The 72,089-nt window shown below is 39.8% G+C and overlaps 2 protein-coding genes across 2 annotated transcripts; one reads left to right on the forward strand and one right to left on the reverse strand.

Moving 5' to 3' along the window:
• Positions 1-306: 306 nt before the first annotated feature.
• LOC104112818 (protein KINESIN LIGHT CHAIN-RELATED 1) lies at positions 307-7,327 on the forward strand. The gene is made up of 2 exons (XM_009622844.4): positions 307-2,122; positions 6,745-7,327. Exons 1-2 carry the CDS (start codon positions 438-440, stop codon positions 6,986-6,988), a joined length of 1,929 nt encoding a protein of 642 aa, XP_009621139.1. The 5' UTR covers positions 307-437; the 3' UTR covers positions 6,989-7,327.
• A 1,250-nt stretch (positions 7,328-8,577) lies between these two features.
• On the reverse strand, positions 8,578-10,389 carry LOC104112820 (RING-H2 finger protein ATL16-like). Its single transcript, XM_009622845.4, has one exon. The coding sequence runs from the start codon at positions 9,843-9,845 to the stop codon at positions 8,817-8,819; it is 1,029 nt and encodes a 342-aa protein (XP_009621140.1). The 5' UTR covers positions 9,846-10,389; the 3' UTR covers positions 8,578-8,816.
• Between the last annotated feature and the right edge of the window lie 61,700 nt (positions 10,390-72,089).

Raw genomic sequence — 72,089 nt, forward strand, 5'->3', positions numbered from 1 at the left:
AATATTTTTGCATAATTGTTTTTAATGGGATGAAAATTAAACATCAGGGCTTAAAAAGACCACCCCGTGAAAATTCTTGAAAAGGGTTAGATTCAAACCATATTTTTTATTTTCTCGAGTTTATCCTAATACTAATTCTTTTTTCTGTCAACTCTCATCCAAAGAAGAAAAATAGTCTTAAAAATAACTGTGGAATATAATATTTATATGATTTAACTAATAATATATGTATAATTTAATTTATATATATCCGATAAAAGTAAACAATAAATCTACACGGTTGTTAGTGTAAGGATCCCGAAAGAGGAAAAAACATCTCCTTTATAAATCATGAAGCGATGACGAATGAAACAAACAACCTTCAACCGAGGGTTTTACAGGGTTTAACAGAAGCAAATACTCCAGCACCATACTAGGTTCTTTCCCTGAACACCACCATGAGAAGAGTTTCATCTTTAGCTGCTCCACATCTCCAGGAGTATGCCAGAACTTCTTTCGCTCTCATTTCCAAAGACTTCATCTCCTACCTCTCTTCCCTCCCCAGCACCAGCATCAATACAAATGAACCCTTATCCCCTCAACCATCAAATACCCATCTCAAATCTTGCAAAAATACTCAAGCTTTACTCTTCTCCAATGTCAAAACTCAAACTTTCAACACACTTGTGGACCAAAACCCACCTCAATTATCCTCAAGACAGAGAAAGATTAGAGAAAGATCACAACTTGAAGAGGCTTTTGAGTCAGCAAAGACCATTCAAGAAATGCTTCAGGTCTTTCAAGAAATGGAGACAAGCTTTGATGAGAGGGAACTTAGTTTGCCATGTTTGAGAATAGGTCTCAAACTTGACCAAGAAGGTGAGGATCCTGAAAAGGCTCTATCTTTTGCTAATAGAGCTTTGAAAATCTTGGATAGTAATGATAAATTGTCTTTGCCTCTTGCCATGACTTTGCAATTGTTGGGTTCTGCTTGTTATAGTTTGAAAAGATTTAATGACAGTTTAGGATATCTTAATAGGGCTAATAGGGTATTGGGTCAATTAGAAAAGGATGGTTCTTGTAGTGCTGAGGATATTAGGCCTATTCTTCATGCTGTTCAGCTTGAATTGTGTAATACGAAAACGGCTATGGGGAGGAGAGAGGAGGCCCTTACTAATCTTAGGAAGTCCTTGGAGCTGAAAGAGATGACTCTGGAAAGTGATAGTAAGGAACTTGGAAATGCAAATAGGGATGTAGCCGAGGCATATGTCGCGATTTTGCATTTTAAGGAGGCTCTACCATTTTGTTTGAAGGCTTTGGAGATACACCAGGCACAACTTGGGCTTAATTCTGTAGAGGTTGCACATGATAGGAGGCTTCTAGGAGTTATTTATACCGGATTAGAAGAACACGAGAAGGCATTGGAACAAAATCAATTATCACAAAGAGTTCTGAAAAACTGGGGTCTTGATACTGATTTGCTTCGTGCTGAGATCGATGCAGCCAATATGCAGATAGCCTTGGGGAGATATGATGAGGCCATTAATACTTTGAAGGCTGTTGTTCAGCAGACTGGAAAAGAGAGTGAGGATAGAGCTATGGTCTTTATCTCAATGGCAAAAGCATTATGCAACCAGGAAAAGTACACGGATACGGAGAAGTGCCTTGAAATTGCATGTGGAATCCTTGGAAAGAAAGAAAAAGTTTCCCCTGTTGAAGTTGCTGAGGCATACATGGAAATTTCTATGCTGTATGAGACAATGGATAAGTTTGAAGCTGCTATATCACTATTAAAGAGAACATTGTCAATGCTTGAAAAGCTGCCTCAGGAACAACATTCAGTTGGAAGTGTTTCAGCGCGAGTTGGTTGGTTACTTCTCTTAACTGGTGGGGTGCAGAATGCTATTCCTTTCTTGGAGGATGCAGCTGAGAGGCTGAAAGAAAGCTTTGGATCAAAACATTATGCAGTTGGTTATGTTTACAATAATTTGGGTGCAGCATATTTGGAATTGGATAGACCACAATCTGCTGCACAGGTTTTTGCGTATGCCAAGGATATCATGGATGTTTCTCTTGGTCCTCATCACACCGATTCAATTGAAGCATGCCAAAACCTTTCAAAAGCATATGCTGTCATGGGGAGGTAAGAAATTCAATATCTTCTTTAAGTTATATCGGCATTTGTTAGTATGCGTTTTTCTCTTTGAATGCCATTACCTTTACCAAATACCAAGTACACCATCTGAGCAATTGAAATCTATGTTATATGAATCCTTCATTTGTTCTCATGTACCAATTAAATGGGCCTGTGAGGTAGGTACAGGTACGCCATGCCAAATATAATAAAAATTAGCAAAAACTGCACGTACTCGTATGCAATACTTGCACATCCCTGTATCGTGTACGTTTAAATGAGTCCATGCAACATTTATTGAAACAAGAAGTTAAAATCTTTAAGTTTGATTTGTGAGATTACCTTTCTGCCTTTTCTTATTTCATGTTGCCTCTTGAATTTGTCGATATGCATCTTATATGGTGCTGTCTTTTTTATGTATTCCTCTTATACATCTTATTAATAGGTCAAAGGAATAGGGGCTCCTCTTAGTAGTCTTCAGTATACCTTGTTTATCTGACACGTTGTTTCGTAAGCCAAGTTTCTGCATGCTCTATTTGTCCTCTGTGCTCTCATACAAGTTGTAAAAAACTAGTCTTTCCAGCGCTATAATGTACTGTGTCCTAGCGGTATACACTGCCTCATGACTGTTCTGCCACATTGGAAGTATGTCGATACCAACTTTTAGAGTCTCTCTTTTCTTCATAGAGATTATTGGTCTGCTGCTACTATGTGACGGTGATAGAGTATCTCCTCAGTTTGATCATGTTGAGACAGCTTACTACCAATAGATTTGATCAATCATCTGTAGTCATTCATGGTTGGTATGAATTCCTATTTCTTTTAAAGATGGAGATATGTAAAGGAGGATAGTAGATGGAAACAACACCAAAACCTGTACTTATCCATCTCGGAAGGTGACTTGACACAATTGAAATATCTTGTGAAGCTTTAATTGCAACTATTAGTTGTTTGAGTTTGATTCACACATATGAACCATAGTAGATCTAACAATTGATAAAGTTTATCTAGCTAAGTAGACAGCTTGACATTCGTAGCTTTGCAACCAAGTGTATAGCGTAGCGGTCGAAGAAGTCGAAATGAACATCAATGGAGACAAGGGTTCAAATCCAGCAGAGATAAAAAAAAAAACAAAAAAATTAGGTGATTCTTCCCATTTGCCTAAATCTTGGTGGATAGAGGTAACAAATAGATGTATGTAGTACCCGATGGGATAGTCGAGGTATGCAAGTTGGGCTGGACACCACTGGTATCTCAATACAAGCTTATAATTAGTAGATTAGGTCAAGGATATAGAACTAACCAATAATATTTGAGGCCGAGGAAATGTTTTTTCTCTTGTGAGATTTAGAGAACATCTTTTTTCCCCTTCTGACGAGTAAAGGTTATTCACAAAACAGCGCCAAGAGAGTGCTGGAAATACAAGATGTATGAATTAGTCTCCTATTCAAGATACAAGGAGTCTAGACAATCAAAAGTGTTGTCAATAGAGTTAAAAGGAGTGTCAAAATCATGTACATCTTTCATCTTACACCAAAAAGAAGACGACTTTACACAAGTAAATATTTTTGAGAAGGGAAAAATATTTCATTAAAGATAATGCACAGGGGTATTTTTGAGAAGTAAATATTATGCAATGAATTTCATTAATGCTTTCAAAAATCTGGAACTTCTTTCCTTCGTTATTGTCCATATAATGCACAAGGGTATGCTATTCCATATTGTCTTCAGTTGTAGTGCAGTTCTCACTTTGCTGGTATCATTCTTCTTACTCCCAACAGCCTTCTAAACTTTCTCCATATATGGGCATAGAGACAGTGAAGAAATAGGTGTGCCAAGTCTTCTTCTGCATTATTACACAGGTAGCATCTGCAACAAATATGTATCCCTCCATAGATTTTTCTGGGTGGGGCAGGTTTTGTGCATTACTATCCATGTGGAGCACATTACTTTTAGAGATTTCTTGTTCTTCCATAACCTTTTAGGGCCAGTTGCTTCCTCTGCCATAACCAGCAAGTTATAGCAAGACTTACCGAAAATGAGCTACTCTTACCTGCTTTCCATGCAGGTGAATCTAATGTTGAGCCTAGGCTTGGGGCATTCTCCAGCTTAAGAATATGTTCGGCCACTCTTATAAAAATAGAATAAGAATATGTTGGGCCACCCTTTCTTCCAAATCCTGATAATTTCATTCAGAATTATAGTTCTCACCTGTCAGTTAATCTTCAGCCTTCAATAGTAATTTCTTGCTTTCCTTAATGGACCTTATTCTAGCCATGCTTCTTGCCACATTTTGATCTTCTTTTCATCAGCAACTTCCAGTTTTACTAGTGTGTGAAATTCATGTCGTGAGTTCCTTATGCTTTTCCAAACAGCAAACTGATATGTTAGGTAGGGTTACTGTCCTGGTACACCAAGCTCTGTGCATCCAGAGGGCTTCTTCTCTACCGAATCTTCATAACCATTTGAACAGCAGGCATTTGTTCTGTAGCCTCTAGCTTTTTTTTTTTTTAAAACTTCTATGTCCACTTTTATTGTGGTTTCGGTTATGGTAGACAGTTCCACGGAGTGGATCGCAATTTTCTTCCCATAGAAAACTGCTCCTTATTCTGTTCGATGTTTCTCAACATATGCAGGCACATGGAACATGAACATTATATATGTAAGAATACTATCCAAGACACCATTAGGACTAACACGGTTGCTAGTATTGGAAGTCTCTTTTCAAACTTTTCAATCACACCTTGCATATCAGGTTCCACCTGTTTTTTTCTCCCAAAGGAATGCCCAAGTATACTTTTGGTATTTCCTCAACTCTACAACCCAAAGTGTCTGCTAATTGCTGGTTGTTCCTTAATTCGTTTATTTGAAACAAAGATCTCTATCTCATATTTTTATGTAAGCCCAAATACTACCTCGAATAAAATCAAAATGAGCCATAAATATTATAGTTGTTTCTATTCTGTCCCATAGAAAATAAAAGCATCATCATCATAAACTAGAGGGTTTTAGGGAACTCCTAATTTGCCTAAAAAACCCAATCACACTAGTGTTGGAATGAAATAAATTCAAATAAACGGATTGGACATAGAGGATTATATAGCCAATCCCGACTAGTTTGAGATTAGGAAGTAGTTTATTTATTGAATTGATCTTAGGACAATTGATCACATCAAGCTAAGTGATTTATATTGTATACTCTACAAAGGATACCCATGTATTGGCTCAGTAAACAAACTATGTGGTATAATTTGTTTTGGTTGAAGAAAGATGTTCTGCGTGTAAAACCCTTTTTGATTTACCCCAAACCCTACATTTGGAGTTTCCTTTTTATGTTAACAGAAGTATATGCGTCTGAAAAAGAAAATGAACTTGAAAAATGGAAAGCTCAAACAGAACCTTTTCTATCCAAGAAATTTGATCAGCATAGGATGTTTGTTCAAAATTGTTCCCTGGGTATTATTTAATGGTGTCCAGCATCTAAATGGTGCATAGGTTGCACAAATCACACCACCTCTGTTTTGAGCATTTCCTAGAAGTGTCAGGATAGACATAGTTCCACCTGTAGTGCATTGGCATTAATGCTCTTAATAGTTTAATTGGGGTCAACTGCCCCACTCAATTCCATTTGGGGTCGCTGGTACTGCTTATGCTAAATTTAATTGCGACTTACTAGCTATAACCGAATAGCATCTTTCTTCATTCCTTTGCTTTTTCAGTAGCAGCAGCACAATACATTAGATTATTAGCTTGTACAAGGATTGAAGCTGTTCAATTACCACTATGCCAGAAATTAAATCATCTGGTTATTACTGTTTTCGGATTTTCTTGAGTTAGATAAGGGCTTTAAGGAGCCTTTCTGTGCGTCCAGAAAAATACGTCATAACCTTGGATGACATGTTGATAGGCAGATACTGATATTGACTTTCTTTGTAATATGGTTTTATGATCAATTCCGACCGGCTACATTCATATATTTGTTAGTTGTCATACTTCTCCATGCTTTCTGTTACTGCATCTGTTTTAGACTCTAGGTGGAAACTTATATGCTACAAGCGTGTTCTCACTTCTCCGTACACTTCTAAATTTGAGGACAAAAATAGTCTTTATAATGTTTCCACTGACCTTTAGTCATCTTTGTAAAATAAAATCCTCAGAAGCAAATAGATTAAATCTCGAGAAGGCTCTGCGGAAGTGCAATTTAAGAATCTTGAAGAAGTGGATGCAGTGATTTGCTCACGCAACTTCAGGGCTGTCAGGGCCAATTATGCTTCCCGGGGTTCAGTAGTTGTAGCATATGCCTTCAAATTCAACGACATAATTACCTGGACCTGTACATGTTCTCCTAAAACCTTAGGTTTGGAAATCAAATTTGCCGAGAACTGAGCTAAATTGACCGTTGCAAGTGAGTTTCTTCAATTATAACTTTAAGCTCCTGAAGAGGCTTGAAATTGAAAGAAGTTGGTTATCTTTAGAAAAGTACGATCGCGCGAGGTACTTGTTCACTTTTTTTTTTTTGTGTGTGTGTGTGTGGGGTGAGCATATATATTGTTGACTGGTTTGTTCTAGCTTTTGTGATGTTCTTGATTGAGTGTGAAAAGATGTCTAACCTTTTAGATGGGATTTTTCAGCTATCACCTTGCAATAAACTTCCAGGAGAAAGCAATAGAGGCTTGGGAAGGCCATGGTCCAAGTGCAGTAGATGAACTTAAGGAAGCTCATCGACTTCTCGAACAACTGAAGAAGAAAGCTTCTGGTATATCCGATGGGACCGTGATGAAGGCCTTGCCTTTGGCTAATTCTAGTGAAGTTGGCTTTAGTAGTAACTCGCAAGTTGGTATTCCAGTCATTGAGAGGCAAAGAAGTGCAACATAAGTTTCTACATAAGTTTATTAACGCGCTCTTTCCATTGAAGGAATAATACCATTTGTTAGTTTGATGTTTCCTTTTCGCTGGAATACATTCTTATAAGCTTCACTGAAGATATTAAAGCTACAAGATCCATCAGTCTGCAAAACTTTCATCTACCATGATAAGTCGTTTTTAATATTCAAGCCTCTCTCATTATTTACCAGATGCTGGAAATCACATAGCTAAGAATGCTGCTGATTCATTTTCATTCCCAAGTGTATCTGGTTGATATGTTTTGAATCTTCATGTTCAAAGAATGTCAAATTACTGGATGAGTTTAAGTCGTCTCTGTTTTTTTGGGCTTCCAGCAAGGTTCTTTTTGTCGTTGCTAATATTGGACTGAGACGAGTTTAAATGGAACGACCTGAACAACGAGTAAGCATATAATCAATTTTAACTTGTTTGAGATTGAAACATAATTATATGCTATGTTCACTCGTCTAATTTACATTTCGACTTGTTTAACTTGTTTGGGATTGAAGGAGTTGTTGCTTGTTACTGGTGCCAACTGCTTACTAAATAGCATATGCTTCTAGGTGTAGTTTACAGAAATATAGGAATAAGTGATGTTGGTGCTGACGAAACTCACGTGGCATAGAAATAGGGAATTTGACGTGGGAATTGACCATGCTACATTTTCGTTTATTGTCTCTTCATTTTGTGACATAAAAATTTGGAACACGCAGAATCTTTAATAAAAAATTTGTACGAGAGAAAGAGAGTTTGAATTACTTTATTTTCGTAGATTGTGAATCTTGAGGTTTGACTTTTTTCTGTTAATACTTTATTAGTGCATTCAAATTGATAAAAAGACTTTCTAATTAAGCAATGGTCTACTTATATCATTTTGATTTTTGGGCTCCACTATCACTTTCTGAAAATATTCAAGAAATGAATAGCCTGCGCATGAGAATTGTCCTCGGTTTGATCTTTGCATAGAGTTGTTTAGCTAAACAATTAACAATTCTACATTAGGTAAGGAGAGATGTCGAAAGCTCTCCAGTTCCATTTTGGATTCATTGACAAAAAAGCTCTCCAGTTTGGTGACTACATAATATGTGTTTATGTTCTTGATAGTATGAATAATTTTTTATACTAATAAGTGAAGCTGACCGGCAACATGTAATATCAAGTATGATATGGTAATCTGAAGAATCGAGAAATAATATGCTATAACTGATTAAATTGCACAGTATTTTTTTAATTTATTTAAAGCTGTTTATCATTTAAACTCTTAAATTATAGATTCCAACTCTTTCCTCTGCTCCAAGACAGCTTAAGGCCAGTTTTGATGTTCACATTTTGTGCCTAGAAAAATGTGCTCTTCAAGTTTGACCGATCATATCTGTGGTGATTATATTATTAACTTCAGAAAAACATCCATTAATATGGCCAAAAAACTTTTGTGATGCTGTAATGGGTCCCTTGCCATGGATTGGACCCTTATCTCATTTCTTTTAGTCTCTCTCTCTGGTTTTCTCGGACTCTCAAGATAAAAAGGATAAGAGATCAAGTAGTCGAGATTAAATAGAACACAATCATTTTCACTCATGACCAATAGCTACAAGAAACAAAATTATTTTGCTACCTAGCCATAATGTCTTAGCTATGATTTTTTCTGCACAGCTATCTCCTATTCTTGTACTAAGAACAATCAAAATATCTTCACTTACAACCATGAACCAAATTTGAAGCAAAAGGTAAAAGAAACTAAAAAAACCATGTTAGTATTTGTATCAGGGAGTCAACTTTGCAACAAAGACTGAACAAACTAACAGATTCCAGATTATACTTAAAATTCAAAGGGTAAAACTGAAGTTTTGGATCTTCTATGTCCAAAAGAAAAGATTGATTTGCGAATTGATCTACTGCTACTTTCTCCATTATTTCTCACCTCTCTGAGGTGTCTATTATGCCTTATCATCTCTTGCACTGACAAATAAACATGTCGGTCCGCCGCAGAGTCCATAGAGAAAGATCTCCTAATTGGCTCAACTGAAAACTGAGCATCTTTCTCTCTTACATTAATGCATTCATCGCCCATAATTGAAAACTTTCTTGTTTGCTGTTTTGTTAACTTTCCAATCCTCTGCTCAAATTTTCTTGAAGAGTGACTTCTTGATTGAGACTGCAACAATTCCCTACTAATAGAGTTACTTCTATTTTGTGCCTCAAGTTCACCACTTAATTCAATCACTACAAAATCTTCTTCACTCCCTAAAATGCTACTTCTTCTAAGAAGTGGAATATGAGGATCTTGAGGTGATGAATTTGGTGCAACAATCATATCAAGTGGATGTTTATTTGTTGCGCCAGAAATACTAGTTCTACAAAGAGGACAACTAGCATTATTTTGAAGCCAAATATCAATACAATCCAAGTGAAAAGCATGGCTGCATTTAGGAAGAAGTCTTAACATTTCATCTTCTTTAAACTCATTCAAACAAACCACACATCTCCTAAAACTTCTTTCACCAACTCTATTTCTGCTGTACTGAAAAGTTGGAATATCTCTTATCACCAATTCGTCGAGTCCTCTGCTTTCTCTTGAAGGGGAATAGCCCATTAAAGGGTCTTCATATTGGCGTGGCCGCGTACTAAAAAAGCGTCTTAAAGGGTCGAATTGTTGCCAGTTGATGCAGCATTTAGAGACAAAGATATAGTAGCTGACTAGCAGAAAACCAATGGCCATAATTCCTAACATTGCAACGCCAATTATTGGGAAGCCACTGCTTGAAACTGCACCCATTGGAGGTTGAGTTATACTAATGTTATTCTGCTGGTTTTTGAATGAAAAAAGATGTCTTGGTGCTGCATCCATTAACACTATAAAGAAGATGTATACAATATATATGCTTGTTATCTATGAGAAAAAGATGTTTGAAAAGAGATGAATGGTGTAATAATATGATGAGATCTAAGTTGAGTCACATATGTTTTGTATGAGTGAAGAAAAAGAAGCCAAGGAAGTGGAGAAAAATTTTCTTATGGAGGAACAGGTCAGAAATGAAATAGGATGAATTTTATCAACAGCTCAAAACTTGGAAAGTCAAATATGAATAAATAAATAAGATCATTGAATGAAGTGGGAGAGTTTTGAGGAACACATGCACTTAGTTATTATGTGTAATAAGTGCTGTTCAAGAGAGAGAGAGAGGTGTTTGAAAATGCAGAGACATGGAGATGGGAGTTGGAGTGAACAGAGCAAGTTGACTCATTTTAAACTGCATTAGTAATAGAGTATGAAGCAGACAAGTAAAGTTTAATGGGTTTGTCATCAAGACTTCACTAGATTTGATATATTACATCACATTTCCTCTTGGCTGGTCCTCCTTTTTGTTTTCTCTTTAATTTGCATTGTGTTATGGAAACTAGGGGTGTATTTTGGGCAAACCCGAAATCCAAATTTTTTGGATTTTTGGTTTGGATTTTCCGATTACGGATTGAATTTTGGATTTAATTTTTTAAAATTTTGAATTTCGAATTAGATATTGGATTTGGTACTTCGAATTTGTTGATATCCGAAAATTCAAAATTTTATACTTTATATTTAGTCCATTATCCATATGCCAGTAGTAATAAGTTCGATACCCTACCCATCAGATGTTATCTCATATATTCACTATTAATTACTAAGTTACTATCATAATATTTTCTATTTGGATATGGTTTTACTATTGCTACTTCTTATCATGCGTATTAATGTCTTTGTTGCATTTTCTTGATAATAATTTCATTACTTGAATACTTTATTTGAATGATTGCGGTGATAATGAGGAACCTTTCAGGTAATTTAATATGAGTACTTCATTTGGATATTCATTTTTGTAAAAAGAAGAAACATCTCAACTTATAAGCTCAAACCCGAAAATCCAAAATTGTCCAAACCGATTAATCCGAAACCGAACTTAAAAAATCCGATACAATCAGAACTTATTTGGATTGGATTTGAATTGTCATTTCTTTAATCTGAAAACCAAAAATCCAAACCGAAATTTTAAATTCAATCTAAACTGCCCGATCGCCCACCCCTAATGGAAACCTAATTCTTCTAATTGACTCAAAAGAATTGTCAAATAATATAATATTTAAAGTTTAACTTTAACTTTAACTTTAACTTCTATACCTAGATAATATAAAGTTATTTTTTTACTATTAAGTCATCTAAAAGATACTTGTAAGTATCCGTTTTTATATTTTTTAAAAAAAGAATTAATTGATAAGACATGTTATATGTTATAAAAAGTTAAAAATATTGCACTAATCGATAGTGTAAAAATTTCTTATACTATCAATTATATAAATATGTTTATATGTATTTTAAAGAATTTTTGAAGTACTATGTACTTTGAAATTTTAACTTGCTATATCCTACCTTTATAGATCTTATTTATTTGTTATTGTCAAGAAAACTCTTAAGTATATAGATGAGTAATTAAAAGTTGAAATTTACATATCCGTGGGATGGAAGTGAGAACATGGTTTTCTTGTGTAGATAGGTAATGGGATGAGTCATGAATGAAGGAAATATGGGCGCCTTTTAATCATTCACAATATATAAAGGGAGTAGTACTTGAAGTATGTTGCACGATTCCTATATTCTACTAGGTGTGATGCAAAAATTTGGAACTGGAAAAGACATGGACCCAAACATCAAACGGACTCCAATCTTGCCGACCAATTGGCCCATGCGATTCCTAGCGTGGTGACCTCATCAACACTGCTTCCATTTTCCGAACTTCTAGTAACCAAGGTATCAACTACTTCTAGTTTTTTCCGTGCATCTTCCATTTTTTGGTTTGGGTATACGGTCAAAATCGAGTTTGTTCTTCGTGCGACTAATCAGGACCGGAGCATAATGGACCGAGGTTCATCATTATAATATCGAGCTGTGATGTGAAGTTGGAAGGTCGAGCTCGAGACTCAGATACCGATCAAATACCGAGGTCAAGTCAAGCTCGAGCTCGAGACCCAGAGACCGATCAAATACCGAGATCGAGCCAAGGAACAACAAAGCCGTTATAGCCTCATTTGGGGAGAGAATCTCGGCTGAAATCACGACTTGAATCAAGGAAAAGCCAATTAATTAACCTATCATGGGATCCCTACTATGTATTTTTAATTATATCCAAAGTAGGATTCCTCCACTATATTAGGAATGGCTAACATTTGTAAAAGGGGAGGCAGATACATTCTCACATTCAGAGATTATTGAGATTTATAACATATAGTCAAATATTATTCTTTTTTGGGCTTACGATATTGATTTATCTTGTTATTTATCAATCATTCTATATTCAATTTAGGTTTGTATTCATTTATTTTTACAGTCATTATACAATATATTTCTACTTATTTTTCCAATTTGTATCAAGTTATACTACGTATTCTTAGAACTACGTATAAATTCAACTCTATCCGTTTTTCGGGTTAACAGTTTGGCGACCACCGTGGGGCTAAGGATAACAATGGTTATTTGGTACGAATCTCTGCAAAACACACCATTTTACACTTGCTCTTGGAATTGTCTTTGATTTCAGGTTAAAAACGATGAACTCTCAATTAATGGCCCTACCTATCGACAACGAAGTTGGCCTTCAAGATGAGAACAACAACCTGACGACCGGGGATGAAAGGCCACGTCGATCCCGTTGGAACTCGAGCCTTAGATCCAATTGATGTCAATTCACATGTGGCCATTGAGGCGAACTAATGTTCTGACCCCGAAAACAACATTCATGGTGGAACTCGATCTGCAGTTCGAAATACCCAAAATGTTGGAGAAGACTGGATCAGCCTGCGTATGATTTTTGAAATGTTGCAAGCTCAACAGGTAGCAATAGCTCAGTTACAGAGCCAAACCCAGACACCAAGCAAGACCGAGCCCGGTCCACCCTGAGAAGTCACCTACAAAACGGGTCCAACTATAGTAAGATCAAATGTACAAGAATCGAGAACTAATCCCAAAATTATTAGGATGCTCGAGTAACTGACAAAACGAATTGAGTTAGGAGAAAAGAGGATTGAAGCAAATGACAAAAAAGTAGAAACTTATAACTCCAGGATTGATCAGATCCCGGGGGCACCACCGGTATTGAAGGGCTTAAATTCCAAAAAATTCGTACAAAAGCCTTTTCCCCCGAGCGCAGCTCCCAAACCGATCCCCAAGAAGTTCTTTATGCCCGAAATTCCTAAATATAATGGGATGACCGACCCCAATGAATATGTTACCTCTTACACATGTGCCATTAAAGGGAACGATCTAGAAGACAACGAGATCAAATCCGTATTATTGAAAAAGTTCGAGGAAACCCTATCAAAGGGTGCAATGATATGGTTTCATAATTTACCGCCTAACTCTATCGATTCTTTTGCTATGCTTGCAGATTCTTTCGTAAAAGTACATGCCGGAGCCATAAAGGTCGAGACCAGGAAGTCGGACCTTTTCAAGGTAAGGCAAAAAGATAAGGAGATGCTAAGAGAGTTCGTATCTCGTTTCCAAATGGAATGAATGGATATACCATCGGTCACGGACGATTGGACTGTTCAAGCTTTCACTCAAAGACTGAACGAAGCTCGATGACTTCACGACAGTTGAAGCAGAACTTAATTGAGTACCCGATTGTTACCTGGGACGATGTACACAATCGATATCAATCGAAGATTAGAGTCGAAGACGACCAGTTGAGTTTTGGGTCCGTCATTAAAAGGGACATCGACCGAGAACCAAGGACAAGGACCGATATCGGCCGTATAACGAAGATCGTAGGGGTAACAAACCTGCGCGCAACTTCGTACAAGGTGAAAGGAGAAGTGATCGAGGCCAAGGGTCTCGGGGGCTGATGAACAAGAATGGGTTTGACAGAAGGAAGCACCATAGTTATCAGAATATAATTTCAACATCGATGCAACCGCCATCGTGTCGGCTATCGGACGCATCAAAGATACTAAGTGGCCTCGACCTTTGTAGTCCGATCCAGCCCAGAGAAATGCCAATCAAATGTGCAAGTACCATGGCACCCATAGCCATATAACTGAAGGCTGCAGGCAGTTGAGAGAGGAGGTAGCCTGGTTATTCAATGTAGGGCATCTTCGAGAGTTTTTAAGTGACCGGGCCAAAAACCATTTCAAAAATAGAGATTTTAATAGACAAAACAAACAAGAAGAGCCACAACACATCATCCACATGATCATCGAAGGGATCGATATCCCCCATGGGCCGATGCTTAAATGCACTAAGATGTCGATTGTAAGAGAGAAGTGATCTCGGACTCAGGATTACACACCTAAAGGAACCTTGTCCTTTAGTGACGAAGACACAGAAGGAATCATGCAACCCCATAATGATGCAATGGTAATATCTGTACTTATGAATAAAACTCAAATTAAGTGTGTGCTAATTGACCCAGGTAGCTCGACCAACATCATTCGATCAAGGGTCGTAGAGCAACTCGGTCTACAGGATCAGGTCGTGCCCGCAACCATGGTACTAAACAGATTCAATATGGCGTGTGAAACTACTAAGGGCGAGATAATTTTGCTAGTAAACGTGGCTGGGACCATCCAAGAAACGAAGTTTCACATGATCGAGGGTGATTTGAGATATAACGCCTTATTCGGGAGGCCATGGATCCACAACATAAGAGCAGTACCCTCGACCCTTCACCAGGTTCTGAAATTCCCAACATCGGAGGGAATCAAAACGGTCTACGGGGAGTAACCGACCGCATAAGAAATATTTGCCATCGATGAAGTGATTCTGATATCTTCACTATCATCCACAAAGGGATCAGATTTGAAGAAGAAACGGGATATCAAATAACAATTACAAACGTCAGCCGCGACCCAACTAGAGAATCAGAAGACTGACAAAGATGATGACTATGGGACCCCTCGATCCTTTGCGGTCCCCGATGACTCCGACGCTACCAAATCAACAGTCGAAGAATTGGAGCAAATCATGCTAATCGAACATCTGCTCGAGCGAAAGGTATACCTGGGCACGGTGTTAGATTTCTAGTGCAGGAAAAAGCTTATTCAATTTCTTATAGCTAACATGAACTATTTCGCTTGGTCCCATCTTGACATGACAGGGATCCCACTAGAAATAACCACTCATAGACTAAGCTTGGATATGAAATTCTATCCGGTAAAGCAAAAAGGAAGGCCCCAGTCCGAGGTCAAACATGCCTTCATCAAGGACGAGTTAACCAAACTTGTTAAAATAGGATCCATTGAAGTAAAATACCCCGAATGGCTAGCAAATATGGTGGTAGTCCCTAGGAAGGGAAACAAACTTAGAATGTGTATAGATTATAAAGACCTGAATAAAGCATGCCCTAAGGATTCTTTTCCTTTTCCTAATATCGATCGTATGATCGATGCCACGGCCGGCCACGAGACTCTCAGTTTCCTCAATCCCAACTCCAGGTACAACCAGATACAAATGAACCCGGAGGATTAGGAAAAGACTTCGTTTATCACTAAGTATGGTACCTACTATTATAACGTAATGCCATTCCGTCTAAAAAAATGCTGGTGCAACTTATCAATGCCTAGTAAACCGAATATTCGAAAACAAATAGGAAAATCAATAAAAGTTTATATTGACGACATGTTAGTTAAGTCCTTGCGAGCAGATGACCATTTAAAGCATTTACAGGAAATTTTTGACATACTAATGGAGTACAATATGAAGCTCAACCCCCAAAAATGTGCATTCGGGGTTGGATCGGGAAAGTTTCTTGGTTTCTTGGTTCCAATCGAGGAATCGAGATCAACCCCAATAAAATCAAAGCTATCGAGGACATCACAATAGTATATAATGTAAAGGTCGTGCAGAGGCTAATGGGAAGGATAGCCGCCCTAGGACGATTCATTTCGAGATCCTCAGATAGGAGCCACCGATAGTTCTCACTACTTAAGAAGAAAAGCAACTTTGCATGGACTCTAGAATGCCAGTAGTCTTTGGATGAACTAAAGCGGTATTTATCGAGCTCGCCGCTGCTTCATATCCTGAAAGTAGACGAACAACTTTACCTGTACTTAGCTGTCTCAGAGATAGTGGTATGTGGAGTTCTGGTTCGAGAAGAACGAGGTACGCAATTCCCTACTTATTATGTCAGTCGGACCTTAGGCGAGGCCGAAACTAGATATCCATACTTAGAAAAATTAGCGCTTGCTTTAATAAGCGCCTCTAGGAAACTAAAACCATATTTTCAGTGTCATCCGATACATGTTGTAACAACTTATCCTCTTTGAAATATTTTGCACAAACCTGAGCTTTCAGGTCGATTGACCAAATGGTCCATAGAAATCGGCGAGTACAATATTGAGTATCGACCCCGAACCGCTATCAAATCTCAAATCTTAGCGGACTTCGTGGCTGACTTTACGCCGGCCTTCGTACCCAAGATTGAAAAAGAACTACTGATAAAATTGTGAGTTTGTACCCTCTTTACGGACGGTGTCTCGAACGCAAAAGGGGTCCGGACTAGGCATTGTACTAAAATCACCCACAGGTAATTTAGTTAGACAGTATATCAGAACTACAAAATTGACTAACAATGAAGCCGAGTATGAGGCCATGATTGCAGGTCTTGAACTAGCTAGGAGCTTGGGAGCGAAAGTCGTAGAGGATAAGTGTGATTCCCTCCTCGTGGTAAACCAAGTTAACGGGACTTTTGAAGTCCGAGAAGATCGAATGCAGAGAAACTTGGACAAACTACAGGTGACTCTACATCGATGTAAGGAATGGACTTTACAACATGTACCCCGAGAAGAGAACAACGAGGCCGACACTCTTGCAAATTTAGGTTCATCGGTTGAAGATGACGAACTCAACTCGGGGACTGTCGTACAACTCATGAGATCGGTAATCAAAAAAGGTCATACCGAGATAAACTCCAAAAGTTTGACCTGGGATTGTAGAAACAAATATATAGAATACTTCAATAACGTGAAACTTCCATCAGATCCAAATGAATCGAGAGCTCTGCGCATAATGGTAGCACGATTCATCTTGTCCGAAGACGGAACGCTGTTTAGAAGGACGCTCGATGGACCATTGGCAATATGTTTGGGATCAGGAGATACCGATTACATCCTACGGTAAATTCACGAGGGAACTTGTGGAAACCATTCCGGTGCCGATTCGCTGGTCCACAAAGTAATCAGAGCAGGGTATTATTAGACCGATATGGGAAAGGATGCAAGGGAGTTCGTTCGAAAATGCGACAAATGCCAAAGACATGCGCCCATGATTCATCAACCCGGGGAGCTACTTCACTCGGTCCTATCTCCATGGCCTTTCATAAAATGGGGAATGGACATCATTGGCCCCCTCCTAACGGCCCTAGGTAGGCTCAGTTTATTTTTTTAATGACATATTATTTCTCTAAATGGGTTGAAGCATATGCTTTCGAGAAATTCAGAGAAAAAGAAGTGATAGACTTCATTTGGGACCACATCATATGTCAATTCGGGATGCCATCCGAGATTGTATGTGATAATGGAAAATAATTCATCGGCAGCAAAGTAACTAAATTTCTTGAGGATCACAAGATCAAAAGGATCCTATCAACACCGTATCATCCCAGCGGGAACGGACAAGCAGAGTCGACCAACAAAACCATCATCCAAAATCTCAAGAAGAGATTGACCGACGCCAAAGGAAAATGGAGAGAAATACTATACGAGGTCCTATGGGCATACCGCACAACATCAAAATCCAGTACCATAGCGACACCATTCTCGTTGGTTTACGGTGCCGAAGCCCTGATCCCGACCGAGGTCGGAGAACCTAACATCACATTTCTATATGCAACAGAGGAGTCGAATAACGAGACCATGAATACGAGCCTAGAATTGTTGGACGAAAGACGAGAAGCTGCTCTTGTCCGATTGGCCACCCAGAAATAGCGAATTGAGAGGTACTACAATCGAAGAACCAATCTTCGACATTTTAAAATCGGGGACCTGGTGATAAGAAAAGTCACCCTCAACACCCGAAATCCGAATGAAGGGAAACTGGGTCCGAACTGGGAAGGACCGTATCAGGTTCTAGGAATTGTCGGAAAAGGATCCTACAAGATCGGTATGATAAACGGCAAACGACTACTGAGCAATTGGAACGTATCACACCTAAAATAATACTACTGCTAAGGTACGACCCTCCCATGTTCATTTGTATTTCGAAACTAACCCTTGCAGGTGTTCGAGCAGAAACAAGGATGGATTCTCCAACACGAAACCTTTAGGTCTAAAAGCACGCGTTGCACTCTTTTTCTCTTAGACCGGTTTTGTCCCAAATAGGTTTTCCGGCGAGATTTTTAATGAGGCAACCATTGATCGTGCTAACTTAGAACAATTCAACAGTACCCGAGGCCTCTTTACAATCAATCTCGAATATTGGGGGGGGGGGGCATCGCCCTCGAATATCAAGTTCGGGCAAGCTCGTTAATTCATGGCAACAGGGTCTCGATAGGAAAAATTTGTAAGGGCCAAATGGTCAAACGAACTATGCCCGCATAGTTTGCTTGAGACTTGGCACAAAACATGTACGCATGTATAATGACTTATAAAGAGAAATTCCTTCTTTACCGATATCTCATACCTCAGAAAGGTTCTTCTACTTCATATTCTCATTTTGTGTTATGCAAACAGACTTAAAGTCTGACCATGGCCGGAGTTCGAATGATTACCCCCACAAATCGGGGACTGCCGTCCAAAAAATTGTCGAGATCAAATTATATAAACTCCGAAGATCATAAGCCCAAGAGGCAAATCCCGAACTAAAGAAGGATTTTTATACTTTAACCCCACTCGGGGACTGATACTTCGGGCAAGCTCGAAGTAAAACAGGAAAATAACCCCAAGACGCAAATCCCAGACTAAAGAGGCTACGACCAAATTAACACGAATCAGAGATATCCGAATTCCGTAACAAAACAGGGTTAAAAAGGCTACCCCCCGGAAAAATAATAAATGGCTTCGATAATATAAAGCCTCGAAAACTCTAATGAGTACAAAATTGTTCGAACTCTTGAACAACTCCCTATTTCATGCTAAGGCATTACAAGTTTCGCAAATACGAATGATAAGAAACTCTTTCAAGCCGGAAAAGGGGACAAGGCCATAAACAATCTGTTTTACAAAAACCTAAGGGTTACTTTACTTTGAGTTCGAGCAAACACTCACTCGACCATAAAGCCTAAGGGCTGTTTTTTACTTCGAGTTCGAGAAAACACTCACTCGACCATAAAGCCTAAGGGCTATTTTTTACTTCGAGTCCGAGCAAACACTCACTCGACCATAAAGCCTAAGGGCTGTTTTTTACTTCGAGTTCGAGCAAATACTCAGTAGACCATAAAGCCTAAGGGCTATTTTTTACTTCGAGTTCGAGCAAACACTCACTCGACCATAAAGCCTAAGGGCTGTTTTTTACTTCGAGTTCGAGCAAACACTCACTCGACCATAAAGCTTAAGGGTTGTTTTTACTTCGAGTTCGAGCAAACACTCACTCGACTATAAAACCTAAGGGCTGTTTTCTGCTTTGAGTTCGAGAGACCGTCCTCACTTAACTAAAAAACTAATGGTTACTTTACTTTGAGTTCGAACAAGCACTCACTCGATCAAAAGGCCTAAGGGCTACACTAGTTCAGTTTTGATCAAATTATCTGAACCCCGACCTTAGAATACAACTTCACAATTCTATAAAGTAGAAAGGAAGAAAGTTTCTTATACATGTCAAAAATCATTTACAAGGGCAACATGGCCCGATTAAATTTCTTTACAAAAGACCAAAACGGTCTTATAAGAAACAAAAAAAATACTAAAAGACTTAGTCCTCTCCAGGAGCAGCATCTTCGCCCTCGAGGCCCTCTTCATTTTCAGATCCGCTCGTACTCACGGTATCATCATCATCGGGAAAAGCCAACACTCTGGTTTCGGCTTCAAGCTCCTTAGCTTTCTCGATCTCGGCTGTAAGATCGAAGCCACGAGCATGGATCTCTTCAAGAGTTTCCCTTCAAAATTGGCATTTAGCATGCTCGGCAACCCAGTTTGCTTGAGCCTGAGCAGCCTCAACAACCTCATTTTCTCGAACCTGAGCAACTTCGGCATCAGATCGATAAACGGCCACCATTGCATCAGCATCAGCCTGAGTTTTCTCGACCTCCGATTTGGCCGCTGTAAGTTCTATGGACAGTTTCTCTCGATCAGAATTTGCTGAGCTCAACCGAGACTGGAACCCCTCGATTTTCTTGGCTTGCACCAAGGCTTTCTCTTTCAAGCTTCGAAGTTGGGCCTCAGTCGAAGCCAGTTGAGTTCGGTAGTCTACTTTTCTGAGGCGAGACGGTCCATGTTCTTATTCCATTCCTCGACCCCCGACTTCACTACATCCACTTCAACACGAAGCTGCCTGATCATATCAAACTTTTGCTCGACCTACGAAACTGAACTGTTAGCCATCACTCCCGAGTCAATATCGTTACATTCAAAGATTCATTTTACCTGCTCGGCCAGCTCATTTTGTTCTTTTCGAGATGCTTCCTGATCAGCCCGAAGTCCTTTTACTTCTCCTTCTCTCTACTCACTGAGAAGATTGAAGGCATCTCTCTCCTCAGTAAGCCTTCAAACTTTGACTTCGTACCGGCTCAACTCCCCTCGGTATTGGAAAAATGCCTCGTGATGAAGCACAAAAGACTACAAAAATAAAAGGATGGGATTATACAAGGAAACAAAAATACAAGTATGAAAATTGGGAAAGAAAGTATGAACTTACCCGATTTAGGGCCTGTTGGGCTTCGTTGAAAAGGCAAGGCGCTCCCACCTCGCTCGAGCTCTTCTTCGAAACCTCCAAGTCACTCGGACTGGTGACATTTTTTACCCCGATAAAATAACTACAGAAAGGATCCTCCTCTCCATGGGCTCCCTCCCCGTGACAAGTCTCCACAGCTTGAGCGTCACGTATCATCGATTGGGAAAATGAAGTAAAAGAGGGGGAATCCCCAATCTCTATTGCCCTGAGTAGGTGTTTTTGGGCACCGCCTCCGTCTTGGGAAGCCTCAAGCTCGGTTCAAACACCGGTATCCACAGCTTCCTCGACAGTCTCTTTGCCCCGAGGTAAAACATCCTCGGTCCCCCTCGGCTCGGGAACTTGGCTCAAAGTTTCCTCCTCGACCTCATCAAGCCTGGACGGAGCAGTATCAACTACCACCGATACCGAAGTATTTTGAGTATTGGTGGTAGCCCATGCACGGGCCACCAACCCGTAATCACTTTCTTCTTTTTCGTCATCCCTTAGACTCAGGACCGACTCCATAGTCAAAGGGATTATGTTCACCTTGGCTTTACGAGCCGCTCTCTTCCTGGGGTTTTGACCCTCAGAGTCCGAGGCCCTTTTTCTCTTAATCACCTTCTTCGGTTTTGAGATAGGCGGTAAAGCTTCTTCATCACATGATGGGGGTCTCATAACCGCATCTTTTCCGAGACCTACAAATAAAGAAAAGTAAGTACAACTTATGCTTGAAAAAAATGCTTGAATGGTAAGCAAATCGGTGAGCCAAGAAGAAGGGTTACCATGAGGACGAGCCTCCCACCGGCCCTTTGACAAATCACGCCATGCGTGCTTGGCATATGTTGACATCAAAATCAGGCTCCTGACCCAGTTCTCGAGATGGGGAACTGCACTCGGCATCCAAGCAACGGTTGCGTCAAGAAAAACACCGATAAGAAAAGATGAAGAAGTAAAAACAACAAAAACTAAAAACGGGATTACACTTTCGGTTCATATTCTATTTCTCGGGGAATGTCATACTCTCAGCCAGGATTAGGTCCGAGGTCTTCACTCGAACGAACCGACTCATCCAACCCCGATCTTTGTCTTCATATATGCTCGAGGTGAATGCCTTGGTGGCCCGACATTGTAGCTTTATCAGCCCACCTCGGTAAAGATGTGGGCTATATAATCTTACAAGGTGATCGAGGGTGAAAAGAAGCCTGTCGATTTTGCTCACAAAGAAACAGAGCAGTATCACAATCCTCCAGAAAGAAGGGTGAATTTGACCGAGGGTCACCTGGTACGTCTTGCAAAAATTGACGATGACTGAATCAAGGGGACCCAGCGTGAAAGGATAAGTGTAAACACTCAGGTACCCTTCCACGTGGGTAGTGATTGCTTCCTCCGATGCTGGTATCACAACCTTTTTATTTTCCCAATTGTAGTCCTTTTTCAACAGGCCAAGAAGACCTTTTGGTATCGAGCATATATATCTCGATACCTACTCGCATCGACCAGTAACCGATGAGGGTTTCTCAACCTTAAAATTGGAATCAATAATGCACCCCCCAGGAACAAGTTCTTCAAGGCGTGGCTCCACCACTGTTTTTTCACCGGCCGAGATGAGGAAGCAACCTCTTTATGCAGAATAATTTTAGATATTTTTGCCATCGAAATTTTTATGAACAAAGAAGAAGGGAGAGTGAAGTATTTGGTGTTTTGAGAAGAACAAACGAAGAAATTCCAAAACCTGAAAATAGAGAGCTTTAGGGATGACGAAGAACTGTGGAGATTGGAATGGAAAGAGATTTGAAAGTAAAAGTTTGAAATAATGAAGAAGGGGGCTATTTATAGATTTCACAGTGACGGTTCAAAATTGGCAGTGGCCGACCATCGACTGACGCACATTTAATGCCTTGGTAACTGGACCGATGGGACATTTGTCACAATCGGGATTGTCGCAGACATCAGTATGTATCTAGTCAGAGGTTGAAAAATCATATCGTTTCTCGCCACCTTCTTTCCGAGAAACGAAGGAACTATCTGTATACGGTTAGAACCGAGTTTTCCCTTCGTGCGACTAATCAGGATCGGAGCATGATGGACCGAGGTTCATCATTATAATATCGAGTTATGATGTGAAGTTGGAAGGTCGAGCTCGAGACCCAGAGACCGATCAAATACCGAGGTCAAGTCAAGGTCGAGCTCGATACCCAGAGACCGATCAAATACCGAGATCGAGCCAAGGAAGAACAAAGTTGTTATATCCGCATTTGGGGAGAGAATCTCGGCTGAAATCACGGCTTGAATCAAGGAAAAGCCAATTAATTAACCTATTATGGGATCCCCACTATGTATTTTTAATTATATCCAAAGTAGGATTCCTCCACTATATTAGGAGTGGCTAACATTTTTAAATTGGAGGCAGATACATACATACATTCTCACATTTAGAGATTATTGAGATTTATAACATATAGTCAAATATTATCTTTTTTTGAGCTTACGATATTGATTCATCTTGTTTATTTATCAATTATTCTCTATTCAATTTGGGTTTGTATTCATTCCTTTTTACAGTCATTATTCAATATATTTCTACTTATTTTTTTGTATCAAGTTATACTACGTATCCTTAGAACTACGTATAAATTCAACTATATCCGTTTTTCGGGTAAACAATTTGAGTTTGGCGGAGGAAAACGGGGAGGGGAGAGGGAAGAGGTTTATTTGAATCTTGTACTTTCGATACTCATTATTAATTTATGTGTTAAAATTTAGTAAAATTATAAAAAATAGCACGTTTGAATCGATAATTTTTAATTTATAATAAATTCAATGGCAAATACCTTAAATGTAAACACATAGGGATCTTTTGGTTGCATGGACTAGATGGCTTATCCCTGTATTAAATTTGGGACTATTGTTTTTTTGGTGTGTTGGGTTGTTCTAGTGGTGAGCACCCTCCACTTCCAACCAAGAGGTTGTGAGTTCGAGTCACTCCAAGAGCAAGGTGGAGAGTTCTTGGAGGGAAGGAGCAGAGAGTCTATCAGAAACAGCCTCTCTACCCCAGGGTAGGGGTAAGGTCTGCGTATAAACTACCCTCCCCAGACCCCACTAGTGGGATTATACTGGGTTGTTGTTGTTGTTTGAAAGTATTAGCTAATATTAGGATAACTTTTAGGGCTTTTTTTATTTTTATTTTTGACCTATCAGCTGATTTATGTGAATCTATTTTCTTTTTAGTCCGTGCAAAAAAGAATGACTCATTTCCAGATTTAGAAAATAATTTATCTTTATGCAATAATTTATAGCCACACAAAATATATATACCTCATTTTACACCACAAATACAAAAGTCTTCTCTCTTTTCTTAAACTCCGTGTCCGGTCAAATATGTTCACATAAATTGAAACAAGGGGGTATAATATGTACAAAACATATATTTTCCAGCTATTAACTTTTAGGGCAGCCCAAAAATATAATTATCCCTTACTTTTTTAATAACATAAACCGTGAAAATAGCCTCATGCAGAAATACATGGTAAAACTGCGTACAATATGTTAAACAATCTTTTAAAAGAATTATCAAGAAATATTTCTTGACTTATTGATATTCTATTAATATTTTTAGTAATCGAACTTGCATCTTTGTATTGAAGTCTATACTCAATTGTACATGTTAAATATTTAGTGAACTCATACAATTGTCAAATGTTTCCTTCTCCTGCTAAAATACATCTTTTGGCCAAAAAGAATTAATCAATTTCAGTTAAAATTTTAGTCTAGTGCCAGACAACATGACCGCCTCCAATTACAAAGTGATTTGTAACTTAGAAAGCACCAATGAGATTAGGTTAAGATTAAATTGCAGTACCGCTGTTCTTAGTTGCAAGCACTATGTCTTTTGCTTCATTAATATTTGAAGCATTGTAGTGGCTACCTCTTGCATATGTGATCAGTTATTTTTTGCTTTCAGGTGTTAAAATACTTTATCGTTGACAGGCAGATTTGTGAAGTTAGACAGCAATGACAAGTTAAGACTAAAGCTAAGGTGCAGTTAAGACAGTGCTACTTTGGGAAGCGATAGAGGAGAAGACGGTGCTACTTTGTGTCTCAAGCCAGATGGTGTTGTAGAAGAATTACGCGTCGTGAGTATTTTGAAATTTACAATTATATGTAACTTGAAACTTACTGTGGAATGTAATTTTTTTTAACTCTTAGCTACATCGTAACAATTCTTATGTGTAACTGTTTTGGAATCTAAAATATTTGAAATTTTAGCTGTAGGATGAAAATTCTTGTGACCAATTATTTTGTGGCAAATTCTTTGTTTACCCTTAAAATTGGATAACAATTAAACTTATAATGAGGTTCTAAGGATATGTGATTTCACTTAATACTAATAGATAAATATGAAGATTAATGACAGAAATGAACTATAAAGTAAAGCGAACCAGTGTTGAAACGGAATTCAACCCTCGAGCTAGGAGACCCTCGAATTGATTGACACCAAAACAGTTAAGAATAAAGCAAGCTGATGGACAAGAGAGTATAAGTTAAAGAGAGAGAGTTATATTGGCTTTTTTATGCGAGAACAATGTGTCTTACAAATGGTTAATACTCCCCTTTATATAGTAGAAGAGTTCTACTTATGGTATAATTTTAATTACGGAAGAAAATACCATGATTAGCTAATTAACCGTTTCTGATTTGATCTGTTCCGAGATTTACGCCATGATCCTCGACCAGTCACCAAGGTTTACGTCGTGATCCTCGACCAGTCACAGTTATCTCGCCTTTCTGTTATTGTGCTATCTTCGATCTTGCTCGATGTCCGTCTCGTTTGGCTTCGATCGCTACTAGCCTCGATCTCGACAGGTACCTAGGTTCTAAACTTGGTACCTAGTCCTCATGATTTAGTCTGTTCCGTTACGAGGCCGTCCTTCGATGCAATCTCCCGGTCTCGGCCAAATAGTAAAATCGGGTGGGCCCGATTTTAACCGCATATAGATAGTCCCCTCGTTGTTTTTGGAGTGTAATGACAAGAAACGAATTGAGCCTTCGATTTTTCTACCTCGACCTGTCATGATGTCATCCTCGTGACGTAAGCGACGAAAATGGCCGAAACGTCCCGTATGTACAGTTACTAAGGCATTAAATGCGTGTCAGTTGATGGTCGGCCACCGCCAATTTTGAACCGTCGTTGTGAAATCTATAAATAACTCCTCTCTTTGCAATTTCAAACGTTTACTTTCAAATTTCCAATATCCAAAGCTTTTTACATCTTCTAAGTTCTTCATCTGTAAATCTACGATTTTTACTGCTAACCTCTTCTTAGAACACCAAATCTTATCATCTCCATCTATTTTTAACTTCAAATCCAAATGGCAAAAACGTCAAAAACTGTTCCTCAAAAAGAAAACGCTTCTTCATCGCGGCCGGCCGGCGACAAAACACCGGTGGAGCTGCACCCTGAGGAGTATGTTCCTGGGGGGAGGGGGGTACGTTCTCACTTCCGACTTTAAAACTGATAAAGCCTCGTCGATTCCTGGTTGATGCGAGCACGTGTCGAGGTATATATGCTAGATAACCAAAGGGTGCCTTAAGTAGGTAAAGAAAGATTGCAACTGGTAGGGAAAAAAGGTGATGATCCCGACACCCAAAGAGGACATCACCACCCATGTGGAAGAGTTTTTAAGTGTTTACAGTTACCTTTTCACGCTGGGCCCCCTCGACCCCGTCGTCGTTGATTTTTGTAGTCAATACCAAATAACCAACCCTAGGACAAATCCATCCATCCTTTTGGCGAATTGTTATTCTGCTCCGATTCTTCGTGAGCAAAGTTGAGGGGATGCCTTTCACCCTCGACCACTTCATCAGGTTATACAGCCCCTGCCTCTATCGAGGCAGGTTAATAAAACTCCAGTGCCGGGCAAGCAAAGTGCTGTTCTCGATCATAGACGAGGAAAAGGACCGAAGCTAGATGGGTCGGTTCGTTCGGGTAAGGACTTCCGACCTAATCCCGACCGATAAGATGCCATTTCCCGAATATGAAGTGTAAGTACAATCCCACTGTTAGCTCCTATTTATTGTTTTTCTCCTTTGCTTCTTCTCATTGATATCCTTTTTCGTGATGTAGTGGTCACTTGGATGCCCGGTGCAATTCCTAACCTCAAGAGCTGGGTTCGGGACCTGGCCTCGACCTCTACGTATGCCGAGCACTCATGGCACGATTTATCAAAGGGCCGATGGGTGGTCAAAACTCATGGTAAGCCCCTTTTCCACGTCTTTGATGATTTTGTTAAAGCGTCTCTTAATTTCTTTTCATACAGGCCTTGACAAAGATGCTGTCATGAGGCCCTTATCTGGTGAGGAGGAGACTTTAATCCCAGCACCGAAATCGGTGAAGGACAAAAAGAGGAAAAAGATCTCAACCTCCGAGGATCCAGAATCTAAGAAGAAGAAGGCTCGTAAGCCGAGGAAGAACATCACCCTCTTGACCAAAGACTTTGTTCGGCGTCTATGAGATGAAGATGAAGAGGAGGAAGAAGATGACTCCAGGCTGGTGGCCCGAGTGGGAATGAGCACCGAGGTCCCAAAAGCCACTAAATCGGTGAAGACTGTAGAGACTCCGTCTCGAGATGAGGGGGTCTCGGGAAGAGACTTAGGTGAAGTCCCCGAGTCATCGAGGATTGAAGATGCCTCCCACCATAATGAGCCAACAGTGGGTACGACTGTAGGAGCTCGAGGCCCCTCGAGATGGAGAGAACGCCCCAAGTGATCCACTTGGGGAAATAGAAATTAGAGGCTCCCAGCTGCTCCCCTCGTTTTCCAAGGAGATGATTCAAGAAGCTCAGGCCTTGAAGACCCTCTCCATTGAAGGAGCCCACGGAAGGAAAGATCCCTTCCGTGATTACTTTACTATGGTCGAAGATGCTACCAGCCTGAGTGACTTGGAGGTCTCGATTAAGGACTCAGACGAGGCATCGAGCCTTTTCAGTGAAGCGCAGCAAGCTCTGAATCGGGTAAGACTTAACTCCCCTTGTTAGTATTACCCTTGTGTTCACTTTTCTCTTCCTGTCTAACTTCTTTTCTTCTTTCTAGGCCTCAGCGCTTCATCGGGAAGCATTTTCTCGGTCTCGAGCTGAGCTGAGTCGGTATGAGGTCGACCTCCGATGTCTCGCAGAGGAGAGAAATGCCCTTTGACTTCTCTGTGGGCTAAAAGAAGAGGAGACCAAGGACCTCCGAGCCGAGTTGGCCAAGGCTCACCAAGATCAGACCGACCTGATCAAGCAGGTAATGAAAATCTTAAAAGCTCATGGGCTCGATTCGGGAATGGTGGCTAACATTTCAATCTCACAACTGCAACAGAAGGTCGAGAAGATCGAGCAACTCCGCGAGGAGGTCAATATGATGAAGGCATAAACCTTGGGGTGGAAAGAAGGTATGGACCGCTTTGCTGCAAAAAAAGAGACTGCTTTATCCCAATATTCATCGGCCGAAATTCAGCTTCGAGGCATGAAGGAGAAGAGCTCGGCTCAGGAAAAGAAAATAGTGGAGCTCGAAGCTCGGTTGGCTTCCGAACTTGCAAAGGCCAAATCTGAAGCCGAAAAGGCTAAAGCCAAGGCAGATGCGATCGTGGCTGTTTATTGGGCCGATGCTGAAGCCGCTCAAGTCCAAGTGAGAGAGCAGCCGAGACCGCTCAAACTCGAGCATATTGGATTGCTGAACTCGCCAAATGCCAATATCGGAGGGAAACCCTCGAGGAGATCCACGCTCGAGGTTTCGATCTTACCGACGAGATAATGAAGGCTAGAGAGCATGAAGCCGATGCTGGAGTGCTGGCCTCCTCCGATGATGATGATGACGCTGAGAGCATGAGTGGGTCCGAGAGCGGGAGGGACCTCAATGGAGAAGAAGCTGCCCTCGAAGAAAATTAGCAACCTTAGGATTTTTTACTTTTGATTTTTTTTTTTGTGTAGGATCCTGATCGGACCTTGTAAATATTCTCATATATATAAAGATCTCTTTCCGACTTGTCTTTATTTCATTTTTTGCCTTGTGAAAATTTTGTTTCATTCATGCCTTATGAAAATTTTGTTCATAACTTCGAGGCTTATGCAATTTGATCGAAGCCGGACTAATGTAGTTTTCATAATTGGGTGGATACTTGCTCGAACTCGGAGTAGGGTGACCCATAGGTTTTAATTGAGTGAGGATGATTTCTCGAACTCAAAAATAAAATGGCCCTTTAGGATCTTGAATTAGGCCGATACGACCATAGTAAAAAGAACGACTTTCTCCCCCTTTTCGGCTTGAAAGGTTTATTGTTTAATCATATAAAATGTGTTGTGGCTTAGTATGAAATAAAGAATTTGTTTGAGAGTTCGAATGACTTTGTACCCATTAGGATTTTTGAGAGTCGATATTATCGAGACCCTTAGTAATTTAGTCGAGGGTAGCCTTCTTAACCGGTTTATAAAAATATCCGAAGGCCTGTTTTATAACAAAAATCAGATGTCTATGAACCGTGTTAATTTGGCCGTAGTCTTTAACTTGGGACTCGTCTTTTGGTTTTGTTCCCCTGTGATACTTCAAACTTGTTCAAAGTATCAGTCCCCGAGTGGGGAGGCCATGGCCTATAAAATCGAGGGTTGCCTTTTTAAGGTCTTACGATCTCGAGGTTTTAGTAATTCGATCATGTCGATTTTTCTGATGGTGATCCCCGAGTGCGGGGTCAATTGTTAAAACTTTAGTTATGACCGGCCCTTAAGCCAGTTTCCGCAATAGATTACAAGCACGACATTTTAAAGTAAAAATTTCTCTAAGGCATGAAATATCCGGCAAGGAAAAATACTTTTTTCAATAGATTAACATGCGTACATGTTTGCCATTAGGGCTTGAGTAATCTATATAGGCATGGTTCGTTCAACCATTTGACCCTTACAAAATTTGCCTATAGATAACCTGTCGGCACGAAGTATTTTCCTATCCGAGGGTGATGCCCCTAGTATTCGAGGTTGATTGTAAAGGAACCACGAATACTGTTGAATTTCTCTAAGTTAGCATGAACAATGGTTGCCTCATTAAAAACCTCGCCGGAAAAAACCCATTTGGGATAAAAACCGGTCTAAGGGAAAAGAGTGCAACACATGCTTTCAGACCTAAGGACTTTGTGCTTGAAGAATCCTTCGATGTCTTTGATTAAGAACTTGCAAATGGTTAGTATGAAATATAAATGAAAATGGAGAAGGTCGTACCTTAGCAGTAATATCGTTTGAGGAGTGATATATTCCAATTTTTTGGTAACTGTTCGTCGTTAATCGTGCCAAGTTTGTCGGATCCCTTTCCGATGATATCGAGGACCTGATACGGTCCCTCCCAGTTCGGGCCAAGTTTTCCTTCATTTGGGTCTCGAGTATTGAGGGTGACCTTCCTCTAAACCAAGTCCCCAATTTTAAAGTGTTGAAGATTGGGTCTTCGATTGTAGTATCTTTCGATCCGCTATTTTTGTGCGGCCATCCGAACGAAGGCGACTTCCCATTTTTCATCTAGCAATTCGAGGCTTGTATTCACAGCCTCATGATTTGACTCTTCTGTTGCATATCGAAACCTGACGCTAGGTTCCCTGACTTCAACCGGGATCAAAGCTTCGGCGCCATATACTAAAGAGAATGGTGTTGCCTCCATACTGGATTTTGACGTTGTTCGATACGCCCAAAGGTCTTTGGGCCATATTTCTCTCCATTTTCCCTTAGCGTCGTTCAATCTTTTCTTTAGATTTTGAATGATGGTCTTGTTTGTCGATTCGGCCTATCCGTTCCTACTATGATGATATGGCGATGACAGGATTCTTTTTATTTTGTGATCTTCGAGAAACTTTGTCACTTTGCTGTCGATAAATTGCTTTCCATTGTCACATAAGATATCGGCAGGCATCCCGTATCGACATATAATGCGGTCCCAGATGAAATCTATGACTTCTTTCTCTCTAATTTTCTCGAGATCCTGTGCTTCACTCACTTAGAGAAATAGTCAGTCATAAACAAAATAAATTTAGCTTTACCTGGGGCCAATGGTAGAGGACCAACGCTATCCATTCCCTATTTCATGAATGGCCATGGGGATAAGACTGAGTGGAGTTGCTCTCCGGATTGGTGAATCATCGGCGCATACCTTTGACATTTGTCGCACTTTCGAACAAACTCTTTTATATCCTTTTCCATATCTGCCTAATAGTATACTGCTCTGATGACTTTGTGAACCAATGATTCCGCACCAGAATGATTTCCACAGGTTCCCTCGTGGATTTCTCATAGGATGTAGTCGGTATCTCCTGGTCCCAAACATATTGCCAATGGTCCATCGAACATCCTTCTATACAGTGTTCCATCTTCGGCCAATGTGAATCGTGCGACCTTCGTACGCAGAGTCCTCGATTCCTTAGGGTCCGATGGAAGCTTCCTGTTCTTTAGGTATTTGATATATTTGTTCCTCCAATCCCAGGTCAGACTTTTGGTATTGATTTCGATGTGGCCTTCTTCGATTACTGACCTTGAAAGTTGTACGACAGTCCCTGAGCTAATCTCGTCGTCTTCGACTGATGACCCTAAATTTGCCAGGGCATCGGCCTCGCTATTTTGTTCTCGAGTCACATGCTGTAGGGTCCATTCTTTAAGCCGATGTAGATTCACCTGTAGTTTGTCCAAGTATCTCTGTATTCGATCTTCTTGAACCTCGAAGGTTCTATTGGCTTGGTTTATCACAAGCAAGGAGTCACATTTGGTCTCGATGACTTCTGCTCCCAAACCCTTAGCTAGCTCGAGACCTATAATCATGGCCTCATACTCGACCTCATTGTTAGTTAACTTGGCAGTTTTGATAGCTTGTTTAATTCTATTACCCGTGGGTGGCTTCAAAATGATGCTTAACCCGGACCCCTTCACGTTCGAAGCACCGTCTGTGAAGAGGATCCACACCTCCGATGATATACCCAACTTTATTAATAGTTCCTTTTCGACCTCGGGTATGATGGCTAGTGTGAAGTCGGCAACGAAGTCCGCTAAGATTTGAGACTTGATGGCCGTTCGGGGTTGATACTCGATAACGTACCCACTGATCTCTACGGACCATTTGGCCAATATGGGACAAAAGTTTGGGCTTATGCAAAATATTGCGAAGAGGATAAGTAGTCACCGCGCAGATCAGGTGACACTGAAAATATGGTTTTAATTTCCTAGAGGCGCTTATTAGGGCAAGCGCTAATTTTTCTAAGTGTGGGTACCGAGTCTCGGCCTCACCATAGTAAACATGAAATTGCGTACCTTGCTCTTCTCGAACTAGGACCCCACTTACCGCAATTTACGAGACTGCTAAGTACAAGTAGAGTCGCCCATCCGCTTTCGGGGTACGAAGCAGTGGCGGGTTCGAGAGGTACCACTTTAATTCTTCCAATGCTTGTTGGCATTTCGGGGTCCATGTAAAATTAGTCTTCTTTTTGAGCAGTGAGAAGAAACTATGACTTCTATCTGAAGACCTCGAGATGAATCGGCCTAGGGCAGCTATGCGCCCTATTAATCTTTGTACGGACTTAACATTGTCCACGACCGTAATGTCTTCGATTTCCTTGATCTTATCGGGGTTGATTTCGATTCCCCGATTTGATATCATAAAGCCGAGGAACTTGCCCGAGCCGACCCCGAATGCACATTTCTTTGGGTTGAGCTTCATGTTGTATTTCCTTAGTATATCGAAGGTCTCTTGCAAATGTGTCAAATGGTCCTTTGCTCGCAGGGACATAACTAGCATATCGTCAATATAAACCTCCATTGATTTACCTATTTATTCTTCGAACATTCGATTTACTAAGCGTTGTTAAGTGGCACCAGCATTTTTAGTCCAAACGAAATTACATCATAACAATAGGTACCGTACTTAGTGATGAACGAAGTCTTTTACTGATCCTCCGGGTTCATTTGTATTTGATTGTACCCGAGTAGGCATCGAGAAAACTAAGGATCTCGTGGCCGGTCGTGGCATCGATCATGCGATCGATATTCGACAGAGGAAAAGAGTCTTTAGGACATGCTTTGTTTAAATCTTTATAGTCTACGCACATTCTAAGTTTATTTCCCTTTTTAGGGAGTACGACTACGTTTGCTAACCATTCGGGATACTTTACCTCCCAAATGGATCCTATTTTGAGAAGTGTGGTTACATCGTCCTTGATGAATGTATGTTTTACCTCGAACTGAGGCCTTCTCTTTTGTTTTACCGGGCGAAACTTTGGGTCCAAGCTCAGTCGATGTGTAGTGATCTCCGGCTGGATCCCTGTCATATCTAGGTGGGACTAAGAAAAACAATCCATATTATCGATAAGAAATCTAATGAATTTTTCCCTGAGCTTGGGGTTTATCCCCGTATCCAGGTATACCTTTTGATCGGGTAAATGCTTGATCAGTATGACTTGCTCCAGTTCCTCGATAGTCGATTTGGTGGCGTCGGAATCCTCGGGGATTATGAAGGATCGAGGGATCCAGTAGTCATCGTTCTCGTCTATTACATGCTTCTCCGACTGAGTCGAGGCTGGTGGTTGTGGTTGTTATTTAGCTTCATGTTTTCCTTTGGACTCCGATCCCTTTGTTGATGAAAGCACCGATACCGGTATTACTTCGTCGATCGTGAACATCTCTTTTGCAGCATGTTGTTCCCCACACACCGTTTTTACTCTATCCGGTGTTGGGAACTTCAACATTTGGTGAAGGGTTGAGGGGACCGCCCTCATGTATGAATCCAGGGTCTTCCGAGCAGTGCGTTGTATCTCATATCACCCTCGATCACATGGAAATTTGTTTCTTGAATAGTCCCGGCTACATTTACTGGTAGGGTGATTTCACCTTTAGTTATTTCACTCGCCATGTTGAAGCCATTGAGAATCCGAGCTGCGGGTACGATCTGATATTATAGGCCGAGCTGCTCCATGACCCTCGATCGAATAATATTGGCCGAGCTTCCTGGATAAATTAAAACATGTTTAACTTGAATTTTATTCATAAGGATAGAGATTACCAAAGCATCATTGTAGGGTTGTGAGATCCCTTCTGCTTCCTTATCATTGAATGATAAGTGCCTTCTGGAACATAGTCTCGAGTTCGTTTTTCCCTGTAGATTGATACTTTAGTGCGTTTGAACACGGGACCTTGTGGAATATCGACACCGCCAACGATCATATGAATCACATGCTGTGGTTCTTCGTGCTTGTTTTGCCTATTTGCATCCTTGTTTCTGAAATGGTTCTTAGCTCAGTCACTCAAGAATTCTCGAAGGTGACCCTCGTTGAATAGGCGGGACACCTCCTTCCTTAGTTGTCTGCAGTCTTCGTTTCTATGACCATGTGTACCATGGTATTTGCATATTTGATTGGGGTTTCTTTGTGATGGATCGGTTTGTATGCGTCTGGGCCATCTAGTATCTTTGATTCTTCGAATGGCTGACACAATACCTGATGCGTCGATGCTGAAGTTGTCTTCTGATAATCATGGTGCTTCTGTGGGATCGGCATGTTTATCAAAGCCACTTTTTCTCATGAGCCCTCGAGAGCTTTGTCCTCGATTGTTTCTTCGATCATTTCAGATGGGACTGCATCCTGGGCCGCTATTTCTACGATCTGCATTGTATGGTTGATATCGATCTCTGTTCGACTGGGGTTCTCTGTCGATATCCCTTTGAGTTTTGCCGATGGGCCTGTTTGGATAAATGGAACCGGAAGGGGTCCCAATTGATCATCCTCGACCCTGATCTTTGACTGGTACCGATTATGTACATCGTCCCAGCTTACCGCTGGATATTCAATTAAATTCTGTTTAGCTATCGTGATGCCACCGAACTGCGTTCCTTCAAATCCTGAATGAAGGCTTAAACATCCCAATCATCTGTGACCGGTGCTAGTTCCATGCGTTCCATATAGAACCGAGATATGAATTCCCTCAACATTTCGTTGTGTTTTTGTTTCACCTTGAAGAGGTTCGACTTCCTAGTTGCAATCTTTATCGCTTCGGCATGTGCCTTTATGAAGGAGTCTGCAAGCATGGCGAAGGAATCGATGGAATTAGGCGGTAAATAATGGTACCATATCATTGCTTCTTTCGACAAGGTTTCTCCAAATTTCTTCAGTAAAACAGATTCAATCTCATCGTCTTCCAAGTCATTCTCTTTTATTACGCATGTATAAGAAGTGACATGCTCATTAGGGTCGGTGGTCCCATTGTACTTGGAAATTTCTGACATTCAGAATTTTTTCGGAATGGGTTTCAGTGCCGCACTTGGAAAGAATGGCTTATGTACAAATTTCTTTGAATCCATACCCTTCAGAATCGGCGGTGACCCCGGAATTTGGTCAACCTGGGAGTTGTATGTCTCTACTTTCTTGTCATTTGCCTCGATTTTCTTTTCTCCCGATTCAATCTGTTTAGTGAGCTCCTCGAACATTTTCATAATAGCGGGGTCAGTTCCCGATTCGTTGGCATTCGACCTTTTCAGCATAGGCTCGGTCCTTAAAACGACTTCTGGTTTGATCCTACTCGGTGTTCGGTGTTGATTTTGTAGTTGTGCTATAACGGCCTATTGAGCTTGTAACATTCCGAATATCAATTGGAGGCTAACTCCACCATCTTCTCTGCCTTGCGTACCTCGACCACCTGATCGAACTTCCCTGCGTATACTACCTTCGGGATCAACGTCCAAATTTGCATTTAGGGCGACATTTGAACTGACATCGATGGGATTTACAATTAGTGCTCCCTCGAGGTCGGCCTGAGGCACCTCGATTCGTGGGGCAGCTATGTTGTCATTTCCCCCTGAAATCTGAGGCTGTTGTCATTATGTGTAGGCGCTGCTTGTGAGTTTGACATGTTTATCTTGAAAACAAAGTTTCTTATGAGAACAAGTGTAAAGCAGTGTGTGTTATTAGAATCAGTATTAAGCAATCACTATTATCCTAGGCCCCACGGTGGGCGCCAAACTGTTTACCCTTAAAATTGGATAACAATTAAACTTATAATGAGGTTCTAAGGATATGTGATTTCACTTAATACCAATAGATAAACATGAAGATTAATGACAGAATTAAACTATAAAGTAAAGCGAACCAGTGTTGATACGGAATTTGACCCTTGAGCTAGGAGGCCCTCGAATTGATTGATACCAAAATAGTTAAGAATAATGCAAGCTGATAGACAAGAGAGTATAAGCTAAAGAGAGAGAGAGTTATATTGAATTTTTTTATGCGAGAACAATGTGTCTTACAAATGGTTAATACTCCCCTTTATATAGTAGAGGAGTTTTACTTATGGTATAATTCTAATTACATAAGAAAATTCCATGATTAGCTAATTAACCGTTTCTGATTTGATCCGTTCCGAGATTTACGCCATGATCCTCGACTAGTCACCGAGGTTTACACCGTGATCCTCGACCAATCACGTATATCTCGCCTTTCTGTTATTGTGCTATCTTCGATCTTGCTCGATGTCTGTCTCGTTTGGCTTCCATCGCTACTAGCCTCGATCTCGACATGTACCTCGGTTCTGAACTTGGTACCTAGTCCTCGGGATTTAATCTGTTCCATTACGAGGCCATCCTTCGATGCAGGCCCGATTTTAACCTTAAACATTCTTCAATTATAGCAATAAAAGTTTAGAATTCGAGGCTACATATATATAATTGATGGTTAATGTTTCACTTTCCGTAGCAAATGATGAAACTATAGCTTTAATTCTATATATTTTATGGCAAAAAAGAATGAATTCTTACCACATACCAAAATGTTTGTGGCAAATACTTCAATTATAGATATAAATTTATGAACTCGTAGCTAAATAAAAGAACAATTGCCACGAGACTGAGGTATACAAATAACCACAACATATGAATTTTTGTAGCAACAAATTAATTTTTTTGCCATGATAAAACACCTTTTGGCTACAACATAAAGATTGCAACAAAGTTTATTTGTCGTGGCAAAAGAAAAAGAGTCTTGGCCACAAACCATGTAAAGTCTGTCGTAGATAACTTTTAGTTACGCTACTTCTTGCTACGGAAAAAAATATTGTGGCTAAAGTATTTAGCCACGGAATTTTTCATATATAGTTACAATATATTTTGTAGTTGTAAATGCATAATGTTGTAGTGCAGCTCTTCCTCGGACCCCGCACATAACGAGAACTTAATGCATCTGTCCTACTAGTAATAGAGTATGAACAATGGCGGATCTAGGATTTTATGGTCGTGGGTGCTGACCTTCAAGTTGCTAACAAGAAACATAAAAAGAAAAGATAAAACTAAACGAAAAAAGTGAACAAAGAAAGTATTAAAAAAAGAACAAACGAAGAAGACGAAAATCTGTATTGGAGAAGATGAATAAATAATTAGTGAGAACGAATATGAAAAATAAGAAGCTCTAAATTAAAACCAAGTAAAAGTAAAAGTCAGCAAAGTAGTAGGAAAGCCTATAAAGAAAATACAAAAAAAAACTTCGTAATGGTAGAAAAAGAGGATGTGAGGTCTTTAAAGTGTGGGGGAAAATTGAACCTGCGTGCACTAGCATCGGACTTGAAATCACTCTTCGAACCAAAGCACCCACCTACATTTTTTGAATAATGTATGCTACTGAATTAATATCCAGAGTTTATAAAAAGTTTCTGTATAAGCATATACGGTTCGCGTCGAGGTTAATGGGTGCTTGAGTAGATCCGCCATTGAATATAAAGCAGGCAAGTAAAGTTTAATGGGTTTGTCATCAAAAGACTTCACTGGATTTGATATATTACTTCACATTTCCACTTGGCGGGTCCTACTTTTCGTTTCCTTTAATTTGCGCTGTGTTATGGAATCCTAATCCTTCTAATTGACACAATAGAATTATCAAATCTATATATTAATAGAAAAGAGGGAAATGAAGGAGTGATGTGGCACTAGGAGGATTGATATTTATCTTTTTTCCTTTTTTTTTTTTTTTGCTTTTATTCAAATTTTTCTTCTATTAAAAATTTAACTGCCACCTCTATAACAGTCACCTCTATATTACACTAACAACCATTTCTCTTCCTTCTAAAAATAGTGTAACGGTCGCAACACTTAATAATAGTAACGACAACACTTTGAAAGGACACCTCCCTACGTTATAGGAATGTTGCAACAATGAACAAATGTAAGAGAAATATTTTTTGGAACAAATGTAAGAGAAATATTTTTTGGAACAAATGCACTACAAAAACGAAAGAAGAAGAGAAAGAAAAGTGAGAAATTAAACGGATCATGTTATTGATTCCAAGTCAAAATGTCATCTCATCTAACATCTTATTCTTTCTATGTCTTTTCCAGCGACATGATGTTTAAGCAAGGTTGAACCCTTTGTTCCTAATAGAAATACAGTAATACCTCTCTACAACAGTACTTTACTATAAAAACTAAGTTTTTTCGGAATCAAATTTCATATTATGTTATAGAGAGGTAATATAAAAGTCTTGAACTTTAGAATCTTGATGCTTGAAAGGTAATATAATAAAAAAATTCATTCATTTGTATCAAAGAAAAAGAGAAAAGTGTAAACCAGCTGTAAGCAAGCAGAAGAAACTTGTATTGCTATGTTTCTTATTATTTCTCTTAATTTATTGAGTTATTGTTTCCTATTTATAAGCTTATTTCGGGATACATTAAAATAGAAATAAAACAAAATTTTTGAAATTTTATAGAGAATTGAGAGAAAAAAATGGAGATTCGTTGGCATGAAGAGGGAGCAAAAGTGATTTTGTAAAAATTGCATGGGTCGCCCTATTTGGTCGCCCCTTTTTAATTTGTACCCGTTTTATTTTTTCGTTTGCATCCGTACCCGATTTTTTTTGTTAAAAGAATTTTTAAAAAGACGATTTTGCCATTTTTTTTTTGTAAAAGACTACTTTCTCTCCAAGTATACGACATATTGTCTCTTGTCTCTGTTTCTCTCTCCTTCTTCGCGGTTTTGATTTGTTTTTCTCTAAAATCAAACGATTTTCGGCATTGTATTCTTCTTGATTTTGCAACTGTTTCTTCCCCAACAACATTAAGTATAATCACAGGTACGATTTTAATAGTTGCTTTTGTACATTGCATTAACTTTGTGTAATCACCCAAACGGCCATTATAACTTTTAGAACCCCGTTCCCTAACATAAAACTCTCCGTATGTGCTTGTAATGATATATGACTTGCGGGGATGGTTGGTTCGGTATCTGAAAGTGTTCGGGTTGAAATCGGAATACTTGGTTCCTTAAGTTAGCCTTAAAAGGCCAAGTTTGACTTCGGTCAACATTTTGAGAAAACGACCCCGGAATCGGGATTTGACATTTCTTATAGGTTCGTATGATGATTTTGGATTTGGACGTATGTTCGAATCAAGTTTTGGATAATCCGGAAATATTTTGGCGCTTAATAGTGAAAAATCAACTATTTGAAGGATTAAAGTTATTTAAATTTGGTTTGGAGTAAGTTTTGGAATAATTGAAGTCCGTTTGGAATTTCGAGTTTGGGAATAGTTCCGTATAGTGATTTAAGACTTGCACGCAAAATTTTGTGTCATTCCGGATAATTTAAGTACGTTTCGGCGCATTGGAAGTAAATTAAAGAACTTGAAGTTCTAAGTTTGATTCAATTTGGTTTGGGGTATGATTCTTAGATTTGATGTTGTTTTACACGTTCCGTGAGTTCGAGCGAGTCCGTTTTATGATTTCAAACATGTTGGTATGATTTCAAACCTGTTGGAAATTTGAGCCAAAGCTGAAGCTCCCAGCTACTGTCAGAATCGCACCTGCGTTTGGCTAGCCGCAGGTGCGACCCTCACAGATGCGAGTTGTATGCGCATAAGCGGAAAAAGGAAGTGGGCAGTCGACCGCATGTGCGAATGTCTTTGCACACCTGTGAAAGTGCAACTGCGAGAGGGTCCAGCTAATTGAAACTCGCACCTGCGAGGCTTTTTCGCAGGTGCGGCACACCTTCCGCAGGTGCGACACACCTTTCGCAGGTGCGATAAACCTGTTTGGGCAGAACCTTAAAACGGACGTAGCTTAGTCCATTTTTGTTCGTTTTTCTTCCATGTTTGGGCGATTTCAGAGCTTTTTGAGAGGAGATTTCAACTAGCAATTTGGAGGTAAGTTAATTCTACACACCTTGAGTTAAATACATAGAGTATGGGTAGATTATAACTAGTAAATATTAGAAATCAAAAGTTTAGATGAAAAACCTAAATTTTTATAAAAGCGAGATTTTAACCATGAAAATAGTTATGGAATTGGGTAGAAATTATATATTTGAGTTCTTGAGATTATGGGTAATATTTTCATCTGAAAATTTCTGGAATCCGGGCACGTGGCCCGGTGTGAATTTTAGAAATTTTACTGTTTTGGTTAGGGTAATTTATTTAATAGCCTAAATTCGAATTATTGAACATGTATTAATTATTTTGTATAATATTTGGATAGCTTCGCATTTTTCGGCATCGAATTGAGAATTTAACGCGACGTGGTAACCAGAAAGTGGATTTTGAGACAAGGTAAGTCTCTTGTCTAATCTTGTGAGGGGAAAATTACTCCATAGGTAATTAAATTAATAATTGTTGCTAATTGTGGGGGTTACGTATGCACGAGGTGAAGAGAGTCCATGCATAGCTACTATTAATGCTAAAGTTCGGGTAGTTTAGGACTCAAAGCATAAATTACTTGTGCAAGTTGTATTCTTTACCTAATTAAAATTATTTGATATATATATATATATATATATTGTGAATTGTTAGGTAAAAATATTAAAAGATGAAAATCTCATATGCTTAATTTTCCGTTTAAATTAATTAATTGTTAAAAGAAATTATTCATTCCTCTCGAATTGAACTTATAATAAATATACTCCCCTTTCGGAGGTACATAAGAAAATGTCCTCCTTTCTTGTGGAGCGGGCCGAACGCCTCGACAGGATAGATGCATATATGGATTGCGCCGCACGTCCCTCGGCAGTGTACACGACACTCTGGAACGGGCCGTACGACATCGGCAAAAATCGTGCCTAATAATAATAATTACACGATACCTTGCTATTTTTCTTACACCTTGTTGATTTAATTAATATATTGAAAATTATTGCATTTGAAGGATTTTTATTATTTTTGCTAATTGAATAAAATTATTGTTAACTCTTTGAATCATGCTGATTTAAATAATTCTATTTCATTCTATTTATTATTGTTGACCCTTAGTGAGTGTCAAAGTCGACCATCTCGTCTCTACCACTTCGAGATTAGGCTTGATACTTACTGGGTACACGTTGTTTACATACTCAAACTACACTTGCTGCACTTTTTGTGCAGGATCTGAGGCCAGTACTAGTGGAGGACATATCATCTTCCACCCATGTTATCCAGATGCGTAGTGGTGAGCTGCTTTTCTGAGCCGTTCTGCAGCCACCAATGTCTTTTCTTGTATTTATATTCTGTCTATTGTATTTCAGACAGTATTTGGAGTTTTGTATAATATACTAGATGCTCATACACTTGTGACACCGGATCTTGACACACACATTGGTAGAATTTGGAATTTGTATCATTTTCTTGAATTTAAATTAATCGGTATCTTTTGTATTCTATTTAATATTGCTAGTAAAAGAATAAAATTACTTAGAAAATTATTCTGAAAATAATTAATATATGTTTAATTTATTTGTTGGCTTTCCTACATATAGTGTTGGGCGCCATCACAACCTAAAGGTGAAATTGGGTCTTGACAACATGGTATCAGAGCACTAGGTTCACGTAGGTCTCACAAGTTATGAGCAGGCCTAATAGAGTCTTGCAGATCAGTACAGAGACGTCTGTACTTATCTTTGAGAGGCTATAGGGTGTTAGGAAACTACCTTTCTTCATATTCCATCGTGCAATTGATGTAGTACTAAATATTCTTCTCTTATTCTCTCACAGATGGTGAGAACGTGCTCTAATGAGGTTCCAGACCAGGGAAGTGCTACTCCCCCAGTTGCTAGGGGCCGAGGCAGAGGTCGAGGGAGGGCTCCTGCCCATGGTAGGGAGAGAGGACGTCCCAGGGCTGTTCCAGTTATGCCGCTAGTGGGTCCGACAAAGAATCCCATGGTTGAGGAACATGGTGAGGTACCTGTGGCAGAGCTAGCTCTGGTGGATTTCACATCTGCACCGAGATTCCAGGATATCATGGATTGTATGTTGTGGTTCATGGACACTATGACTCAGGCCGGTTTATTTTTGGAAGACCCAGCCAGATCTCAGGCGGGCGGGGGAGCACAGACCCCTACCGCACAGGCTCATGGACAGGCATCTGCTGTATATCAGACCCAGGGTACACTACCCGTGGGTGGAGCCCAGCCAGTGGCAGCAGATACACATGAGCCCAAGCCAGCTGTAGCCGCTAATCCGCAGAAACTATTGGACATATGGACTAGACTATATCCTCCTGTCTTTGGGGGTGAGCGACATGAGGATCCCCAGGATTTCATCGATTGGTGCAGGAATAAACTGTACAACATGAGGATATTGGAGTCTCATGGGGTAGACTTTGCTACTTTTCAGCTAGAGGGCAGAGCCCGTAGATGGTAAAAGTCTTATATTTTTGGTAGACCAGCAGATTATCCTCCCATGACTTGGGACATGTTCACTCGTATCTTCCTGGACATGTATATTCCACTCTCTTAGAGGGAAAAGTTGAGGTTTCAGTTTGAGCAGCTCCATCAGGGTCAGATGTTAGTGACCGATTATGAGGCGAGGTTCTCTGAGTTATCTCGCCATGCACTTATGATACTCCATACTGAGGCAGAGAGAGTGCAAAGGTTTGTTGCGGGTTTACATACTGGCATTCAGGCCACTATGGCTCGAGAGGTTGAGATGGTTACTTCTTATGAGCTAGTCGTGGAGATAACCCACAGGATTGATGGTGTATGTCGTCGGAGCCGAGAGAAGGTTATGAGAGATAAGCGGTTCAGGTATTCTGGAGAGTTCAGAGGTGCTCTGTCTGGGGGCAGAGGTTAGTTCGTGAGAGGGAAGTCCAGCAGGCCCCCATATCCAGCACCACCACCTCCTCGAGGTGCACCAGTGCGACCTTATATCAGTGCTATACCAGAGAGTTCTTTTCGCCCACTAGCTATTCAGGGTCCTTCCAGTGGGTATTCAGGTCCCCAAGGCCAGACACTTAGTCAGCAGCCCATCGCACCGAAGGGTTGTTACGAGTGCAGTGATCCCAGTCACATACGGAGATTCTGCCCCAAGCTTCGGGTAAGCTAGTGCAACAGGGTCAGCAACCTATGATTACCGGACAAGTTGCTTCACCAGTCGTCCGACCACCAAGAGGTGGAGGACTGGTAGGTAGGGGTCGTCCTAGAGGTGGAGGTCATCCAGGTGGAGACCAGCCAGTTGGCGCTTTAGCTCGGTTCTATGCTTTTTCGGCCAGACCAAATGCAGAGGCCTCAGATGCCGTGATTACAGGTATTATTTCTGTTTGTGGCAAAGATGCCTCAGTATTAATTTATCCAGGATCTACTTATTCATATGTGTCATCTCTATTTGCTCATTTTCTGGGTGTTTTTCGCGAGTCCTTGATTACTCCTATTTATGTGTCCACTCCTGTAGGCGATTCTGTTATTGTGAACCAGATCTACCGGTCCTGTATTATTACATTCTATGGTTATGAAACTAGAGCAGATCTTCTACTGCTTGAGATGATCGACTTTGAAATTATTCTAGGCATGGACTGGTTATCTCCATATCATGCTATTCTAGATGGTCATGCCAAGACTGTTACCTTGGCTATTCCAGTGTTGCTTAGGATGGAGTGGAAGGGTTCGTCTGTTAGTTCATTCAATCAGGTTATTTCTTTCATGAAGGCTCAACACATGGTTGAGAAGGGTTGTTTGGCTTATCTAGCCTATGTTTGGGATACTACTGCAGAGACTCCAGCTATTGATTCTGTGCCTGTAGTTCGGGAGTTCTCAGATGTATTTCCTTCGGATCTTCTAGGTATGCCACCTGATCGTGATACTGATTTCTGTATTGACTTGGCTCCATTTACCTAGCCTATATCTATCCCACCGTATCACATGGCTCCAAAAGAATTGAAAGAATTAAAAGAACAACTTGAAGAGTTACTAGCCAAAGGGTTCGTCAGACCGAGTGTATCGCCTTGGGGTGCAACGATATTATTTGTGAAGAAGAAGGATGGAACAATGCAAATGTGTATTGATTATCGCCAATTGAACAAAGTCCCTATCAAGAACAAGTACCCGTTGCCGCGTATTGATGATCTATTTGACCAGTTGCAGGGTGCTAGGGTGTTCTCTAAGATTGACTTGAGGTCGGGGTACTATCAGTTGAAGATTCGGGATTCGGATGTTCCGAAGACTGCTTTCCGGACTAGATATGGTCATTATGAGTTTCTGGTGATGTTCTTCGGTTTAACTAACGCCCCGACAATATTTATGGATCTGATGAACAGGGTATTCAGGCCATATATTGATTCATTTGTCATTGTCTTCATTGATGACATTTTGATTTACTCGCGCAGTAAGGAGGAACACGAGCAACATATGAGAGTAGTGCTTCAAACGTTGCGGGAAAAAAAAAGCTATATGCTAAGTTCTCCAAATGTGAGTTCTGGCTAGAGTCTGTAGCATTTTTAGGGCATATTGTATCGGGCAAGGGTATTAAAGTCGATCCTAAAAAGATTGAGGCAGTTCATAATTGGCATCATCCCACTTCGGCGACTGAGATAAGGAGTTTTCTGGGTTTAGCAGGTTATTATCGTCGGTTCGTGGAAGATTTTATATCTATTGCAGAACCTTTGACCAAATTAACCCATAACGGTGCTCCATTTCGATGGTCCGATGATTGTGAGGCGATCTTTCAGAAGCTCAAGATAACATTGACTATAGCACCAGTGTTAGTGTTACCTTCTGATCAGGGGATGTATACAATGTATTGTGACGCTTCACGCATTGGCTTGGGTTGTGTATTGATGCAGGAAGGGCAAGTTATTGCATATGCTTTACGCCAACTGAAGCCCCATGAGAAGAATTATCCAGTGCATGATTTGGAGCTAGCTGCTATTGTTCACGCTCTTAAGATTTGGAGGCATCATCTTTATGGGGTGTCTTGTGAAGTTTACACTGATCATCGCAGTTTGCAGCATTTGTTCAAGCAGAGGGACCTAAATTTGAGGCAATGCAGATGGCTGGAGTTACTGAAAGATTATGATATTACTATCCTATATCATCCGAGAAAAGCAAATGTGGTTACAGACGCCTTGAGTAGAAAGGCGGAGAGTATGGGTAGTTTGGATTTCATTTCAGCAGAGGAGATGCCATTAGCTTTGGATATTCAATCCTTGGCCAACAGACTTGTGCAGCTGGATATTTCAGAGCCCAACCGAGTTCTTGCATGTGTTGTAGCTCAGTCTTCACTATTTGAGTAGATCAAGGCTTGCCAGTATGATGATCCACACTTAATAGTTCTTCGAGAAACGGTACTATGGGGTGGTTCCAAGGAAGTTACTATTGAAGCGGATGGTGTTCTACGACTCCAGGATCGTCTATGTGTTCTTAATGTGGATGGACTGAGGAAAAAGATCCTAGAGGAAGCACACAGTTCTCAGTATTCTATTTATCCAGGTGCTACGAAGAAGTATGGTGACCTGAGGTAGCATTACTGGTGGCGACGAATGAAAAAGGACATAGTTGAGTATGTGGCTATGTGTCTAAATTGCTAGCAAGTTAAATATGAGCACCAGAGGCCAGGTGGCCTACTTCAGCAGATGACTATACTAGAGTGGAAATGGGAACGCATCACTATGGACTTTGTAGTTGGGTTGCCGCAGACCTTGCGGAAGTTTGATGCAGTTTGGGTCATTGTTGATAGGTTGACCAAGTCGGCACATTTCATTCTGGTTGTGACTACATATACTTCAGAGAGGTTGGCTCAGATTTATATTCAGGAGATAGTTCGATTGCAAGGTGTGCCAATTTCCATCATATCAGATCGAGGTCCTCAATTTACTTCACATTTCTGGAGAGCAGTACAGAGAGAGTTGGGGACCCGTGTAGAGCTCAGCACAACCTTTCATCCGCAGATCGATGGGCAGTAAGAGTGGACAATTCATATTTTGGAGGATATGCTCAAGGCATGTGTGATTGACTTTGGAGGTCAGTGGGATCGTTTCTTGCCTTTGGTCGAGTTTTCTTATAATAACAGTTACCAATCCAGCATCGAGATGGCTCCATTTGAGTCTTTATATGGTCGGCGATGCCATTCACCCATTGGATGGTTTGAGCCCGGTGAGGCTAAATTATATGGTACTGATTTGGTGAAGGATGCCTTGGAAAAGGTAAAGTTGATTCAAGAGTGACTTCGTACAGCATAGTCTAGGCAGAAGAGTTACGCGGATCAGAAAGCATGTGATTTATCATTTATGGTAAGTGAAAACGTTCTCTCGAAAGTTTCGCCGATGAAAGGAATCATGAGATTTGGGAAAAAGGGAAATTGAGCCCAAGGTTTATAGGCCCATTTGAGGTGTTGAGACGAGTTGGGGAGGTTTCTTATGAGCTTGCATTGCCTCCCAGTCTATCGGGAGTCTATCCAGTGTTCCATGTATCTATGCTCCGGAAGTATCATGCCGACCTGTCACATGTGTTGGACTTCAACACAATTCAGCTAGATAAGAGTTTGGGTTATAAAGAGGAGCCAGTTGCTATTGTTGATAAACAGGTTCGCCAGTTGAGGTCCAAGAGGATCTCTACAGTAAAAGTCCAGTGGAGGGGCCAACCAGTCGAGGAAGTGACTTGGGAGGCAGAGGAGGACATGCAGAGTAAATATCCACACTTATTTAGCACTCCACGTATTTTCCTAAACCCGTTCGAGGACGAACGTTGGTTTAAGAGGTGGAGAATGTAATGACCCAAACGGTCATTTTAACTTTTAGAACCCTGTTCCCTAAAATAAAACTCCCCGTATGTGCTTTTAATAATTTTTGACTTGCGGGGATGGTTGGTTCGGGATTTGAAAGTGTTCGGGTTGAAATCGGAACACCTGGTTCCTTAAGTTAGCCCTAAAAGGCCAATTTTGACTTCGGTCAACATTTTGAGAAAATGACCCCGGAATCGGGATTTGACGGTTCCTATAGGTTCTTATGATGATTTCAGACTTGAACTTATGTTCGTATTGGGCTTTGGATAACCCGTGAGCGTTTTGGCGCTTAATAGTGAAAAATCAACTATTTGAAGGTTTAAAGTTCTTTAAATTTGGTTTGGAGTAGGTTTTGGAGTAATTGAAGTCCGTTTGGAATTCCGAGTTTGGGAATAGTTCCGTATAGTGATTAAAGACTTGCATGCAATATTTCGTGTCATTCCGGGTAGTTTAAGTACGTTTCGGCGCATTGGAAGTAAATTTAAGAACTTAAAGTTCTTAAGTTTGATTTAATTTGGTTTGGGGTATGATTCTTAGATTTGATATTGTTTTTCACGTTCCGTGAGTTCGATCGAGTCTGTTTTATGATTTCAAATCTGTTGGTGTGTTCAGGCGGGGCTCCGGGGGGCCCCGAGTGTTAACCGGATGAGGCTCGGACCAATTTTGGAAATTTGAGCCAAAGCTGAAGCTCCCAGCTACTATCAGAATCACATCTGCGCTTGGCTAGCCACAGGTGCGACCCTCGCAGATGGGAGTTGTATGCGCAGAAGCGGAAAAGGGAAGGGGGCAGTCGACCGAAGATGCAGATGTTTGCGCACCTGCGAAAGCGCATGTGCGAAGCATTTCGCACAGATGCGAGAGGGGCTAACTAATTGAAACTCGCACATGCGAGGCTTTTCCGCAGGTGTGACACACCTTCCGCATGTGCGAAAAACCTGTTTGGGAGAACCTTAAAACGGACGAAGCTCAGTCCATTTTTGTTCGTTTTTCTTCCATGTTTGGGCGATTTCAGAGATTTTTGAGAGGAGATTTCAACTAGCAATTTGGAGGTAAGTTATTTCTACATACCTTGAGTTAGATACATAGTGTATGGGTAGATTATAACTAGCAAATCTTAGAAATCAAAGGTTTAGATGAAAAACATAGATTTTTATAAAAACGAGATTTTAACCACGAAAATGGTTATGAAATTGGGTACAAATTATATATTTGAATTCTTGAGATTATGGGTAACGTTTTCATCCAATTTATTTTTGAAATCCGGGCACATGGGCCCGGGGTAAATTTTAGGAATTTTACTGTTTTGGTTAGGGTAATTTATTTAATATCCTAAATTCGAATTATTGAACATGTATTAATTATTTTGTATAATATTTGGATAACTTCAGATTTTTTGGCATCGAATTGAGAAGTTAACGCGACGTGGTAATTGGAAAGTGATCTTTGAGACAAGGTAAGTCTCTTGTCTAATCTTGTGAGGGAGAAATTACCCCATAGGTAATTAAATTAATAATCGTTACTAATTGTGGGGGATACGTACGCATGAGGGGACGAGAGTACATGCGTAGCTACTATTAATGCTAAAGTCTGGGTAGTTTAGGACTCAAAGCATGAGTTACTTGTGCAAGTTGTATTCTTTACCTAATTAAAATTATTTGGTATATATATATATATATATATATATATATATATATATATATATATATATATATATATATATATATATATATATATTGTTAGGTAAAAATATTAAAAGATGAAAATCTCATATGCTTAATTTTCTGTTTGAATTAATTAATTGTTAATAGAAATTGTTTATTCCTCTCGAATTGATCTTATAATAAATATACTCCTATTCCGGAGGTACATAAGAAAATGTCCTCCTTTCTTGTGGAGCGGGCCGAACACCTCGGCAGGATAGATGCTTCTATGAATCGCGCCGCACGTCCCTCAGTAGAGTACACTACACTCTGAAACGGGCCGTACAACCTCGACAGAAATCGTGCCTAATAATAATAATAATTACACGATACCTTGCTATTTTTCTTGCAGCTTGTGGATTTAATTAATAGATTGGAAATTGTTGCATTTGAAGGATTTTTATTATTTCTGCTAATTGAATAAAATTATTGTTAACACTGTGAATCATGTTGATTTAAATAATTCTATTTCATTCTATTTATTATTGTTGACCCTTAGTGAGTGTCAAAGTCCACCATCTCGTCTCTACCACTTCGAGATTAGGCTTGATACTTACTGGGTACACGTTGTTTAAGTACTCATACTGCACTTGCTGTACTTTTTGTGCAGAATCTGAGGCCAGTACTAGTGGAGGACCTATCATCTTACACCCACGTTATCTATAGGCGTAATGGTGAGCTGCCTTTCTGAGCCGTTCTGCAGCTACAAGTGTCTCTTCTTATATTTACATTATGTCTATTTTATTTCAGACAGTATTTGGAGTTTTGTATAATCTATTAGATGCTCATACACTTGTGACACCAGGTCTTGGCACACACATTGATAGAATTTGGAATTTGTATCGTTTTCTTGAATTTAAATTAATCGGTATCTTTTCTATTCTTTTTAATGTTGCTAGTAAAAGAATAAAATTACTTAGAAAATTATTCTAAAAATAATTGATATATGTTTAATTTATTTGTTTGCTTTCCTACATATAGTGTTGGGTGCCATCACGACCTAAAGGTGAAATTGGGTCGTGATGCTTTGTTTGGGGTTTCAATTTAGGATTAGTTTTATGATTTAATTTCTGAGTTTTTTATTGATAGTAATATTAGTTGAATCGTTTTCCTTTTTTTATTTGTGCTAAAATAGTTTTCTAGGGTTTACATTGATTAGTGCATTAGTTTTGTAGGTTTTACTTTTAGGAGTAGTATTTTTAGGTTTTTTGAAACCGTGTTTGTGTTTTTGATGAAAATTCTATATATTCTTCAGTGATTTTTGGAGACGTTGAAGTTTTTAAAAAAATTTGAGACTTAAATAGATGATGCTATTAAATTGTGAAGTTTATAATACTTCAAGGATAACTTAATTCTAGGACATGAAGTTTTGTTTTGTATTTTGTATAAGTAAAGTATGTTTTGTCTACAGTTTTTGTTTTGTTTATGATGAACTTCAGCATTAGTGGAGTTGAGTTTGTGTTCTGTATTTGTAAAAACTACCGCATGTTTTAGCTGATGTTTTTGTTCTTTAATTGCAGAACTCCAGTATTCTTAGAGCTGAAATTTTATTTTGTATTTTCTGAACTTCAGCATTCTTAGAGCTGAAGTTTTATTATGTATTTCTCTGATGTTAGATGGCTTTAACATATAACTTAAGCCAAATTGTGCTGAAGTTTTAACTGATTATTTTGATAATGTTCTGAAGTTATTTTTCCTACCTTTAATTGTTTTGAATAGATGACATCTACGAAATCCAAAGCACCTAAAGATCCTAAAGCACCTAAAGCACATACGTAAAGATCCTTCAGTCTCTGTTGCTGTACCTACAAAACCAGGGGAGAGATATTATGAGTTTCGAGATTGGTTTAACTATCGTGCTTACTAGAAGGGGAACCATTATTTGAAGGGTTTAGCTGCAACTTTCTTGACTCCCGCACAACAGGAGAAGCTGAATAATGGTAGATTTTTGTATATTATTGTCACGACCGAAAATACACTAAAGGCCGTGATGGCGCCTAACATTGCCGTCAGGCAAGCCAATAGTGAATGATTAACTTAATTACTCATTTTAGTACTTTTGAAATCATAATTTCCATCAATTAAATAGTAAGAAATAGAATTTACAGGGTAAATGATAATATTTTCACAATTACAATAATGAACAACCCGTAAGCACACCCAAAACCCAGTGTCACAAGTGCATGAGCATCAACTAGGAAATATAACAAAATACAACATCTATCTGGAATACAAATTAGATAGGAGAACATAAATAACTCAGATGGAGACTCTGCAGGCTGCAGATCGTAACATGAAATGCAACTCACGGTAAGTCCCCGCAACATCCGTGCCTCTGCTCCCAAAAAATCACCAGACATATATGTACCTGCACAAAAATGTGCAGCAAGTGTAGCATGAGTACATAAATCAACGCATACCCAGTAAGTATCTAGCCTAACCCTAGAGAAGTAGTGACGAGAGGTCGACATCGACACTTACTAGTGGTCAAATAAGACAGTTACAATAAGAAGTAAATAGATATGGGGCAGAGTAAACAAACGAAATAAACAAGTGTAAATACGTGATACAATCCTCCTCTCTACAATAGACTCAAGCTCTCAATTAGCAATTACCTCCTCAACCGAATCATATATATATATATATAATGGACATCACCAGATAGGCCGTCATAATTCAAATCAGGAAGACTCATAGATACACTGACTTCTTGTCAAATATTACGCACGATTCCATGTGGGTAATTTATAGAAATGCCTAGGGATACGGCCTGATCCCATCATAATCTGTGAACTGCCAAGGGTCGAACAACACGAATCATAGATGCATCTATTATACTGCCTAGGCGAATGACCCACTCCCGTGAAAGTGTGGTACATAATCCTTCCAAGGCGAATGGCTCGATACCATTAGAATAAAAAGCTTTAACGGGTCCTTGACCCCGGTCACGAATAAACATGTGAGTTATAATTTTTAAGAAAAACCTTTCGATGAAAACCCATAGCGCGGGAGAAATCCGTAAGAGGAACACAATTATTCCGCGGCTAATCATGAAACTTGTCAAATCTCTACAATAGCAAGTTTATCACTCTATCCACGTCTAGTCTCAAGTCGTAATGCAAAATATAGGAATTAAATGAGCTAGGATAACCCCTATAGTACAAGTATAGCATGGTGTGAACCTAAGTCTACCCAGACAATAACATGAATCGAGCTACGTTTGGACTCTCGTCACCTCATGCGTACGTATACCCCGTAATAAGTAACACATATCAAATACATCACCTAGGGATAGTTTTTCCCTTACAGAGCTAGACATGAGACTTACCTCGCTCCGAAGTTCCATAACCGACTCCAAAGACTCTCTAACACCTCAAATCGATGCCCGTCGCTCCAAAACTTGTCAATAAATATTCAAACCAATAAAAATGTACTCTAATATCCATAATTAATCAATCTATAATAATTTACAACTCCGTTCGAAAAGTCAATAAAGTCAACCCTTGGGCCCACGTACTTGGATTTCGAAACTTTTCGAAGATAAAATTTACCCATAACACCACGAACTCAAGTATATAATTTATTCTCAATTCCATGCCCAAATTCAAGGTCAAAAATCCAAAAATATCAATTTCTATGTTTCTTCCAAAATCTCACAATTTTTACCAATTTTCATGCTTGAATCTATATAATAACCATATATTTAACTCATAATGTGAGGAAATCACTTACCCCATTATAGTTGATGAATATGGCACTCCAAAAGTGCTCACAAATCGGCTTCCATAGACGAAATGAGATGAAAATGGGCCAAAACCCCGTTTTAAAAGAACACACTGCCCAGCCCGATCTTCGCACCTGCGGAATAGTAGTCGCTTCTGCGGCTCCGCACCTGCGGATAATCCATCGCAGGTACGGCTTCAACAAAACCCAATAACACTTGCTTTTGTGGGACTCAAGCGCTTCTGCGCTCGCGCACTTGCACCTCTATTTTCACTTCTGCGGCCCAGGCCTTCTTGGCCAACCTCTGCTTCTGCGCTCCAACGTTCGCATCTGCGATCTCGCAGGTGTGGGGAATCCTTCGCACCTGCGGCCTCTACCCAGTACACTCTTAGCCGTTTTTGCGACCCTCTTCATCACTTCTGCGAGGCCACTTTTGCGATGAATCTTCCGCAGAAGTGGTTACACCAGCAACTAGATATTCTTCAGCTTTTTCTTTAGTCCAAAATCCGACCCGTTAACCATCCGGAATCCACCCGAGACCCTCGGGACCTTAACCAAATATACCAACACGTCCCAAAATGCAATACGAACTTAGTCAAAGCCTCAAACCATGTCAAACAATATCAAAATCATGAATCGCGCCTCAAATCAAACTAATGAACTATTGAACTTCTAACTTCCACATCCGATGCCGAAACCGATCAAATCACGTCCGATCGATCTCAAATTTTGCACACAAGTCCTAAATGAAATTACCTACCTATTTCAACTTCCGAAATCGAGATTCTTCCTTGATATAAAAAAGTCCACTCCCGGTCAAACTTTTCAAAATCTTCCAACTTCCTAACTTCACCAATTAACGCCGAAACGACCTACGAACTTCTAAATCAACGTTCGGACGCGCTCCTAAGAACAAATTCACCAAACGGAGCTATTCCTAGACTTGGAATTTGAAACAGACATCGATAATATCAAAATCCACTTCAACCCAAACTTATGAAATTCATCCAAAATGCCAACTTTCCATAATAGGCGTAAAAATGTTCCCGGGGTGAACCAATACTCAACCCGAATATACGCCCAAGTTTGAAATCATCATACGAACCTGTTGGAACCTTCAAATCCCGATTCTGATGTTGTTTACTCAAAATTCAAAGCTTAGTCAACTCTTCCAACTTAAAGTTTCCGAAATTAAAATGTTTCCATCTGAATCCACTCTGAATTTCCCGCAATCCAATTCTGACTACGTACAAGTCATAGTACATTAGTTGAAGCTACTCAGGGCCATAAACAGCCGAACGATGCGCTAGAGCTCAAAATGACCAGTCGGGTCGTTACATTCTCTCGCACTTAAACATACGTTCATGCTCGAACGTACTAAGAATTGCTCCGGAGTTTTCCAAAATCACTGCTTAACATCTCGTGCACCTTACCGTGCTACCACAATCCAGTTGAGCACATTAGCTCGAGCCACACTAAATATCCTTCCTTCTACCTTAGCTAACAAGCTTTAGAACCAAATTCCAGCATCCGGAATTCTCTACGATACCTGATTCTAACACACGAACACCGTATCAATAACTAGACACCGAACCCAACGTGACCATGCTGCTCTGCTGAAATCACACCATGCACCACATAACTCATTTGCCCAAGGCAATCTCCCCCAAGCACAACAACTTAAATTTCCACTGACCCGAAGCCCGTAGTATACCTCATAACATATATAAGCCCTATTCCAACTCTCGCAATGCTGCCATAACGGAAGAGATGTGCAAAAACCCATAACCACCTGCCGAATCACAAATAATGGAGTCTCTCCACCTGACAAGAACCATTACCTCATTCTGAACTGAATGATGATATTTGCTCCTTAATATACCCTTCCTAACTCTGATCGCACTGATCCCAGGTCCAATAACCTCGCCTCGCCCCGTACAAGCCGCTCAGGCAATAAGCCATCTTAGACACTTCCAAAAGTCTCATATTACGCCCACAATGTGCCAACAAGATACAAACTCGAATGTGATATATAAGAAAAGCAAACTCTAGAAAAGAATTACCCAGCCCACGTAACTAATGAAACAACCGAAAAGATGTTATGAACCTTTCCCGGAAAATGAGAAACAAAACACACAAGAATAGATATAGGGAATTGTACTCAACATCTCACTATTGCGGCATGCAACCCGATCCACTCATGATACCGTTGCGGCGTGCAACCCGATCCAACCATGATACTTGTGGCGGCATGCCACCCGATCCAAACAACATACCCGTGGCGGCGTACCACCCGATCCAAACAATGTACCCGTGGCGGCGTGCCACCCAATCCACACATAATAATCTATAAGGAAATACCTACCGAGCCAGAATGCTCATACCTACGAAATACCCGAATGTCGACCACAAGCACGCCAAGTGCATAATACCATCCATGGGTAGACAGATAGCACCATACGCTACAAAACTCAAGCACGACTAAGGTGCAATAAATGACTTGTATCTCGAGAGTCATCCTGCTCTCACAATACCACAACTACATTGTACCTCAATACATGTGCGGATGATCAAACCATCCCACAACCCACATGGCACAATGGAGATTACACGGAATGGCTGACGACTGGATTAACATCCAAAGCCCGAAGACTCCTCCGTACGCAACGCTCTACTGAAATGAACACATCCGGCCTGATATATAGCACACATTCACATTTAGACCCATCCACATTCCTCAAGCCGATTCTGATTGCACCGTACAAGGCTAATGACCTTTCAAGGATACATAATAACGTTTTCCCATGACACATAAGAACAACCGTCAAATTCGGAATAAAATCACACGGTCCATAGACCGAGGGATAGATCACCCTGCAGGCCTAAACTCTCACATTAGCGATAGTACCACAATCTCTATACTTTATTTCCATTTTTAATCAATCAAGTGACTAAATGTCACACTCACACAATCTCCCCGTGGGATACGCCCCCACGACCTTCTGCACCAGGTATCAAAGTATGCACATCCATACCACTATCCATACTAATGCTGTAAAGCGAATCAAGAATCCGCAAATCAGTACACAATGCCCCTTACATAGGACACCGCCCTCAGGTGACGTTAAAGAAAATTCCACCTTACTCTAAACATCTTAATTCTTTCCTGCTCTTCCGAGATCGTGACATTCTCACCAATACCGAACCACAACTTTGATCCTCAACTTCCAACTCCCATGCCGCTCATTGCACCTAACATGCCACTATGCGAGGGTACAAGAATTTCATCATAACTCCTGAACCATTAATTGAATAAACGCTTCATCATATAGAAAATTTTCACTTAACTCATTTTAGGAGGACCATTGCAGCACGCGACTGAATTCCCATAACCGCAGAAAACACAAACCTTAAGTTGTGGTCTAAACCACCATAACTCTTCTGGGATCCATCTACACATAACACGCAATAATAATCGAATGCCTCCAAATAAATCAAATTACGGCGGCCATCAAGACTCGCACGTACCACCACAAATCTCATGCATAATTTAACATGCTGAAGGAACTGACCATTGTCACCATCGTGCCAACTCAGCCATTGCTAACCGAACCAACTTCTTCTAATCTATTCTGGACTTGCCTTAGAAATAATAATAATAGCTCCATTAAAAATATAAAAAACTCGATTCGCACTCATCCTGAGTGACCCAATTCATGAGACCACGTTGTCTCAAAACCCACGAACCATCTCATACCCTCATTATGCACAATAGCATCTTCAACTGGTACACCCATTCTGATAATTCCTTTACGAATTCGAAGTTATTTTCTCCCATTTCTCCAATACTGAACTGCAGACCGATGATAATATAGAACACTCCAAGTCCCTTTCATAATCCACTGCAAAGACTCGATACTTAACCACATCACAGACTCGAAATCCTTAGGCACCGCACTTTAATTTTTGAACTTATTAGGACTGTTGTTGAGAGTCACCCACTCTGACTTGGTCCCGAATATAATCAATTCCAAGGCTCTGCTAGCACATGAACACCCTCTCAAATAATCAACTGGCTATATTCCCTTCCTTGTACATCACATCCATACGAAGCATAAACTCCGAGTCTTCGCAAAACTTGAACATGAATCGATAAGTCCAATTATAGCACACATTCCTCTAATCCTTTGCTCGAATTACCACTGATGTTTTCTTTCCTTAGTCATAATAACCCACCAATACACCGATAACCAGAAACCTTACAAGTAGACGACCATGAAACCCAATCGTAGACGGTGGGGCTTCCCCCACTTAGCTTGAAGCTACAATTACATAACCTTGGAACCCACCAAGATTCCTTATTCCCCATTGAGATCAACTGAAAGTCCAACAAAACATTCCAAACTCGAAGTCATGTTGCATCCAAATAAAATTCGTGGACCTTGTCATTGTTCACCATGATTCCCAAATCGCTCTAAGCTTTACTCAGGGTGTGTGGCTATCTTACCACATAACCCATATGCTACTTTGCAACTCTGCCACTTTGGTTAAACCATCTCCTTTAAGAAACTTTTCGACCTCTATTTTTCATACTTGACCTTCTAGCAATTCAATCACCGAGAGACACCTCCCGCCATATCCTTTCTCATACTTTGCTGCACAATTATTTCCCCAAATCAAACCCATACCTGTAGCACCTGAACAATTGAGTCGCTACCAGCTCTAAACCTTCTGGGATATAATATTTCTCGAGTCATCAACATTAGAAATACCAATTCGATTCCGAACAGCTACACACCGCTATCTCCGACAATCGCTCCTCATGTACCATTTTACAACACCCTGCCCCGAAGGCCCAAAATTCAGAGAAGACCATAACACCGGCGAACCTTAATACATTCAACAAGGACACCGACACCATATCACAAATGAGAATTCCAACGACAACATAAATAACTCTGATGAAGACTCTGCAGGCTGTAGATCGTAACATGAAATGCAACTCACGGTAAGTCCCCGCAACATCCATGCCTCTGCTCCCAAAAAACCACCAGACATATATGTACCTGCACAAAAATATGTAGCAAGTGTAGCATGAGTACATAAATCAACGTGTACCCAGTAAGTATCTTGCCTAACCCCAGAGAAGTAGTGATGAGAGGTCGACATCAACACTTACTAGTGGTCTAATAAGACAGTTACAATAAGAAGTAAACAAATATGGGGCATAGTAAACGAATGAAATAAACAAGTGTAAATATGTGATACAATCCTCCTCTCTACAATAGACTCAAGCTCTCAATTAGCAATTACCTCCTAAATCGGAGCGCATATATATATATATATATATATATATATATATATATATTGGACCTCATCAGATAGGCCATCATAATTCAAATCAGTAAGACTCATAGAAACACTGACTTCTTGTCAAATATTACGTACGATTCCATGTGGGTAATTTATAGATATGCCGAGGGATACGACCCAATCCCATCATAATATGTGCACTGCTGAGGGTCGAACGACACGAACCATAGATGCATCTATTATAAAGGAATTAAATGAATTATCATAATTTGTTAAATAAAGGAATTAAATGAGCCAGGATAACCCTTATAGTACAAGTATAGCATGGTGTGATCCTAAGTCTACCTAGACAATAACATGAATCTAGCTACGTACGGAATCTCATCATCTCGGGCGTACGTAGCCCCCGAAACAAGTAACACATATCAAATATATCACCTAGGGGTAGTTTTCCCCTCACAGAGTTAGACATAAGACTTACCTCTCTCCGAAGTTCCATAACCGGCTCCAAAGACTCTCTAACACCTCTAACCGATGCCCGTCACTCCAAAACTAGTCAATCAATGTACAAACCAATAAAAATATACTCTAATATCCATAATTAATCAATCTATAATAATTCCCAACTCCGCTCAAAAAGTCAATAAAGTCAACCCTTGGGCCCACGTGCCCGAATTTTTAAAATTGTCGAAGATAAACATTACCCATAATACCACAAACTCAAATATATAATGTATTCTCAATTCCATGCCCAAATTCGTGGTCAAAATCCAAGAATATCAATTTCTAGGTTTCTTCCAAAATCTCACAATTTCTACCAATTTTCATGCTTGAATCCATATAAAAACCATATATTTAACTCAAAATGTGAAGAAATCACTTACCCCATTATAGTTGATGAACATGGCACTCCAAAAGGGATCCAAAATCGGCTTCCATGGATGAAATGGGATGAAAATGGGCCAAACCCCAGTTTTAAAAGAATACACTGCCCAACCCGATCTTCGCACCTGCGGAATAGTAGCCGCTTCTGCGGCTCCGCACCTGCGGATAATCCATCGCAGGTGCGGCTTTAGCACAACCCAACATCCCTCGCTTCTGCGCTCGCGCACCTGCACCTCCATTTCCGCTTCTGCGGCCCAGGCCTTCTTGGCCAACCTCTGCTTTTGCGCTCCAACATTCGCTTCTGCGATCTCGCAGGTGCAGGGATCCTTCACACCTGCGGTCTCTGCTCTGTTCACTCTTAGCTGCTTCTGCGGCCCTCTTTCTTGCTTCTGTGAGGCCGCTTTTGCGATGAATCTTCCGCGGAAGAGGTTACACCAGCAACCAGATATTCTTCAACTTTTGTTTTAGTCCAAAATCCGATCCGTTAACCATACGGAATCCACCCGAGGCCCTCGGGACCTTCACTAAATATAAAATACGCCCCAAAATGCAATGCAAACTTAGTCAAAGCCTCAAACTACGTCAAACAACATCAAAATCATGAATCGCGCCTCGAATCAAACTTAATGAACTATTGAACTTCTAACTTGCACATCCGATGCCAAAACCTATCAAATCACTTATGATTGACCTCAAATTTTGCACACAAGTTCTAAATGACATTACGAATCTATTCCAACTTCCGAAATTGAGATCCGACCCCGATATCAAAAAATCCACTCCCGGTCAAACTTTCCAAAATCTTCCAACTTCCTAACTTCGCCAATCAACGCTGAAACGACCTACAAACTTCCAAATCAATGTCCGGGCGTGCTCCTAAGACCAAATGCACCATACAGAGCTATTCCTAGACTCAGAATTCCAAACGGACATCGATAACTTCAAAATCCACTTCAACCCAAACTTAAGAAATTCATCCAAAATGCCAACTTTCCATAATAGGCGTCAAAATGCTCTAGGGCGACCCGATACTCAACAAGAATTTTTAGCCCAAGGCCAAAATCATCATACGAACCTGTTGGAATCTTCAAATCCCAATTCCGAATTTGTTTACTCAAAAGTCAAACCTTAGTCAACTCTTCCAACTTAAAGCTTCCGAAATTAAAATATTTCCATCCGAATCCACTCTGAATTTTCGGAATCCAATTCTAACCATACGTACAAGTCATAATACATTAAGTGAAGCTACTCAGGGCCATAAACCATCGAACGACTTGCTAGAGTTCAAAATGACCGGTCGGGTCATTACAATTATGGCTATGGAGAATTTCCATTGCAGCATGAAGTTTGTTCATTGTTTGATTCTTTCTCGCATATTCACTAATGATCGAGATTCCATTAGTTTCAAGATTCGTTCCTTGAAGACTTTTACATTATGTGCGGTTTGAGGATCACAACACATAACGTTAAAAAACCAATTAATGTAGAGAGTAAGATTCTGAAGCGCTATTTTGGGAAGTCTAAGGGTGTGATCTTGAAGGACATTCGAGAGAATATGACACAGAATAAAATTAAAAAGGATGATGTGAATTTCAAACATGTATGCGAGAGTGATGAAGATGTCGTGCAGCTTATGGAAATTTTTGTTGTGGTTATATTTTGTTCGGAAGAAAGAATGAATCAATTGTGTTGGAGGAGTATGCAGCTATTGTTGAAGACGACGTGACTTGTCCTAATTATCCTTGGGGTAATGCGTCTTATGAGAAGCGTATTACCTCAATGAAACATGCTTTGGACAACCAGGAAAAAAATAATTCAACTGAGTATACTGTAGGCGGATTTCCATATGCATTATGTGTTTGGTTCAATGAGCGCTTCCCAGATATTCGAGATAAGTATTTAAAAGATGACGACTTCCTTGATGCCCCTCAGGTTCCAGGATGTTACGTTATACATCTTTGGGAGAGCCTAAATTTAAAGAACTTCATGGTGTAATTTAATGTTCTTTATTTTTCCTTTTTTTCTGTATTTTTGTTAATATGTTGACGTATCAGTTTTTATTTTTCATAATATAAGTTTTTGTATTAAACGTTAATATCGGACATTTAAGGTATTGGATATAATTCCTACTGAAGAGGAATTGAATTCAATGCCTTTAATTAGATAATTACCATGCAACCACATTCATTCGAAGGTACTGAATCAGGTTCCTTCAACTGGTGAATCACCACGTAGTCGTAGTCGATCAAAAGAAACAAATCGAACTCTTGTAATTGGAGAATCACCTCATACCCAGAGTCGTTCTAACCATTCTACAACGGCGTTTGACGATGAATTAGTCAACACAATATGTCATGTAAGTTTTTTTGTGTGTTTAATATGAAGTTTTTCATACAATTATTTGCTTAATTATAGGATGTTTTATGTGATGTTTTTGTTCTATATTTTGCTGAACTTCAGCATTGTTTTTTGAGCTGATGTTTTTGTTCTGTATTTTGTAAAACTATAACATATTTTGTCTGTAGTTTTTTGTTCTGTTTGTGATGAACTTCAGCATTCTAGGAGATGAAGTTTTGTTTTGTGTTTTGTAAAGTTAAGTATGTTTTGCCTGCAAATATTTTTTGTTTTTTATGAGCTTCAACATTCTTGGAGTTGAAGTTGTGTTCTGTATTTGTAAAACTACAACATGTTTTGGCTGAGGTTTTTTGTCACGACCCGAAATTCCCACCTTCGGACCGTGATGGTGCCTAACATTTCACTTGCTAAGCAAGCCAACATTAGAATAATATTATCCATTTTAAAAATAATTTTTAACTTTATTAATAACAAAGAACAATTGCGGAGGTAAAGTCTGAAATATAGTGAATAATCCATAAAAATAACGGTGTCTAAATACCATACCAGAATTGGTGTCACAAGTGCAGGAGCTTCTAGAATAATACAAATTAGGGCCTAAATAAAATAAAGCTATCTGAAAATAAACACACAGCTAAAGTAAAGTAGACGGGGACTTCAGAACTGCAGACGCCGTGCAGTTATACCTCAAGTCCCCTTTGTGTAGCTGAAATCAGAGCAAGTCTATGGTACGCCGCTGGGACCAACTCCGAAATCTGCACAAGAAGTGCAGAGTGTAGTATCAGTACAACCGACCCCATGTGCTGGTAAGTGCTGAGCCTAACCTCGACGAAGTAGTGACGAGGCTAAGGCAGGTCACTTATATTAACTTGTATGCAATATTAGTAACAACAACAAATAATAGAAATAAATCAGGTAACTCATTTATAATAATTGAAGCAAACTTAGCAGTCGTAACCAATTATCATTTCCATCAATTTTCGTTGCAGCGTGCAACCCGCTCTCACAATATATTCATATTCAATTCTATTGAGGCGTGCAACCCGCTCCTCCAATATATTCATTTTAATCAAGTCTGTTGCGGCGTGCAACCTAATCCCCCAATATATATATATATATATATATATATATATATATATATATATATATATATATCGACTTTTAAATAAGTCTGTTGCGGCGTGCAACCCGATCCTCCAATATGGACTTTTAATAAGTCTGTTGCGGCGTGCAACCCGATCCCCCAATATATCTATTTCAATCAATTCTATTGCGGCGTGCAACCCGCTCCTCCAATATATTCATTTACCAATTCTTATAGAAGAAATTTCCCCAATAAATGCAACAATTAATATAAAATTATAAGACAACAAACATACAATAATTATGATTTAATTATGAAACAAACAATGACAAATAGCAAATTATAATGGAAATCAGGGAGAAAATAGGTAATTTAATATTTAATATGCTAAATGTCAAATAAAAATTAAGACACATAATTCAAATAGCATATAACAATTAATACAGGAATTCAAGAATAAATATTTGTTAAAGAATAGGAGAGAAACAATTATTATAATAATTAATTCATGATTTAAAATGATTTATGATTTTTCAAGTAATTATGCAAATAATTAATTTGACGACGTATAGACACTCATCACCTCGCCTAAACGTCGTTCACGTGCATTTCACATAACAAATAGTTTAAGGGTTCTATTCCCTCAAGTTAAGGTTAACCACGATACTTACCTCGTTTTGCAAATTTCAATCAATTACTCGACCACAACTTTTCCTTTTAAATTTATCTCCAAAGATTCAAATCTATTCACAAACAATTCGATATACTCAATACGAATCATAGGAATTAATTCCATATGAATTTAATAATTTTTCGGATAAAAATCCAAAATTCATTTAAATATTCGACAGTGGGACCCATGTCTCATATCTCGAAAAAAACTCGCAAAATCCGAACACCCGTTCCGCTACGAGTTTAACCATACAAATATTATCCAATTCCGATGTCAAATGGATCTTCAAATCTTAAATTTTCGTTTTTGAAATTTTTTATAAAAATCTGATTTTTCTTTCATAAATTCACGGATTCATGATATAAATTAGTATGGAATCATGAAATATAATCAATATAGAATAAGGAATACTTACCCCAATTTCCCCCCGTGAAAATCGCCCAATAATTCGCCTTAGCGATCTCAAAATGATCAAAATGATTAAAAATGGCGACTTCTAAATTTAAGGGTTATGCCCAGTCTTTTTCGCATCTGCGGACCAAATTTTCGCATCTGCGGACTAGCTTCTGCAAAGAGGAGTCCACTTCTGCGCAAGGCTGCCCCTTCCCCCTTTCCCGCTTCTGCGACGCGTGGGCTGCTTTTGCGGTCGCGCTTCTGTGGACTGTCCGCTTCTGCGAGCTCGCTTTTGCGTCCAAGACTTCGCAGAAGCGAAGGCACCAGAAGCAACAAACTTTCAGATTTTGCTTAAGTCCAATTCTTGTTCCGATTTCGATTCGAATCACACTCGGGGTACTCAGGACCCCGTCCGAATATACCAACAAGTATCGTAACATAATACGGACTTACTCGAGGTCTAAAATCACGTCCAACAACACTGAAATTACAATTCACCCCTCGATTCGAACTTTGAGTTTTAAACTTTTCAATTTACAAATCTCATGCCAAAACATATTAAATGAATCCGGAATGACTTTAAATTTGGCACACAAGTCATAAATGACATAACAGAGCTATTCAAATTTTCAGAATCGGATTCCGGCTCCGATATCAAAAAGTCAACCCCGTGGTCAAACTTGAAAATCTTTAGCCTTTAAATTACTAGTTTCCATTAAATGGTCATAACTTGAGCTAGGGACCTCCAAATTAAATTTCGGGCATACGCCCAAGTCCCAAATCACGATACGGAGCTATCAGAACTGCCAAAACACTGATCCGGGTCTGTTTGCTCAAAAGGTTGACCAAAGTCAACTCATTTGAGTTTTAAGGCTCTATTTCACATTTTAATTCATTTTTCACATAAAACTTTTCCGAAAAATTTTACGAACTGCGCACGTAAATCGAGGAATGATAATTAGTACTTTTCGAGGTCTTAGAACACATAATTACTTATTAAATTTAAAGATGACATTTTGGGTCATCACATTTTTGTTCTGTATTTGCTGAACTTCAGTATTCTTACAACTGAAGTTTTGTTATTTATTTTCCGAACTTTAGCATTCTTAGAGATGAAGTTTTGTTCTGTGTTTCTATGATTTGAAATTATTATGTTGTTTCTATTTCTATACTAGAGGGTAACGAGGGAGGTTAAAAACCATACAACAGAAGAAAGGCGCATGATCGTGAAAGAAATTGTTCAAGAGTTTCGACTGGATGAGCGATATGCTATTGTGGACGAGGTTGTGAAAAAAGTCAAGGTAAGCTTATTTACATAAAAGTTTTTTCTTCTTGCTAATGTTATTCTTTTATTCAGATTAATCATTGTTAGTAAGTTTTATAGGAATATTTTGATGAGAAGTTTAAAAAGTTGTTTAAGATTGTCAATAAATCAAAAGGAATAGATGATGTCAATGCAGATTTTGAATTGTTGAACTATCAACAATATGATAGGATGAACGACTCCTTCGAACTTCAATCTGATATTAATGCTGCTTATGATGGACTGCATAAAGTCGTAGATGAAAATATAAGAGGTGAGGAAGCAGCTCTTGAAGGCCACATTCAAGTATTCGAGGAAGTTCCAATGTGTTGAAAAACAAGTTGAAGCAGAATGTTCTAGTATTGTTAGACTGAGCAAAGTTTCTGGATATGATGACCAGTTATCAACCGAGAATGTAGGTAGCAAGAATGGTGCAGATGATAAAGTTATCGGTACTGAAGAACATGTACCGACTTGTGCTTTGGGTAGTCATATTGCAAAAGGCAATGTGTTTGCGGATGCAGACCATGAACCTGTTGTTACTGAAGAACATACACCGAGTGATGTGTGTACTTCTATTGGGAAAGGCAATGCGTTTGCGGAAACATTAGTTATTTATCAAGAACTTTTAGGTGCATAGACGCAGGAAGTTGTCACTACAGGTATAAATATTTTCTACTATATATCTATATATATTTTAGGTCATTGATTCCCCCTCTCTCTGAATATGCAGTGGAAGTTGAAAATAGTGGTGCTTCAATTAATACAACTCAAAAACTCTCCGATGATGCTGCATTGCATGAAGATAGAGTCGAGAAAATCCTTCCGCAAAATACTCCAATGCTCCCCGACGATGCCGCACCATTGAATGAAGCTGGAGCTGATTAGATCGATAAAGGTATGCAGTCTGGCGATAGCGCAGTGGAAGGCAAACGTCAATATATTCTATACATCACGAATTTATTACATTTGATCCAAGTATTTATTTTCAGTTTGAAATTTTACATACTTTTTTTTCTTTTTTGTGCTTTTTGATGATTATTCAGAAAGACTCGATGCAGCCGAAAATGAAATTGGTGAGCTCATTAGGCTATATGAAAAAGGAGAAATACATCTATTCACACCTATTGGCTCACAGACAGGTGTGGAGTGTCTTTGTAGTATTTTCAAAATTTAGTTAGTATTATTTAATATTTTTTCTGCATGAAGATATAGGCATATCTGAGGGTAATGAAAGTGGATCCGTTGGTATGCAAAACCATCTGTGTCGCAACACTTAGACCAGGTAGTTATTTCCTACAATTCGATTACAAGGTATTTTTTTGCCTAATGTGTGTTTGTATCTGTTATATTTATGTATATATTTTCCTTATTTTTTGCAGATCTCATCTGATGCATCACAACTTCTTCCAAATCCTAGGAGAAGGAAGGTGTCTAGTTCTCCTAATGTTTTGCATGACACCAGTGATATCCCCAACTTCAATTCATGTTCATTTTTTCTGGGTAGTACACAAGAGATTGGTTCAGAAGATAATTCTGTTGTTGTTGTTGGTGGTGAAGAGAGACAAGAACTTTATGAACAACAGGGAGTTGGTCAAGTATCTGCCCTTATGTTTGTGGATTTTTCCCCTGCTGCTGAACCGTAACAGTAGTTGCGATTGAGCAGCAGGAACAACAAGCAAAAAGAAAATCAGCTAAAGTAGGGAAAAAGATTCGTATGAAGAGTATTTGGTTGAAATCTCCTTACGTCATTCCTAAACAAAAGCCAAGGGGGAAAGATTGGAAAGCATGAAATACTACACAAAGGAGTACCTTCCATTATATCAGTCAAGACAGTGGATTGATGCAAAGATTTACAGACTGGTTGAAGATGGATGCCAGGGAATATAATTCCAAGCCATTCAGATTAGCTGGAATCGATATTCCAAAGTCATTCTTTACCGATCTTGTGGACCCTACCTCTGATCTTGCTGATGAAGTAAGTTATTACGTTTGTTTTTTGAATTGGTTTTGAATTGTATTTCCTAAAACATCAGCCTTATGTTTATTTTAAAGTTTTTGTACTGTAATTTGGTAAACTTCAGACTTATGCTTGCTTAAGTTTTTTTTTAGTTCATTTGCTAAAACTTCATACTAAAAGATGCTAAAGTTTTTGTCCTACAGTCTGTAGTTTAGCAATGAATTTTTTCCTAAAAACTTCAGACTAAAAATGCTGAAGTTGTTTAGCTCATTTGCTAAAACTTCAGACTAAAGATGCTGAAATTTTTGTCATGCAGTCCCTAGTTTTGTAATGAGTTTTTTTCTAAACTTTAAACCAAATGTGCTGAAGTTTTTTAGTTTATTTCCTAACACTTCATACTGAACATGCTTAAGTTTTTGTCATGCAGTTTGTAGTTTTGTAATGAGTTTTTTCTAAACGATATACTTATGCATGCTGAAGTTTTTTAGTTCATTAGCTAAACTTATTTTTTACTATGAATTATATTGTGGTTAAGTTCACATGTTTTCTTTTGTTGTTGTTCATTTTCAGCATATTGAAGTGGGCATATATTTATTGCGCAAAAAAATATTGCTATCACCTTCAAAGTTATCCAAAATCAAAATCTGCAGTAATAAATTTACTTTTTGATAAGTATATGACTAAGTTGGCTAGTATTCATCCTTCAGATGAATAGAAGAAGAAAATTAGAATAAGGAAGGAAAAGAGAATGGAGGAGAAAAAGAGCAAATTAAAGAGAAAGCGGGCTATCAAAAAATAGGAAGTTGTGGATTATGAAGAAGAAGAAGTGGAGATTGAGGAACTTACCAAGTTTACCTGGTTTACTGAAGAATCAACTGCTTAAAAGGTGGCCAACTATGTAAGAGGCATTGACCTTTCATGTGATACCTCATGGGCATCTTCCGAAAAAGTATTCTTTCCATTTCGACTTAAGCCAAGTGCTGGCCACTCATCTACACACTACTTTCTTGGAATTCTGCACTTTCAAAGCAAAATTATATATGTGTATGATTCCTTGAGAAATTCATCATATGAGTGTGCAGTTGACATGTCCAAAATTATGCATGGTTGATCCCACATGTGCTCAAATACTTGAACTTTGTCATACACAATAAAGGTTATCGGGAAATTCCTGTGGAAATTTTTACGATTAAGTGGATGAACACACCCCTACAGGAGAATAAGTAAGTGTTTGGCATATGTTTACCATGCATCTTATCTTTATCGTTTTTTCTTTTATGTTATTGTCTTAACTAATCTTCAATTTGTTTTCATGTTCTGTTTGTAGTATTGATTGTTGTAACGATCCGGCCGATCGTTTTAAGAGTAATAGCCCCGATCCCCTATTTACTGCTTTTTCCGTATTGTTTTCTGCTTATGTGACTTGCCGGAATGTTTTGATATTAGTCTCAGAGTGATTTGGGACACTTAGCCCCTAAAACGGGAGCTAAAATTCTAGGATTTTGACCGTAGTTGCAATTGTGTGATGACCATCTCTTCAATGGAGTTTTGTCAGTTCCGTTAGCTACATTAGGTTATTTTGGAAGTACGAGCGTGTCCGAATTGTGAATTGGAGGTCTGTAGCTGAATTAGGGTTGAAATGGCGAAAACTAAATTTTTGGGAAGTTTGACCGGAAGTGGGCCTTTTGATATCGGGGTTGGATTCCGATTCCGAAAGTTGGAGTAGGTCCTTGATGTTGAATATGACTTGTGTGCAAAATTTGGGGTTAATCGGACGTGTTTTGATAGGTTTCGGCATCGGTTGTAGAAGTTTGAAGTTTCAAAGTTAATTAAGTTTGAATTGGAGTGTGATTCATGTTTTTGTTGTTGTTTGATGTGATATGAGGGCTCAACTAAGTTCGTATGGTATTTTATGACTTATTGGTATATTTGGTTGAGGTCCTGGGGGCCTTAGGTGAATTCCATATGGTTAACGGATCAAATTTGGATTTGGGAGAATGGCTGAAGGGACCAGTTCTGGTGTAATCGCACCTGCGCAAGATTGACTGCAAGCGTGAGCCCGTAAAAGTGAGCAATTGGGCGCAAATGCGGGGTTTTGGAAATGGCCAGTGGTCACAAATGCGACGTGAAGGCCGCAGAAGCGGAGTCACTTCTGCCGAAGAGTGATAGCAGAAGCAGACGAGTGCATGGGAGTTCTTTTCGCAGAAGCGGATGAGTTTGCGTAGATGCACACTCGCAAAAGTGGTCTTTGAACCGCAGAAGAAAAATTTTGAACCTTAAATGAACTACGCAGGTGCGGAGTCTTCGCCGCAAAAGCAGTACCGCAGGTGCGGCTTAACTGGGCAGAAAAAGGATAAGTTCGAAGGTTTAATCCCATTTTCACTTTGGAACTTTGAGAGCTCAGATTTGGGCGATAATTGGAAAGATTTTTCAGAGGGGGATATTGGGTAATGATTCTTAACTCATCTATGGTTATACTCCACTAATCTATTGTTAATTTCATCATCTAATTAAGGATTTGGGTCGAGAAAATTGGAGAAAAAGTTGGAAAGTGCTTCTACCAAAGTTTTGAGTTTTGATTGGGATTTTATTATTGGATTTCAGTAATTTTGGTACGAGTGAACTCGTGAGTGAATGGATGTTCATATTTTGTGACTTTTACACGATCCAAGACGTGGGCCCGAGTCGACATTTTGGGGTAATTTTTTAATTTCTTGATTAAGCCTTGATTTCATTAATTAGATTAGTCTCTTATAGTTATATTTATGGTATGTAATTGCTTTAAGCTAGATTTGGGCCATTCAGAGATGGAAAACCATGGAAAAGGCATTCTTACTGATTGATTGAGCTTGGTTCAAGATAAGTGGCTCGCCTAAACTTGTGTGGGGAAAATTCCCTTAGGATTTGGTACTGTTGTGAGACTTCTATGATATGTGAGTGCTATGTACGCAAGGTGACAAGTGCGTACACGAGATAATTTTTTTAAAACCCAGTTTTTACTGAACACTAACCTGTTCAATCTTAAATGAGTTATTCCAGCCTGTGTAGTTATCCTGTTTAACCTAATATCGCATATCTACGTGTGTTAAATGCTTATTTGAACTCTGTGCAGCATGCTTAGTTGATTTCCTGCTTTTTCCTTGACTTGTACTTAGTCTTAAACTGTAGGATTTCTTGCTGTAACTGTTATTTCCATCTATTTCGAGCTGCATATTTACTTTGGGACTACGAGACGATATCTCGAGAGATATCCCCTGCGTATTTACTTTGGGACTACGAGACGGTGTCTCGGGCGATCCCCCCCTGCATATTTAGTTTTGGGACTACGAGGAGGTACCTCAGGATATTCCATGTTGAGCATTTACCTTTGGGACTACGAGACGGTATCTCGGGAGTGCCTCTGTTGTTATCTTTATGTGTTGTGCTGTTATTTTCCAAAATTCTCCTTGTTAGATTCTCAGTCATTTTCACATTATTATATCTACTGTCTTACTTATTATATACCAGTAGGGCCGTGACCTGACCACGTCACTACTTTACCGAGGTAAGGCTTGACATTTACTAGGTACCATTGTGGTGTATTTATGCTACTCTTTTGCACATGTTTTGTGTGCAGATCCAAGTACTTCTTATCATCCTCGATATTAGTGAGTAGAGAGATTTGGAGACTTCAAGGTATATTTACCCACTTCCGCAGACCTTGGAGTCACTCTCTATTCCCTCATATGTCGTTTACCTTTCCGTACTTACTTAGACTCTGGTGTATAGAGATACTTAGTTTTTCTTCTATAGCTCATGACTTATGATTTCCGGGTTTTGGGAATACCGTGTATACTGTAGTGCTGGGTTACTTGTACATGCCGAGCGACATTTTGTCATTTTATAATTATCCGTTGTCGTCTAGTTGTAAATTTCTATTTTCACTATTGTTAGGCTTACCTAGTCGTAGAGACTAGGTGCCGTCACGATGTCTTACAAAGGGAGATTTGGGTCGTGATAAGTTGGTATCTGAGCTCTAGGTTCATAGGTGTCGTGAGTCATAAGCAGGTTTAGCAGAGTCTCGCGAATCGGTACAGAGACTTCTGTACTTATCTTCGGGAGGCTATGGATATGTTAGGAAGATTTCACTTCTTTTGATTCCTTGTCGTGCGAAATTGTTGACTTCGGAATTCTAAACTTCTGTCTTCTATTCTCTCACAAATGTTGAGGACACGTACAGCCAGATCAGAAGACCAGGCACCCGCGCCCCCTGCTAAAGCCGCGAGAGGCCGGGGCCAGGGCCGGGGCCGGGGTCGGGGCCGAGGTAGAGGTCGAGGATGTCCATGCGGTGCAGCCAGAGCACCCGCGCGAGCTGCTACAGAGGAGCCACCAGTAGTTCCAGTCGGATCGCACACACCTGATATGCCTGTTAATGCACCAGCTCTTTAGGAGACCCTTGCACAGTTCCTGAGCATGTTCGGTACTCTAGCTCAGGCAGGGTTAATTCCCCTTACTCCTGCCATATCTCAGGCTGGGGGAGGAGCACTGACTCCCGCCGCACTCACCCCAAAGCAGCGGGTTCAGGTCAACTAGGTTCCAGAGGTTATACCAGTACAACCGGTAGCCCCAATTCTGTTTGAGGGTAGGGCAGCAGTTTTTGAGGAGGAGCATCGTATGCTCGAGAAGTACAAGAAGTACCACCCTCCTACTTTTAGTGGCTTGGCTTCAGAGGATGCCCAGGGTTTTCTTAAGGAGTGCCACCGTATCTTCCGTACTGTGGGTGTAGCAGAGTCGAGCGGGGTTTCTTTCATTGCGTTTCAGCTTAGAGGAGAGACCTATCAGTGGTGGCATGCTTATGAGTTGGGTAGTCCGTCTGAGGCATCTTCACTTACTTGGACTCAATTCTCGAATATGTTCTTGGGGGAGTATGTTCCCTAGAGTCTTAGGGATGCATGGTGCGCAGAGTCTGAGCAGTTATGCCAGGGTTCTATGACTGTGTCAGAGTATGCAGTTCATTTCGGTGATTTGGCTAGACATGCACCAGCCTTGGTTGCCACAGTTCGAGAGAGGATCCGTTGGTTTATCGAGGGGCTCCACCCCATTATCAGGCTTAGCATGGCCCGAGAGTTGGAAATGGATATTTCATACCAACAGGTTGTGAGTATTGCTAGGAGAGTGAAGGGTATGCTTGCTAGGGAGAGAGAGAAGAGGGAGGCTTAGAGGTCTCGAGAGTCTGGCACTTAGAGTGGTACTTATGCCCCAACTGCAGTTCGTCATGGTAGGGGCTATGTGAGCCGCCCTGTTCATTTAGCACTTCCTGCCGCCGGCCGTATTCCGGCTGCTCCTAGGCCCCAGTAGCCTTATTATGCACCGCTAGTGTCTAGTGTACCTCCTGCACGGGGTGCTTACAGCGGTCAGTCCAGCCGACCTGGCCCGAGCCAGTCATAATAGCCACGCCCTACGAGAGCTTGTTTTGAGTATGGGGACACTCGCCATATAGTAAGGGATTTCCCCAGACTTAGGAGGGGGTGTACCTCTACAGACTTCTCAGGCACCACGTGCTCCATCGGGTCCTCAAGCTATGATTACAGCACCAGCTACCACCCCACCTGCTCATCCAACTCGAGGTAGAGGTCGGGCAGGTAGAGGTCATCCTAGAAGGGGAGGCTAGGCTAGATATTATGCTCTTCCTGCTTGTACATAGGCGATTGCTTCCGCCTGTGTCATTACAGGTATTGTTCTGATCTGTCATAGAGATGCGTCAGTTTTATATGATCCATGCTCCACTTATTCCTATGTGTCATCTTATTTTGCTCTGTATTTGGGTGTATCCCATGATTCTTCGAGTTCTCCTGTATATGTGTCTACACCTGTGGGAGATTCTATTGTTGTTGACCGTGTGTATCTTTCGTGTTTGGTTGT

Source organism: Nicotiana tomentosiformis, chromosome 1, assembly GCF_000390325.3.
Source record: "Nicotiana tomentosiformis chromosome 1, ASM39032v3, whole genome shotgun sequence".
Taxonomy (NCBI): domain Eukaryota; kingdom Viridiplantae; phylum Streptophyta; class Magnoliopsida; order Solanales; family Solanaceae; genus Nicotiana; species Nicotiana tomentosiformis.

Excerpts from the sequence above, each read along its gene's own strand:
- LOC104112820 (XM_009622845.4), bottom strand. The coding sequence starts at position 9,845 with ATGGATGCAGCACCAAGACATCTTTTTTCATTCAAAAACCAGCAGAAT.
- LOC104112818 (XM_009622844.4), top strand. The coding sequence starts at position 438 with ATGAGAAGAGTTTCATCTTTAGCTGCTCCACATCTCCAGGAGTATGCC. Across the intron at positions 2,123-6,744 it reads GCATATGCTGTCATGGGGAG|CTATCACCTTGCAATAAACT; the intron begins GTAAGAAATTCA and ends GGGATTTTTCAG.